Source organism: Ammospiza caudacuta, chromosome 4 (assembly GCF_027887145.1).
Source record: "Ammospiza caudacuta isolate bAmmCau1 chromosome 4, bAmmCau1.pri, whole genome shotgun sequence".
Lineage (NCBI taxonomy): Eukaryota > Metazoa > Chordata > Aves > Passeriformes > Passerellidae > Ammospiza > Ammospiza caudacuta.
The window spans coordinates 15,988,240-16,049,187 of NC_080596.1; the positions used below are offsets into that span (position 1 = coordinate 15,988,240).

The 60,948-nt window shown below is 41.3% G+C and overlaps 2 protein-coding genes across 2 annotated transcripts in view; both read right to left on the reverse strand.

Annotated features, from left to right (window-relative positions):
* The window catches only part of PDLIM5 (PDZ and LIM domain 5), a 142,484-nt gene extending 134,427 nt beyond the window's left edge, over window positions 1-8,057 (reverse strand). The window contains exons 1-2 of the mRNA XM_058804166.1: window positions 7,946-8,057; window positions 2,062-2,185 (exon numbers count right to left, since the gene is read on the reverse strand). The gene's annotated coding sequence lies outside the window, so the exon portion shown is untranslated. The remainder of the gene's footprint in view (window positions 1-2,061; window positions 2,186-7,945) is intronic.
* Window positions 8,058-19,395: 11,338 nt separating this feature from the next.
* LOC131557047 (melanopsin-like) lies at window positions 19,396-58,310 on the reverse strand. The gene is given in 11 exon segments (XM_058804053.1): window positions 19,396-19,782; window positions 23,064-23,213; window positions 25,443-25,617; window positions 31,072-31,179; window positions 32,277-32,432; window positions 34,239-34,410; window positions 34,848-35,084; window positions 36,522-36,655; window positions 38,396-38,538; window positions 53,746-53,865; window positions 58,233-58,310. Coding segments are annotated over 11 exon segments (1,860 nt in total).
* Between the last annotated feature and the right edge of the window lie 2,638 nt (window positions 58,311-60,948).

The following is a 60,948-nucleotide window of genomic DNA, read 5'->3' on the forward strand; positions in this document are numbered from 1 at the left end:
AGGAAAACATCAGATCTAGGACTGCATGGTAAGCTATAAAACAAACTGCAAGAAAATGGGATGGCTAAAAAAAATTAAGTTGGTAAAATTCTCAAAAAACTAGGGATTTAAAAGAAATTAATGTCTGTAAAATGTTAAAGTATGCATGGGATTGTAAGAGGGCTTCTTGCAGAGTTACGCAGAGTAAATTTTGAAACAGAAAGTATTAGATGTCCCATTGACTGTGCTAATGCCAAAAATCTGTTTTCTTATTTTTGATGATAAATAACCTTAGGGGGGGTTTTCCTATCCCAGAGAGAGGGTGGAATAAATTAAGGGTGGATATTGGCAGCCTTGCAAGACTGAAATCTTGGAGCAAACTCCAGAGCAACTGGGACAAGGAAACATCACTGGTGCTTCTGGATGGTGTTTAGTCTCTTTACAAAGGACTGAGTGATATGAGCAGAATAGGAAAGCAGCAAACGAGGCTGTGCAACAGCCTTGCTGTAGAAGAAATCAAATATAAAGGAAATGTATGAATAATTTTGTGTTATCACTTTGGCTTAAAAATGTGTGATATTGAATACAATCTTTAATCCTTGAAATTTTTGAAATAGCAGGAATAAATGACTAGTTTATGGCCTTTTGCCCTTCCCCAAGTCTTTGGAAAGTATCCATTTCTCTAGCTAAGGACAAGATATTGGATGTAGCATTCCAGTAGTGATCATTCTTCACATACAGTTAAATTCCAATGGCCACACACCTGTCTTAACCCTAGCTAAGTTAAAAGAAAGAGCTAAAGCAAGAAGAAGGTTTAATAAAAGTAACATTGCATCAGGTGCACAAACTTCCTGGAACAGCTAAAATTTACAGACAGTCATGGATTTTGGCAGAGCACTGGAATGTTTTGATGAGATCACCAAAGGTGTAAAGTGACTGCAAGACATGTATTCGATTATCTCTTAGATTTATAGAGGATTTGCTTGCTTGGAAAGAATTTTTAGAATGATTGGCATACACAATTTGTGTAAGCTAATGGTGTTGGGATTTTACATACAATTCTATTTATATACAAACTGGGGGGAGTTCTGCTCCTTGATCTAACCTCCCACGTAGGCAGGGGGAGAGTGTCCTTTTGCTGCCTGCACGTTCATTTGGGCAGAACTCTGCAGCAAATGCCAAAACATCTCACATTAGAAGGGCAGCATTTTACTCCTGCTGTAGACTCTCAGAGACCCAGTCAACAACTGCATGGTAATAATCAAACTGCTCTAGTGAGAAGTGGCACAGGTCAGCAAGGAACTGAGCAAGAATTACTCACAGCCTTTATGTAATGGTTGCAGAAAACTTTGTGTACCCTTGTTCTAAGAATAGCCCCCCCAGTGACGAAGGGGATTGAATGGAAAGATAGCTGTAGACCCTTCGTGCTTTAAAAAGCATCTCACAGTCTCTGAGTGTCTATTTATTTGCTTGTGCTCATCTTTCACTTCCACTCAAAACTATGTTTTGGCCATGTATGTGTGCATCCACAAATTCCCCAAGGCTTTGAGTGAGAGCAAGGAATGGTATTCTCTGTAAGATGTACAGGGGACAGGGTGGAGCTATTCTGCTGACATTAGGTTATGAACCCTTCTCCAGAGAGCCACATTCTCTTCCCAACATCTTGCCACTAGCCACAGAGGTGGAAAAAAGCTCATCTGGTGATAAAAAGGATTGAAGAATTCCTCCCTTTTCCCATTCCTCAAAAATGGATCTTGACCATCTTTAAATCGAGCTAACTCTTTACTCTGCAGATAAGTAAAAGCACTCCAAAAGGAACAACTCCAGAATATCTCAGCAGGAGCAGAGGAACAATGGCAAAGGACTGAAAACAAACACTTCCCACTTTAAAAGCAGGGATTGCTTACTAGAAGAATGGTAAGAAAGAAGAAGGACCATGCCATAGGGCTTTTGAGCTTTTTTCTTTTGTTTTTAGATGCTAAAGTGAACAGTTTTGCAAGGATAGAAACAACATATGGAGGGAAAGGGAAACAGAATGAAAATGGGGAAGCAGATAAGGATCAGAGAAATGAAGCTTCTTACCTGTGTGCCAGATGTGGGTGTGGAGAAGACATCATGGGGCTTGCAGGTGAAATTGTTGGATTCGCTCCACACTGTCTGTTGTTCTCCAGCTGAGGCAGCTAAGTGAGAGGCAGCCCTGCCATCCCTGTACATAGAAAGTTGAGAACAATAGAAATAAATCAGTTAAGAATAAGTAACATTTCAGCTGAATTTAAAGGAGAAAAATGCAGCCGAGAAAAGGCTGAGCTAATGCATCCTATAGGTCCACAATAGTTTTTGTGCATCTCTTAGTTTAAGAGAGATGTGCAAGGTCCATTGTTACTTAAGGACTATTTTGGAAGCTGAGGCACAGATACAGACAAAGAACTGAAAAAATTACCAGCTCTGACAGAGGACAAAGCATGAAGAGTGAAGTGTGATTTTTTCCAATGCAACCTCCAGAAGCACTGACCTTCTTCCTAGGTTTACTCAGTGTTTATTTGCAGTCATTTTGTGGATCACAGTGCCCACCTTCCCTCTGGCTTTGTGAGGCACAGCCAGCCCTCAGGAGTGTGTGTGGCTGAGAGTTACCACCTACAGCCATTCTGGCTGGGAAGGTGAGGCAGACTCTGGAGAAAAGTCTAGTTCTTCCTCAGGTTAGGAGGTATTAGAAAAAACTCTCTCACTGTTAGGACGGTCAGGCATTGGAATAGGCTGCCTTGCCCAGGGAGAGGTGGAGTCACCATTCCTGGAGGTGTTTGAGAGCCATCTGGCGCTGGTTTACTGTTTATGGGCTTACAGTGGCAGTGCTGGGTGGATGGTTGGGCTTGGTGATCTAAAGGTCTCTTCCAGCCTTGATGATTCTGTGATTTAATGAAAAAACTGCTGTTTAGAAATCATTTTGGTAAGGAAGTAGCCACAGAAACTGATGGTAACTGCAGGGCATGACTCAGGATCATGTCAGCTACTGTTTTTTTATGTGACAGTTCTCCTGATGGGACTGACTCAAAAACTCTTTCTCCACTTAATGGCAATAGAAAGCTATTTCATAATTTCCAACTCTTTAAGCCACACTTTGCTATTTATGGCAGCATTCTCTCCCACAGATGCTGCCATCTTCTCGGCTTACAGCTAACTCCTTAAGCACCACAATTTCCTGAATTTCTTCTTCTTTTTTTTCTTTTCCAAAGGATAATTGTATTCTTTCTGTCTAATCCAGGATTCACACCAGTCAGCAAAGGGAATCTGGACTTGGCCATATATCTACTTTTTAGACTCTGTGAAAACAGTCTGCTTTAATTTCATTGATGCTAAATTAGATTTTATCTTAAATATAGATCTTAGTTTTATAGCTGCTACCACTTGAGCCACACTTCTTTTATAGCAGGTGTCTGAGGTATTGCCAAAACTGGCAAGGGAGGCAGAAGGGTTTTCTTTCAGCCCAGAATGCACACTCGTTTGTGAAATGTGATGTTGTAGAGGTTTACGGGCCAAAATTATGGTTAGACTGTGTGGGTGCCAGGATTTGCAAGTCTCTGGTGCCATTACAGCTGTCACCTGCAAGAACTGAATGGAAGATTTGGAGCATCTGTGGCAAGTTTATTCCCTAAACACAAACAGATGAAACTCCCTCATTCCTACCAGCTCCAAGAGTAGATCTCAAAAAAGAATATAAAAATTCTAGCTACCTAAAATGTGTTGGAAAAAAACTCTTCTCTTTAGCATTAATAATTCACATATGTCTAGGAAAAGAAGTGGAAAGTAGATAAAATAGTTTCTCTGTTTTTGGAGTTTGCCTCTTTCTGGCTGCCACCTCCATCCTTGTAGCCTTTGGCACTGAAAATGACCAGGAGGGAGAGAAAAGGAGATGGCTACTTTTTTTATTATTATTATTCTAGACAATGATTCTATCTCCTTTTGGTCAAAACAAGACCCTTTTTTTCTCCAAGGCTTGGAAGACTCAGTAGAGGACAACAAAATCATAGCAGAGGCAAAAGCAGATTTTTCTTTTCTTGCCTGAGGAGTTTGAACTTCTTCGAAAGTTGGAGCAGTTTCAGCCTCTTAGATTTTTCTCTGTTCTCCTTGTAATTATTATGTTTGGGGGACTTTTTTGTTTAATTTAAAAATAATTTTTAGTGACTTCCCTGCCCTCTTTGGGGAAAGTTTCCCTGTGCACCTGGTACACTGCTGCTCATATCTCAACAGCAGAAAATGGCCTCTCTGAACAAGAAAGCGATTCCCATTTTATTTTAGGGGCACTATGGGGAGATGTTTGTGCAAAAAGGAAGAGAAAAAGCAGCAGTGAAGAGGAAAAAAAAGTCCTCAGTAAGATCTAACTGATAACGGAAAGACAAAAAAAAATACTATTTCATTTGGTATTTTAATAATGTTTTCATTCTTCATAAAAGTGGGCTTTAAGAAATAGCCCTAAAAACCAAGCCTAATCCTGACATGATTTTTACTGGACAACCTGAAGCCTTGCCTAGACTTGTCTGAGACAGGGATTTCAGAGACTCTCCCTGGCTTTCCGATAAGAATGCATCAGGATCCTGGGGAGATGGATGCTGGGAAGCTGAAGCCCATCTAGCCTTGGCTGTAGGCTCTCGAATGGATGTGTTCCTGCCGGGAGAGGAAGCCTCACTGTTGACACCTAGTGTTTTCCCATATCCCAGGAGAGAAGGCTCCTCTGAGGGACACCCAGGGGGCCTCTCCTCCCACGGGCTCTGCTAATGAAAACCACTGGAGGTGCAAGAAGTGGTTTATACTGATCTTCAGTAGACGAAATGGGCTCTTGGCTGCGGGTGTATAATGATCCTGAGAACAGAAACTTCTCTTTTTACCAGTTTGAAAAAGCAGCGCTAATGAATTTAACAGTGAATGCTTTTAGCAGCAGATAGACAACTGTGTTTCCTGACACAGCTATTCCTATTTAGCATCTGTACAATGGCACAGTGGGAGAAAAAATTGATGTCAGACTTCTCATCTGATATAAAGGGCTCAGCATGAATGTATGCAATATGAAGTCCAAAATCACAGCTAGGAAAAATATGGAGTGGGAGCAAATCCATCATACAGGAATCCTGTTGTTTCCTGCCAAGTGACAAGTGGAAGGTTTTCCTGGCTGTGAGGAGCATGGTGTAAAGAGTCCCACGTCTTTGTTTCCATTTCCCCATTTTGGGCAGGCAGAAAATCAGCCAAAGCATCTGAGAGGATCATGAAAGAATGAAAGAGTGAATGAGTTTTCCCAAATCTCTTAATCCTCAGATACCAACCCAAACAATCAGGACCAGTCACATGTATTGCAAAAGGCCAGTATCCAGACTAATTCCTGCAGAGTTACAGACAGCGGATAAAGTTTTAAAACCTTCTTATTATTTTCTTTAAGCAAAAAATAAAAAAAAAAAAAATAACATGTTTTTAAAGCATAAGAGAAGAGCACTGAACACTGAGACTAACTGTAAAGGGAAGAGGCCAAAGTTGCATTTGCCATGCCCTGTTGCACACAGAATCCTGTAAAATTCAGCCTCAGTCTACAGATACTGAAACCAAATGGAGAAAGGTACAGCATTCACACATGGGAACGCAGAGAGTGAGAATAAATCAGCAGAGACAAGTCAATAGAGGTGCAAGGCTGGCAGAGTAATGCATTGGCACAGCCTCTATTCAACAAATGAATCCTCAGGGCAGCATATTTCTGGGAAAGCTTTCGGTCATTCCTTTCTCACCACTCCCCTGCACCCCAAATGAAGCGATAACTGAGTATTTACAGCCTGGCTGTGTCAGGGGGTTGATAGTCCTGCTGATTTAAAGCCCAGTTCTGCTAGGAAAGTGGCTCTGTGAATGATAACCTCATGGCTTTCTATTTATTGCATCTCCCTGATTTCCAGTTCAAGTGAACTGGAAAAAAGAATACAAATAACTCAGCTAGGTTGGTTCTTTCCGGTTTATCTGTCAACGGCAATTAACAACACATGAGTCAAGCTCTGTCTTTCCATAGATGAGCAAACAAAAGCTGAAAGGTTCAGTGTAGCTTTTCTACTTTTGCCACTTAAATGAAGAAATGCCTCCCTCCAGAGCTCCTTTCCCTGCAATGTACAGCTCCCCTTTGGCAGCCAGAGGCCCTGAAGCCCTTCTCCTAAAGGGAGACACTCCAGGATCTCTTCTCCCAGATAGCAGAGGAAGGAGAATGGGATACTATACTGCTTATTGTAGAGAAAAATGAACTTTAGGCACAATTTTCGTGACTGTTTTCCCCCTACTGTTTTTCCTTCGCTCACTTCCCTGCCCAAAACTGCCATACACTTGAAATGCCCATTGTTCTTTCACTTTAGCCCTACTTAAAGCATCATTCTACTAGCTATATATGTTGCATGGCAACATAAATCATTAATAATTCCATCAAAGTAGGTGAAAGCAAGCCAGTAGAAAAAAAAAAAGGAAAAGAAGTCCATTTTCCCCCCTATTAATCTCATCCATGTGTTCTCCATTTTCTTTTCCATTAGGCAAATAGCCATTGAGTATTCAATGCTGCATATAAATATTGCAAAAACGTAACCAAGCAGCTCAGTTCAGCTGCTCAAATCATGTAAGGCTATCAGCATTTTAAGACTGTCTCTCCATTTGGTCTTGGTCAAACTCTGAGGGGACCAGGAATTCATGGACCAGGACCAGAGCTGGACACAGATAAGCCACAAAATTAATTTTTTTCTTTTATTCGATTTTTTCACAAAACACCTAAATGCAGAAAACTGTTCTAAATAGATTTTTCAACTTTGGGGTTTCTTTTCCATTAAAGTAGAGAAGCCTGGATTTCCTGTTGTACTCTTTCATTCTGCTCACCCCCTTCACTCTGCTACACTCAGAGATCCTTTTCCATCAGTTTGCTTTGTTCTACTGCAGCTTTTCAAAATTTGGCTATGTTTAGGAAAACACTGAAAAACAGCAAAAGGAAAAATGAAAAAAGAAGAACTGCCAAGCCATAGATGCTGTTAATTTTTAACTCCAGTGAGGAAGCATGCAAAACAAGAAAGAATGAATTTAAAGATGTAAATACTTCCTTTAGAAGTATTTCATAACAACTGAGAGACAGACAATCCATTTAAAGCAAAGCTTTAACATGTTTAAGGAATCTCAGCTCTGCTTTCTCACAGGAAGCTGAACTCAAACTTTGACCTCCAGTCCTTCCATCTCTCAGCTTTAGGTAACAGATGGGATTGGGAGGGGAAGGTCAGGTCTTGGAGCACTGTTTACCAGTTAAAAATGGAAAATAAAAGGGGTTCTGGCATTCCCAAAGGCAGCATTGCTTCTCTGTGGGCAATGTGCTTTCATATATATATGCGTGTCTATATATATATATATATTTTTTTTTTTTTAATGAGATACATTTGAAAGAGGCCAGTGCCAAATCAGCAATTTGATTTTCACTTCTCCTTTCTTGTGCTCACTTTGCATTTCTCCTGCAGGTCAGAGCATGGGAAACTACAAATAGAGAGACAAGCACCACTTCAAAAATGCCTGGTTTTAGAAGCCCAATTGCTCTTCAATTAGCACATAGCTCTTCTCTTGATAAACTCCTGTGTGTCTCTGAACACAACCAATGCCAAGTTGCATTCTCTCCCACAAAAGACACTGAAAGCAATTAGTGGGAAAACAAGTAACTACAATTAATAGTTACACTTTCTGCCTGGACTGCCAGGGCCAGTGGGGCTGTAGCAACCAGCAGCTCACAGTAAAATCAGCTACAGCAGGTTGCTCAGCCAGACAGAGCACCAGGGAGAAACCAGTCCCTCCAACAGATCCTTCCCCCTTGCATCCATCAGACATACAGATATAATGTGCAGCATTTAAAGGCCACTTTTGCAGACACATCCTTAGACTGCTGCAGAGATGATGGCTGCAATCACATCTTCTGCACCCTCAAATTCACCTGTTCTTTTGAATGCTTCTTTCCAGTGTATTTGAAGGATTTCTTGCGTCACCCATTTTATTTTGTTCACACTGAAGCACTCCACTGTTTATGTCTTTCAGGATCTTAAAGAGGGAAGAAAAACATTCCCAGAACTATGTCTTTGCAGGAGCCCCCTCGCAGTCCCAATTTATAAGGGGAAGCAAAAGCACTCAGGTGGTGCCTGATGTTAACTTGAGACACCTGCCATGGTAGCACAGCTGAGAAGAAGGGGTGTCTGAAAGACTGAAAGAAACTGTGTGTTATTTTCCAAGTTACCCTGCTGTGCCAGTTTTAGGGAGTTTTCATCCTGCCTTCTGTCAACCTGCACTTGCTTTTTCCCTACTGTGTTCCTGCTTGCTGCTCTGTTCTGAGCAAATCTTCCAACTTTCAGCCACAACACTAAAATGTTCTCTCTCACTTCTTGGTCCACACATTTCCTGCTTTAAAATGCCAACACCTCTGTCTTTGCCCACAAAACAGTGTACTCCTACTATACAATAGCTTCTAGCCATAGCAGAGCTTTCCGTTCCATTGCGTATTCATCTAGAAAATTAAATTTTAGATGGCAATGATCCCTGCTACTTTTCCCTGGACAAGGCTTTGCCAGACACTTTCTCATTATGTCAGTTGGATTCAATTACACTTTCCTTCGGACTAAATATTGCCACAGATACCCAATACTTTCACTCTGCTATATAAAAATAGAGAGACCTTTCATCCCTTTTTTTTTTTTTTTTTTTTGAATTCTAGCACTGTTCATGTGTAATACGACAGAAACCTTTGCTGCCAGCATTTCTGGTTTCTCCCCAAACTCTCAACCAATTGTTTGCATTTAGACAGCTGGAATCTAGCCCTGTGTTAATAATGTGAGGAGAAGTGGTTCCACTCACCCTGGTGCCCGGGAGCTGGATATGGCCTCTGCACACCTGAAATCCAAGAACACCCCTGTGGCATGTGGCACAGGACATTCCAGGAGCTGCAGGCCACAGCCTCCTTTTTAATGGCCTTGTTTCCTCTCAGTGCTTTGGAGCAGCAGGAGAATAAAAGGTTATATTTGTAAAAACCATCACTTCTTCAAATTGCACTAGCATACGTGGCTTTTCCTGATACATTGCCCCTAAAGGGCTTTACAGCTTCCCCTGCCCATTACCTATAAACCAATCTCCTTGCTTCCACTGCCTGCCTCTTTGGCTGCTGGTGGAACTGGGAAAAAAACATTTTTACTGGGAAAAAGCTCCATGGAGCAGGCATGGAGACATAGAGAGGGGCCCGGTGGGACATAGGTATTCAGGCATGACATGAAAATCCCTAAATTAATCACAAGGAATTGAAGAAATACCTGAAAGACCCTTGATGTGGAAAAGAAGTGACTAAACTCTAGTCCCTCCCTGCCTTTGCAGACAGCCCCTGACACATGGGTGGGTGCATTTTGGGCCCCAGCAGCGTGAAAGCACCCAGGATGCATCCAGCTACAGGAGCTGAAGTTAGTGACTGAAAGGTTTTCTGTGTAAAACACTTCTCCTCAATAGGGATGGCAGCAGCAGGGTGGAGGGAATGACCACAGTGTTTGGAAGTCTGTCCAAACACAGATCCTCCTCCCCAGTAAAGGTAAACGACTCTCTTTTAGTCACCTCACAGCTTTCTGGTGGGGCTAGAGCAGATGCTGTGATTCCAATATAGCCACGGCAGCAGAGCCTAGCTGTAATCATTAGCCAGAAAGAGCAGGCTGTGGAAAAGAGCTGCTGTAAAACAGCCCATTACTTCATGGCACGGATTCCAGGAAAACACGTTTTATTTTGGTTACGGATACCCGCAGCGGGAACTGCAAGTACGGCACTTGAGATAAGGAAGAGGCCAGAGAGACCTAAATAGCAAAGCTTGGTATGACTTCTTATGTAATTATCAGCTCCCCATCACCATGAGGTCTGCATGCCTCAGGCAGCTAAAAATAGAGCAGCTTCCCCCTGCCTTTCTCTCCTTCCAGCCTGTGTGAGGGAAGACCTGACTCACTTGTGTTTGGGACAGCCCTCTGAGCTCCCATGGGCTTTCCCTTCAAAGGCAATACAAGAATAATATTGATTTCCTAAGAATATTTTTATGTTTTTTTTTTCCATGTGGGACACTCATAAGATGCTGGGACTTTCAATGTCATTGCCAGTGCTTAAATAATAGTGAGATGAGACATTTCAGTTACTGAACATAAAAGGAAACATTCTGTAGGCTGGAATAGAAACGTGGGCAATACTTCTTCCAAATTGCTTATTAAAAAAGTTATATTCTTTGAGAGAGAAGACTTGGAACCCCTGCCCTTAGAAAAACAATGTTTATATTAATTTCTGGTTACTTCCATAAGGCATGCCAGATTAAGGTGTGAGGATTATATTAATTCAGTGCCTGCTATTTATTCATTATTCCTGGAGAAGGTCCCAGGCATATGTTTTGGTGACAATTACAGCTTTTGCATTTGAATCTGTCATTGAAATTCAACATATTATACAGACAAAAATATTAAGTGGCAAAATTTTGACCCCAGTTGGGATCCAAATTTCAGTTGTTGCATTGTTGAGATCTAGAGGATTGCTTTGTATTTCTGATGTAATGCATACAGTTGAAACCCAGATATTTCAGTGATATTGACCACATCCTGCATTCAGGGAGTGTGAAGTATGTGGGCTTGGGCTGGAGAGAGGAGGCAACACTGCTACTGTCTGCTCACGCTTTATCCCACCCTCTGCCTATGTTAAATGAGGATAATTAACATTTTCTTGCCTCTCAGAAGACCTAAGAGATAGCTTGTTGATAAGTTGTTCCTCACAGTGCTTGCCAGCTGCTTAAATAAAGTCTGTAAATATTTTGTGAACACTCTGTAACTGCAAATACGTCAGTCACATTTCTACTCCAAGTCTTTCAGACTTTTGCACAGTTTCAAAGGAATGCTGTCATAAGAGCAGGGATACTCTGGGGCGGGAGAGGAGGAGGCAAGGGCCCAGAGCAGGATGTCTGGGGCAAGGACAAGGGCAAATGACACAGGATGTCCTCCTGGCATCAGCAGCCAGAGCAGCTTTGCAGTTCACCCAAGGCGTGCAGTGGTTTCCCTGTCTTTCTGTGCCAAGGGGATGGAGGTCCTGGATTCAGGTGGACAGAGTGGGACACTCACCTGGGAGAGAAGATGATGAGTGGAGGTGGTGCAGACTCAGGGGGACTACAAGGAAGGTGCCCATGAAGCAATGATCATCCATTCTCCCCCACCCCACAAGAACTGGAGGGCACTGAATGAAATTGCAAGCAAAGGGAGGCTCTGTTTTGTATAAATCACAACTGAACTGCAGAGTCCGTGGGATGTTTTCATAATTAGGCTTTCACATGAGTGATTTCATAAATCCATGGAAGCAAAGAGGTCTGTGAAATCTTATTAAATACCCTTTCTGGCATAGAATCACCAGAAGTTCTGGGAGAGCAGAGCAGCAAAGTATCGGTGCCTTTTTTTGCTTCTCTTTGTGGTTACTTATAGCTGGTTACTGTTGGAGACAAGATACTGACTCCATGAACCCTTGGTCTGAGTATGTATAACTGGGGGGGGCTTCCATTTATCTGTGCAAAAAAAGTCTTGTTTCTATCCATTCAGGCTGGAGAAACAAGCTTGAAAAAAGATTAAGACTCATGAAAATTCACTGTGGTAGTCCTCTGTTTTTTATCCAGTTTGATGATAATGTTAAGAGTCTGTCTTGTTTGTTCGTGATCACTTTTCCTGAGCCTTACCATGTCTGCTGGAGTCCAGCCCAGATTTTAGGAGCACAAATGGAAGGGACTTCCTTACCACCTGCCTTTTACCTTGATATCTCCATTGATTCCCACCTACAGATTGATTTTCTCCATTTTTTAAGCCTGGGTTACTGAAACTGCTGATTTTTCTGTAGCCTGTGGTATGGGAGTTTTCAGTATTTTAACAGCAGTGATGTTCCAAAAGTGCACAAGTGTCTTCTGAAACAGAGGCATGTGAAGAAGAGAGACTCAAACCATCAGACTTTGCAGGATGGTTAAAACCTACTCTTACACAAGTTTGGAAACAGCACATCAGCCAAAACAGAAAAATGCCATGGGAGTTTCTCCTCTGGAAAGTTTAGTTGTTAATTCTTGCTGGAGAGGAAGAGCTTTGCCCAAAAGCAAATGCCTTGGTGCATCAGCAGCACCAGAGTATGGCAGAACAACCCAATTGTGAAGGATCATCTGCCAGGCACCCTCAGCACTGCTCAGAAGCTGCTCCAGGAAGAATCATCACAGAGAAAAATAAATCAGACCAGCAGAAAACTAAACTTTCTGAGTAAGCATACTATGCCAGTAGGGATGTATGCCAAAGCATCCATGTGAAAAAAAAAAAAAAAAAAGAAAGGAAAGGAAGGGAGAGAAGAGAAGAGAAGAGAAGAGAAGAGAAGAGAAGAGAAGAGAAGAGAAGAGAAGAGAAGAGAAGAGAAGAGAAGAGAAGAGAAGAGAAGAGAAGAGAGAAGAGAGAAGAGAAGCTTCAGTCACTCCCAAAATAGGCAAGATAGTAAAATCCTGAAAAAGCATAGAAGTCTTTTTTTTACTTGCCCATTTCTCTTGGCCTCTCAAACCAGCACATCTGGCAGACTGAAGTCTGTGGGGACAAGGCACATAGGAGAGAGCCCCAGGGGCTTGTCAGGGAGTTCAACACTTGCTGCTGGGCTCTGATGCAGCAAAACAAGGTTTTAAGCTATACTGTGATGGAAAGACAATTTGGTGCCAGGAGAAAAAGGCCACACCACCTCAATTCCACCTCAATTCCCAGTCCAAGAAAAGTGTGTGGCTTTTAGGTAGCATGACAGCGAGGAAGAAAATATAGCACAATGTGGACTCAGCCCGGCCAGGCAGCTGAAGTTCAAGTTATTTCCACATTACAAAATATCTTAGGGGACATGCAATTTTTGCACTAAAGTTTACAAAAAGGATAACAGAGATCCTACTGGTCTCTTGGCAATTTTCCTCCTCAGCAAATCAGAAGCAGTTCCTTGTTCAATGGCTGTGCATTGTCAGGAAAGTTACTGCGTTTCTTCAGCAGGACTCCTGCTTTGTGCGGGACTCCTGACAGTCACACAAGCACTGAGACTCAAAACAATGTCAGCCTGTTTAAAACCATCTCAAGACATTTTTTTTAATAGCAAGATTTATTTTTGTAGGTATTTGCAGTTTTAGGAATTTATTATTATTCTGCTGGCACAATCAGTGTCTGAGACTGGCCTCTGATGTCTGTCACTGACACTTCACTTGAATATTTCTCATCCCAGATGTGTAAAAAGAGTAGTCACATCCCCCTTGGTCTTTTTCTGCTGCATTTAACAAGGTGAATGAAGTTAGGTCCTGTAAGAGAAACTTTTCATCCCACTTTCTCCGCATGCTGGTGCCCAGACGGTCACAGCGACCCAAGAATGAAAAAGTTGCTGCTGACTCTGAGCTCACTTCTGTTGGATTGTCCACAGATGGGCTTAGGCAAAAAGACCTGGCTGTATTAAGTGCTTGGATAGACCTTTTTTGTATCTTCTATGGAGATGGAATTGGCCCTTCTGTTGCTTCTGGTGGATCAACAGTTTCCATTCTAAGCTGCTGTTTTCATTTGCTGTGCATTAACCGAACTCCAGTGTGTTCAGTTTCACATTTTCCACACTTTTAGTCCACTCTGGGCTGTTTTTTTTTCTACATCTCAGGAAATAGATTATTTATTTCCAAGAACATTTATTTCCAAGAACATGCCTGTGGAAAATTAGTTGTTAATGTTAAATACATCCATCTGTTCCTTTGAAGAGATTTGCCACCTGCTTGCAGTGGAAAGGAACCAGAAATTTGGCAAGGAGAAACTCTAGGGAAGCATCTTCTGCTGTCCCCATGAAAATCTACTCACACTGAGCTCCCTGTAAATGTCTGGAAAATACCAATTTCATGTGGCACCCACTAGCACATGTCTGGCTGTTCCAGGAGAACAGACCTGCTCCTTGGCATGGAGGGAAAGGGCTGGGATGCCTCACCCTTGGGACGATGCACCACCAATAACAGCAGCAGCCCATCTCTTCACCTCCTATTGCCTAATTAGCCTTTAACTGATTCAGTCCAGAACAAGGTCCTGAAGATGACAAGGGTCTTCTGGTGTTTTGCTTTAAGGTGAAGAATGCACCTGACCTTTTAAATAAAAATACCAACATGATACATAGCTTGAAATACAGAGGAAAAATGCTTCAGAGTAAAAAAGTCAATATATTGTATAAGACAATCATCCCTACAGAAATTTTCTCCCAGGGGATTTTACCATGAAATATTGGCACCAAGATTGCTGGCACACAGTCATCTCCTTGTGCTGGCAGAGGGGAGAATCAGTAACAGTGGATTTACACCTGGCTTTGACATTTTGCAGTTAGCTTTTCATGTCCTGCTACAACCTGTAGCACTAACAAATACAACCAGAGTGCAATGCAGACACACCATAAAGCAAATGGACAGGCATTTGAACTCTTAGTAAGCCGTAGTGTATGTTAATACATGGGTAGAAGTGACAGGTACAACAAAGGCATCCCAGCACCAAACTTTTCACTAAATACTTGTCCATTCAAGGTGCAGACAACACTGATTATAGACTGAGGCTCTGGATGACGTGCAGAGCAAGAACTGATCATCAGCTTGGGTTGAGATGAACCAGGAGATGCATCTTGGCTGCTTCCACCTTGCCAGGCTTCCCCCTGCAGTCACCTGGTCCATGCACTTGCTGAACCCCAGCACTGTGGGCAGTTCTGATTACTCCTATGTGAAAAAGGAGTCTGTTGCGTAATATTTACCCAAGTTTTCATCTCCCCACTAATTACTTTGCTTTCATATACTTGTGAAAGAACCAGGCAAAAAATACCAAGGGTAACCTGCACAGAGAAGCAGTAAAGAGCAGATGTAACAACAACAATAACAACACTTAAAAAAACCCAAAAACCAAAGCAACAAAAACCAAACAAAAAATCCAAATAACAACAACAAAAAAACCCTCTAAGGGCTGGGGGGAAAGTAAGGAAATTTAAAAAGAAGGTATTTACCATGCAGTATTTTCTTTGCTCTCTGATCCCTGATGTCCTGACCCTTGACTCTTATCCGTTACCCCTCATCCTTGGTCCCTGGCTTTTGACCCCTGGCTATGGAGCCTGGTCCCTAACTATCTGCCCTGCCTGTACCCAGACCTGCTGCTGTGTACTGTAACCCAATCCCCTGGTGTGTAACCTCAGCCCCCAAGCCCTTAGAGGGTTTGGAGATGGCAGCCTGCACATGCCATCCCTACCTTTTTGGGGTGCTCTTGTCCTCCTGTGAGGGCTCTGCTGCTGGCCTGGTGTGATGACTGCTCCTGCTCCTGCTGCCATGAGGGCAAAAATGGCATCCTTAGGGCAATGCAACTGTCTACTGCTGTTTTTTTTTATTTTAAACTAGAGAGAAAAATTACAGTCTGGTTTAAACACAGAAGCGCAGAGGAAATGAGGTCTCAGCAAATAAAGTGGATCAAACTCAGAAAGGTTCAAAATACAACCAAAAATGTGATTTAAACAAAATAAGGTTAGATGTTGGTGCCAAAATTTTCTTGTTCAGGTATGCCTCCTGAAAGGAGGGAAATGGGTGGATGTCTGGGAAATGAGTGAGCTTTCTGGAAGAATGTAGTATTAGGTCATGTTTCATACCAGCCCAAAGCTGCAAGATTCATTGAGATTCAAGTAAGTAAATTTTCTTATTTGAAAACTTTATCTAACCATTGATTTAACTATTAAAAAGTACCGTTGCCCTTGAAAAAATAAAGTGTTTACACTTGTGGTCTGGATTTTCTGTTAATCGTGAAAATTAGAACACATCCTATAATTGTGCTATACAGAGTTTTAGCAGAAAAAAACAATTATTCATTAACTTTCATTCAGATTTAGGTCAAAGATCAAAGTCTGCTATCATGGTTTTGACGTATTGACTTTGGCTAATTTTTTCAATTTTGTTCACTTGATACATGCCATCCCAGCTGAAGTCATTGTATTTCAAAAGTAGCTGTGCAACTTCAGGTTTTACCCAGCCAGTGAACTCTAAATTTAGATGTTATGCACTCAAGCAGGTGAGTGCTTGCACCTGAGCAGTCTAATTGACTAGAAAATAAAGTCATATGTATACATAATCTTAATTAACTGGATCAGAGCACAGGTTTCAAAAGCTTTGACTCAACATTTTTATTCCTCATCCTGGCTCAAAAAATAATGATTAAATAAGAAAAACAAACAATGGATAATTCAGTTGAACTCCTAAGAATGCTTTATTCCATTTCAGTGAATCAATACATTCCTTTGTGAAACGGGAAGCAACATGAATTAGTGTACATTTTTATGTGCCATCTATTCTAATGTGGAAACAGAGAAGCTTGCAAAATTCTCCTGCATTGTATAATTCAATTTGAGACTAATTTACTCTGTGACTGATGTTTCTGCACAAGTCTCACAGTAAGTGCAGTAAATCTATCTGGTATTTCTTACAACTTTGGGTTTTATCTCTCTACCATTATACAATTTAGTATTTTAGCCTGCATCAGTTTAGACAAGCAGTAATCTTGATAGCAGGTCCTGAAGCAATGGTACTAACAGTGTATGACACTAACAGCATTAAAGTGAAACATTGTTTGCACATACCTCAAGCCTGCTAATTTTCTGAGACACACTCACAGTACCAGCACTAATAGTACCAAACACATACAAGAGATCACTGGAGAGCTTTTATGTAGGTTAACAGGTAGAAAGCAAAACTTCAGATATGGAGGAATTTGTTGGCTGTGACTTCAGGTCTTCCATTCTTCATCCTGCCAAAATCGATAGCAATACACTGCCTACATCCTTCCCAGTATGTTTTATAACATGGAACACCAAATGCATTTTCTATTGTTATTTGGAGTAATTACAACAGTACAAGTCAGGTCTAAGGCTTGGAAGCCTTGAAAGAACACTTGCTTCCTAATATCTGGATCAAGAATAAAAGAGATGCAGTAGCTGAGGATATTAAATGCAAGAAGGTCACTGACTGCACAGTTGGTGTAGGAAAAAAAAATCAGAAAGGGCAGGTTCAGCAAAAAAAAGGACAAGAATCCAAGATGGCAGGGCAGTACATTTAGTCTAGGGCTAAGCCTGCCCCATTTCCCATGAACATAATACATAATTAACATTTGATTACTCATTGTGGCCAAAACTATGCAGTGGATGAAAACGTGACGTTGTGGAACTGCATGTGTGAGCACGTCCCTGTCCCAGTCCCCGGCAGCTGTCCTGCACTGTCTGCTCACTGTGCCAGTCTTCAGATGGAGGAATTGCCCTTGGAATTGCTGAGCTCATTGCAGATGACCTTGGCATGATTCCTGTCCCTGTTAGAAAACTCAGCACACAATGGGCACAGGCTTTGGCAGTCTGGCTGCAGGAAGCACAGCCTGGTGCTGCCCCAGCCGAGCCTTGGTCCCCAGCACCACACACCAGGGCTACACACAGGCAGTCTTTGCATGATGGGGCACCATCCTAGATTTCCTCCCTGCTTTCCACAGTAAGGAAGTATGAGGGTCTCTAGCCAGCAGAGCACCTCAGAGAATGGCAGCATTAAGAGTATCAGAACTGCATTAGGCAGCCTGTCACAGCAATCACCTCTGTAACCTGCCAGTGCCATTTTTTGTTTTGTTTTCCTTTTCTAAAAATTGTACAGCCTATATCAAAAGGAAGTGTCAGTCCTCTCAACCATCTGGCACCTTGCAGAGCCTCAGATGTGCAAGTTTGGAGGCATTCTTCACTCTCTTGTGCTGCTCTGGGTTTTAATTTGTTCTTTAGTGGTGGTCCTGTCTAGCTCATTGAAAACAAGATTTGTGTTACCTTTTTTTGTAATGAAAAAAAGTAATTAAAAGCACTTTTATGCTTCCCATCTGGTTTTTGCATCAGGAAAATGGGCAAACAGAAATTACTTCCCAAGATCAGGCAGTGCAATACACAAAACCTGGAAGTTCTCTCACTGTTCTCTGCACAATCTAGGATACAGCCAAGGAAATAAACTGAGACTATGGACATAAACTTTCACTTTCTTGTTGAATGTCTGAATGCTATTAGTCTCCCTGCACCAAATATTTGCACTATTATATCCAGAGAAGCACCTGATTTCTACTAATATATATTGATATTATATGAAGAACAATGTAGTTCAACTTGTTATCTATATTTGAAAATCAGAAACTGAAAAGGAAGACATGGAGAAATGGGCAGATGAGTAAAAAAAGGAAGAGTGCAGTTAGGATTAAAATGTTAGGAGAGTCCTGTGAGCCTGAGCCATAATGTGAAGCACAGATAAAATGAGCACAATGAGTAACCACAGATAATGATCTAAGTACAGACCCTGTAGCAAACATCACAGTACTGTGTGGTTCTCTCCCCATGGTGATGTTTTACCCACTTTGAAGGCCTCTGGTAAGTGACCTGTAAAAGACATCTGCTGGTTTGTTTTAGAGGAGATGAGAACCTCCTCTGAACTGACAAGTGATATACAGCAGCCAAGGCTTTATTTTTGTCAATGACTTGTCAAGCCAGCTGTGAGCATTCACCCTTTCAATCACAGACTCATTAGGATACATACATATTTAGTCAGGACTGTAACTCTGAAGGTACTCTGAATGCTTCTACAGTACTGTATGTTTTAGCATATAGCACCTTGCATTTTGACATTTAGGTGACCATGCTAACGCTGAGGTAAAATCCAGATTTCTACCACTAAACTTCAGAGGATTGGAAGCTGGGAATCAGTCACTTCCCAGTGAAAAACCACCAGTTTCTTTCCTTATGTTTAGCATGCTCCCTATTTAAAAAATAAAACACAGCAAAAACAATGCTGAGAATTATTTGATTAAACTCTAGTTGAGGTCATGTAGCCATCTGCCTTACTGCTGGGGCTGGTAGATGCTGCAGTCTCTCAGTGCTTCCCATCGCTGTCCAGAGCAGAGCTGCCAAAACAGGAATGCTGCTCCATGTGCAGATAGCAGAAGAATTCAGCAGCTGACCCTGCTCTCAGTCAGTCATTTTCCCTTCTGCTGGCACCCCCATCAGTGGCACCCCCACCGTGTCACCATCAGTGGCACCAGATCAGGTGGCCTCCTTGACCAATGCCACTCAGTCCTGCTGCCAGATCTTCCACTGCTCATTTCCTGCAGTACAATCTGAAAGAAAGCCTGTTTCCATGCCTGAGCTGGTTTGGACAAAGATAAATGTGAAGGCTGCCTAGTGACTACTATATAAAAATACAAAACCAAAAAATCTGATGATCTAACCTACAAGGCTTCAGTTATTTGGTATAATTAAGTGGAGAAGATGCCAAGAAAATAATTACCGGAAAGTTTTCTTTTGACAAACTTAGGATAGAAATTTCTCAACAGCTTCAAGGAACTCCATGGATGAGCTAAGCCCTTCCAAGTCCAGCAGATTGCTCTTTTTGTCATGAAAGTGGAATAATTCAGTCTCTTCCTCTTCCAGTTCTTCCTGAAACAGATTGGTTTCTGAGGTAGGAATGATGATGATGCGAGGGACTGCATTGCTAGTCAGAGAATCCACAACTCCATTCACTTGACTTCCTTGAGCTGCCATATGGGAAGTACTGGAGTCTCCACTGGTGACACTGCTGCTATTCAATCTGACAGGCAGAGAAGTTGCTCTCAGGGAGCTGGTCATGAGTGCTGCAGAGGGACTGGGTAGGGCAGGCTGCCCAAGCACCTTCTCCAAAGAACTGGAGGACAGTGAAACCTGGAGTAGACATAAGATTTAGCATTGTCAGACACCATGGGGCTGTGGAAAACAGTGTTTGGAATATTCACTGCCACTAGTCAATATTTGAGCCACAAGCCAAATTTTCTAAATACTTGAATCATTAACTTGAAGGAAAATCATGATGTGCTAACACGTACTGCTTGGAAAGCAGAACATGAAACAGAACAAAATAAGATGCACTCAAATATCAGCAGAGGCTGAAAAGAAGAAAACAAAAACTCATGGTTGTATCTGACTTATTTAATCATTAATTAAATGGTATTACTTCATTTTTAACAGATCTTACTGTATCAGGGTACTAGATAATTGCACTTCTCTCTCTTTTCATGGAAGAGATCTCAGATAAGACTCAAGTACATTTCATTCTTTATTCTCCTAAAGTTTTGTCAACCTTGTGACAATCTCCGTCTCTCCCCAAGGCTCCTGATACTACCTCAGGGAAGTTGGTGGCCTTGCATTCGCACATTGGAAAGTGCTTCCTCCAAGAAATAAGCAATAAAGACTTTCTTTGCAAACAATTTCTTATCTATTTTGAGAGAATTATGATTTCTAACTTGGCTCTGATGGCAAGGGCTCTGTGTTCTTTCCATAAGTCTTGTGCACAGTATGCAATTCAGAGTCAATTAAGTAAGCTTTGAAAGTGTCAGTTAATATTCAAATACGCAGGCAAGAGAAGGCATAAGTAATTAATTTGGGCTTCTTTAAAAAAAATTACAATCAAGGTGATAAAACCACTGTGTCAGATGGAGAGATAAACTGGAAGTCCCTGCTTTCTAGGGAAAATCAATATTTAAAGTAAAGTGCAGGTTTTACTTCATTTCCATGTGAATTCCCATAGTTCTGTGTCATTCTACTCCACAAGCAGGAATCATTCACAAATCCCCATTGATAATGATTTCTCCAGCTGCTGTATCTACCAAGTGGAGGGAAGCACACTGGGCTTAAAAAATGGTTTAAATCAGTGTGAGAGAAGAAAAGTTCTTCCATATGAAAGATAATAATAGAATGAAAAAATCCAAACTCCAAAACTGCTCCTTCCTGTTTCAAGTGCTGTTTACACTGCAACAGAAAGACAGGTTTTTTTTGGATGTGGCTTGGGTAGGCACAACACCCACTTACAAGATTTTTTAATAGCTTTGACATCGGGTAACCCCCTTGAAACAAAACCTGATTGCAGAGGAGACATTTGATCTCTCTTTTTGAAATCAAATATCCAAACTCCCATTTTAATACTTCCAGAAAAGCCTCTTCACTGCCATGTTAAATTTCCAGATGTTAGCCTTCATCAAGTTTGTTAGTATCATAACTGAAGTCAGTCATGGGGCTGGATCATATCTTTGTGGCAGCACAGAAAACAGTCACATGCATTTTTATGCTTTGGAATGCACCAAACCTGGGACACTGACTGGCTTGTCCACAACTGAGTGTTTTTGGAAGTACTCTAATTGGAATTCAAAGACAATCCAGTAATACTATTAAAACCTTAAAATAAATATTTTAAAAATGCATTGGTGCTTCTTTAGTGTTTGTTGGAGTTTTGTTTTTTAAGGATAAATGGGTGGTCTTATTGTGAAACACTGTAACTGAGCTTGACAAAAAAATATTTACTCTGATAGCATGAATAGCGATGCATTGCATTGAGCTACAATGAACACACAAAGGATCTACACAACACACAGGAGTCTCTGCTGAAAACAGTAAGAGAAGCAAATGAGGCTTTGAACATTCAATGCAAATATTCAGTGTAAATAAACTCCTAGCTCAGTGAATGCCACTGAAAGTCTAAAAGGTTATTTATCAAAGTAATTCAAGAAATGTCTTTCAAAGGCAAAGTATAGCACACGAGCCTTCTTGTAGGCTACACAATTGCTAAACTCCAGATACAGATTTATTTCTTTTATTGCTGAACTGTTCATGCAGACCACCTGAGATTTACTTCCCTTCTCCTTCCTTGCGAGACAGAAAGCCAGTGATTCTCCAGAACCTAGAGACAATATCCTTTGCCACTTGCCTACAACCTTGGACACATTTGGCTGCTGACAGAAGGCAGCAAAACTAAGTAAGAGATTTGAGCCCACGTTGTCTGACACCACATTTGAAGCTGCTGTTTTTTCCTCCAATACTGTTCACAACAGTTACAGGAAAAGAACAAGGTTTCTCAGGACTTGATCTTAATGACACACATGAAAGAAGACAGGACAGAGGCATGCAGGAATTGGGTGATGGGGTGGCTGGAAATTTTCAGAGCAGTTCCTGCTTTAAACTATGCTGTCTCTAGACAATTACCATCAAATCTGCAAGGGAGCACAGGAGACAGAAGCAGATGCTGTAGCTGCCCAAGGTGTGGGTGTTTGTCTACATGCACTAGAGTAACCCCATGAAAGGATGCCCCTCAAAAAATGGGGTACTACTCAGTCCAGGCTCATACAGGGGATTGTAAGCCACATCAGTCTTTCCCTGAGAAGACAGCACTGGTGTATGCCTGACACTGTGACATCCATACAAAAACTCATTTGGAAACTGGTGTTACAATCTGGCAGAAGCTGACTTATGGGTCAGCTCTACTGCTCCCATCAGGGAATAGGGTGCTCCTCAACAACAGGGCACCAAACCTCAGTGGTTTGGCCAACGAGGGTGATGCATCCACAGAAGATGCACTGAGTACTCACCATCTGCTCTTTCAGTGAGGGAAGGGTGGCAGCTGCCAGACTCTCCCACTCTTAGGGAGAAATGGGAGTTTCTTTCTCATCTTCCCCCTCAACAAAAATAAAACATTTAATGTACACTGAAAAGAAAGAAGAGGGTGGCTTCTATCATGTCAAAATCTGTTTTGCAGACTTGTCTTTACTCTAAAAGGAGACTACCACAGTATGGACACAAGGACCATGATGGAAGGAACCAAAGCTGGGGTAGATAAACAGGCAAATAACTAATCTTCTTCCATCTGATGCTATTGACTCTGCCTTAATGCAGCTTCAGAGCTATAAGCACAGCTGGCTTTCCAAAAACAGGCAAATATCAATGAAAAAAGTTAATTAGGCATTACTGGCACTCTCACTTGTCACACTGAGACATGAAAAAAAAAAACAAACCACAAACAAAACCCCAGCAAGTAGAAGGAGGATGTTGGAATCACTATAAATAAGGCCCATAGATGAAATAGATGGGCAAAGGCTGAATTATCATTCCAGAGATCATGTCCTGCAGCAAGACTAGCACTATAATGGAGAGTCCTCAGCTGAGACTTTTTTCCATACCTTTGGGGCAGTGGCTGCATCACAGCTGCAGGTCTTTGGGAGCAGGTCTCTTTTCTCTTGTCTCACACCGGTGGAGAAAGAATGACTTCGGCGAGGCTTCAGTTTCTCTTGAGCTGGCTCCACAGGGTTGAGCTCTACATTGCTCCAGGTCTAATCACAAATTGATAAAGGATTTCAGACAGTTGCATCCTTTCTGAAATTCTTCTAAGTTCTCAAACTCTAGCAAAACCCATGCACATTCACAGAAAAGTAAAGCCATTCTAACGTAGGTCTCATATTCACAACTCCCCTGGGGAGAGGCTTTATTTTCAGTCTTGTCACTTACCCTGGACTATTTTGCTTGCTGACCAAAAATAAAACTAACTTGGAAATTATGAAAGTTTATTTAAACATCAGAATGTTTTCCACCCTTTTTTATCTCATTGCTTATGCTACACTTATACCTGCAGAGTATCTGAATTCTAAAGATGGGAGCCAATACAATCTGTTTAATATGTCTTGTGGCATTCTGTGTGACCACTAGCTGATACAAAACCCTGGACACGGACAGATCCAAAACCATGTCTGCATACATCCCAGCAGAATATCCAGAACACCAAGGGCTTCTCAATCTGCATGAGCTTGCTGATTTTACAAACCCTCATTGGTACATGGGAGACTGTGGGTGGGCTTTGCTCTAGTTTTCTTAGAGTATGTCAGAAATGAAGCACAAATGGGACATTGCAAATGTGCTGTTCCCTTTACAGGCTTGGGGTGAGGCTGTCTGTTATCTCTTACTTTGCGGTGACTTTTTGATTGAGTATCAATGATGAAATCATTCCACTCCAACACCAGCTTTTAGATATGGATAGACAGGCAGACAGACAGGGTTCCACACAAATGGGAAGATAGTGCATAATTCCTCTCTATCACCTTGCTCATACATCTGTGTGTGGTCACCTGTTTATTTCCCCTTACCTGTTGAATAAAACTCCTTGGATGAAACATTCCTAGACACAAATCACAAATATGTTCATTCCCTTCACTAACATGTACACAACACACAGAAGAAAATGTTGGTGGCAACAGCTGCATCTTTTACAGTGTTCCTGGTGTCATTTCTTGACCATCAATGTTTTATTGAAGCATTCCAAAATTTCAGTCAGTCCTGCTGTCATGCCAAAGTCATCAAGCTTAGCTTTTATTTCAGCAGCTGCTGTTCCAGCTAAACCTTCTACAGCTGTTGAACTGAGCTGTCAGTTGCCCCAAAGGACAATTGCCTTTGGCTGCATCGACTCAGCACAGCACAGTGCTGTGCACTGCTAACAGCAGGGGTTTTAAAAGAGACTCCTAAGCCAAAGCTGTGCCAAAAGCTGAAGCCTCTTACCCTCATTGTCCTGTCTATTTAAGCAGCTCCCACATCAAAATACATGCAATGACCTGCTAACATGAACAAACCAAAGCCGAGTAGTGAACAACAGTGAGGAACAGAAAGCTTCTTGGATCAGGATGATGCAGCTGAAATTACTTCATTTGGCATCAAACAAAGGAGCAATGGGAGAAAAATTAGGTTTTTATACATAAAGGTATTTATAAAGGTATAAAAGCTATACCTAGAATTTCTAATTTTGTGAGAGGTTACTGGTGGCAGTTCTGAGAGGTTTCTGATGCCCAAACTGAGGGGGAGCAGCACAGGTCCCCAGGAGGGCCAGCCCCAGCCCAGACTTTGCTGTGGCTGCCATCCCCCTGAGGAGCTACTTTCCCAGCACCTCTGCAGGCAAGGCCAGCTTCTTGTGACTGAGAGGCTGTGAAGAGTGCCAAGGGATTCTTTGGTTTCTATCTCACTTGGTGACCATCCTTACTGATGCCTGGGGTATGTTCCTATATGGCACCCCACCATGCTCTAGGGGCAGGAGCCTTTCACTCCTCATGGTTAAAATCCAGGTAAAGAAGTCAAAAATTTCCCATCCTACAGAAAATGGACTTATTCTAAAATAATAAGAGAGCTTTTGGATAAGTTATAAAACTTTGGATGGAAGATTTCTTTCTTGTCCTTCAGGCCATCGAGATACCTAACATGGCCAGTGGTTGGTGACACAGGAAGTGCCTGACAATGGCTCTTTTTAGTTCACATTAAAGACTTAATCTGAACATCCTTGGTCTCAGCAGTCATCAGAACCACACAGATATGCTGGCCTGAATGCTTTTTATGATCGTAAATCATCATCCATGAACTTCCAGCTTTGCAGAAATTACCTTACATGACCAAAATATTTAGCTACACTCTCCCCCTTCCCTGTTTCTGTTCTCTAATTTTGAATATGTATTTATAGTGTTGCTTATTTAGAGTCTGAGAAATGTTATACTCTTTTTCTTTCATGGAAACAAGAAAAGACTTACAGCTTCTCCAGTAGAAACAGAGGAAACACAAGTGCTCTTGGTCCTGCCAGCAAGAGAGTGATGGCTGCAGAGAGAGGTCCTGAAGGATGACTCATTTATGGATCCCCTCAGGAGGTCATTCTTTGATATTCGTATCAGGAACCTCAAGCAGGGAACAGCTCTGTGGATGGTTTTCCTGAGGAAAAATGTGAGAAGAAAAAAAAAGCCAAATCTGTCACACTGAAGACATGGCTTTGAAATTCATGGGGTGAAAATTCTGTCTCTTTCCATCACATCAACACAGCTTCTGTTTTGATAAAGGGGGTCTTAAAGATTACATGCAAACAGCATGGTAGCTGGTGCAAACAACTCAACAGGCAGAAAAGAAAATAACAGGTCCTTCTGGGCCTTGTGTCAAAACTCACACAGAAAAGCTGCAGAGGTAAGTGATCAGAATTTAAAATATCTTGAAGAGCATGATTGTATATGGTTTATTTAAAATGCTAACCCAGAAAATTTCAGGCTAGTTGGTACAAAGGTCTTTACTGTGCAAGAACACAGAATGAGTGGAAATGAGGGAAGAGGAAGAGGGCCAGAAGAATCAGATGTTGTTAATTACTTATATCACAACAGCTACTGTAAACTCCTATTGAAAATTAACACTGTACAAGCATTGAGAAGAAGGATGGTCTAGACCCCAAATCTGCCTTATTCATTAAATAATAATCTCAGTCATGATTGTGTGAGTCTATTTCTCCTGACCCCAACCGTGCCCCTACATGGAGCAGAAGTGTCCAAGAGCCTCCCCTAGGCAATGCCAGCTGGCCTTCCTCTTCACAGGGCAATGCTAGCCAGAATGCCTCATTTGGTGTAACACCTCCCCAGCACTTCTCAATCCATTATTTAAGCCCAACAGATGAAGCTAATGGGGACAAAAAAAAAATAAATGAACAGGTCAAAAAGTGAGGCAGCAACAAGGCATATGGCAAGGAACTGATGCAGGGGATCACTGGGGGATGTCAGTACATTGACTTTACACTGAGATGCAGGTCAAGCAGATGTATGTTGCAAAGTCTTTTGCTTCTATAGTTACCAGGGCTGTTGAACAATCAGGACATTTAAAATCATCATTTATATTCTCACAAAAGATCACTCATGTTAAAATTTAAGAGACATGATTCTGGCATAATGAAATGAGGTCACTTGCTTGTGATCCAAAAAAGAAACCCACCACCACCAAACCTCAATATTTGGCATCATCACCACGCTCTGAATAGTTCTGCCTCTCTTTCCTCTGTAGTTTCAAAGGCAAGTGAACAGCAGCTCTGTGTCTGCTCTGGAGATAAGGACTGGAAAAAGCTGCCTGCACCATCATTCCTGATCCTGCCCAGATGCCTGCTGGTGACCAGGCAGGGGCCACTGAACTGCTTGGGGCAGAAAGCTGCTCACATGGTGCTGGCTAAAAAAAGATGGTTAATGCTGTGCACAAAATAAAGGGCCCTGAGAAATGGTTTACAGGACACGAGAAAATGTCAAGCCCCCATGAATTTCCTTTCAGGCTGAAGACGTCAGTCTGGTGCTGAAAAGCAGCTGCCAGCTTTTTTCCCCAGCTAAGCTGAACTACTTCCCTCTGACAAATTCAAATTCATGGTATGTAAAACACACCATCCCATTTATTAAATGGGGTTCGGCACAGAGGTCTCCTAATGATGGAGATGCAGGAAATACATGTCTGATGGTGAATTTTCAAGGAAAATATATGAACATTTCTGAGGGTCTTGAGGGACCAGAATTTCTATTTCACTAATATTTGGGAGGAGTATTGAGGGACATTTTGCTGGTTGGGATGAAAGTACAGATTTTGAAGGGAGTTTTAATATTGTAAGTGTGAAAAAAAAGGCATAAACTGAGGTACTTATTTAATGATATTCCTATAATCTGAAATAAAAGAGTCACCTAAAGTGACTCTTAAATAGTAAGAGTAATATAGTAATTGCAAGCAACTTTAAAAAAAATACTGCAACTCAAAGTTATTTGTGATTACTCATTATTTATGATGTAGGAGTTTTGAACCAATATTTTTTGTGCAATTCTGCTTTGCCTGGGAGCCAGCTGGAAACAAGGAGCTGCAGAATTTCCTGCTTGCTATGAAAGAATGATTCCAAAACCTAAAACTTCCAAAATGTAAGCGAGTTTCTGCAATAACTCTAACACAGCAATGTGTTAGAGTTCTTGTGGAACATAGAGACAACACAAGTTGTTACAGATGTGACAGCTTTCTTCCCCACAGAGAGCATTTCACAAATTAAAACTTTGAGTACATTCCTCACTGTTTGCTCCTGTGAGTCCTGTTAAGGAGAGGTGTTATTCTCCTTTCTGTGGGTAGGGAATGAGTGGGCAGGGGGGTGGGTAGATGAGGAGGAATATAACAAACTCTCAAACCAGTTCTTAGAAGCCAAGTGCTACCACAAAGGTCACTGTAACATTTTCAGTTACATTCACTAAAATGTACTTTTTTTTTTTTTCTCCATTGTTTAAGGTAAGGAAACCCCACAAAAAGGCTTGGTTTTGTTGGGATTTTAAGATGTGCAGTGTTAGGAATTCTCTGTGCAATAAAGCATCTTGTTTTGCTCAGGGATTGAGCTGGATCTGAACACTCTTGATCCTGATTTCTGGATGCCTCTTTCTAGAAAGATTTGGAAAATAACTTAGATGTAATTTGGTTCAGTAGTTCCAATATAAAATGACAAATTATTCCCTGCTCAAACCCTTAACCCTTTGGCCTGAACAGACTGGCCCATTTATCTGTGCTTGAATAAATTACTTTCAAGGCATAACGTGAATAATTAGAAGATTTGGAAATTATCCAGAAACAATAACCTTAACATATATCTATTCATTATTCACTGTTGAAGCAAAATTGGTCCTGCCAACATATTTTTACCAACTGACTTATTAGTGTACTGTAAGGTTTTTTCAGTTTTGAAACTGCATACTTGATTCACCACAAGGGACCCAACGTTACTTCTTTTCCTGACTGGATCGCTCCCAAATGCATGAAATGTCTTCACAAATCCATAAAAATTTCTCTTGTTGATGTGTCTAGAAATACAGATTAGAAAGCAGGGAAAAAAATATAACAAGATAAAAACAAGATACTTATAAAGAAAATGTCTGAAAGCTTGTTGTGGACTCCAGTCTTTTCCTTAACAGTCTTAAGAAGCCACTGCTGATAGGAAAAAGTCTGACTGAAGCAGTTCACTGCCACAGAGCCATGGGATGGTGTGGGATGGAAGGGATCTTGAAGGAACCTCAAAGACCATGCAGTTCCAAACCTGATGCCATGGGGAGGGACACCTTCCACTAGACCAGAGCACTATCAAAGCACTATCCAACCTGACCTTGAATACTTCCAGGGAACCATCCACAGCTTCTCTGGGCAACCTGTTACTGCCAAAAATAATAATCTGAACACAGTAACTTTTTGTTTCTGAACAAAATATTGTTCAGAAACAAATAATGGGTCCTAAACACAGCAGGCAGCCATCAAAACTTCTCATTGAACTTCTGCAACCAAACTGGGCATTCTCCAACTCTAAACTAAAATGCTCTGCAGACTTCAAAAAACTCAGATCGTTTTTGGACGATGCAAAAAGGTGTTAGTTAAGATAACATACATTTTCAAACAAAATATGTCTCCAAAATGGAGAAATAGGGATTTAACAGATGAACCACTTGGTGGATGAGGAGCTGTCTGGGTGGTCCTGCCCAAAGAGTTGTGGTCCATAGCTCAGTGTCCAGTGGAGCTCAGTGAGAGTGGTGACCTCAGGGGTGGGTGTTGGGGCCAGCCCTGTTTAACATCGCTGTCGGTGACAGGGACAGTGGGATTGGGAGCACCCTCAGCAGGTTTGGTGACGACACCAAGCTGTGGGATGTGGGTGCCACCCTGGAGGGAGGGATGGCATCCAGAGGGACCTGGACAGGCTGGAGAAGGGAGCCCACAGAAACCTCAGGAAGTTCAACAAGGCCAAGTGCAAGGTGCTGTGTGTGGGTCAGGGCAATCCCAAGCACAAACACGGGCTGGGCAGAGCATGGATCAGGAGCAGCCCTGCCCAGAAGGACTTGGGGGTGCTGGTGGGTGAGAGGCTGGGGAACTCACAGCCCAGAGAGCCAAACGTGTCCTGGATCATGTCCTCATCCAGAGCAGTGTGGGCAGCAGGGGAGGGAGGAGATTCTGCCCCTCTGCTCTGCTCAGACCCCACCTGCAGGGCTGCACCAGCTCTGGGCTCCCAGCACAGGTAGGACATGGACCTGTAGCAGCAAGTCCAGTGGAGGCTGTGAAGATAACCAAATGCTGGGGCACCTCTCCTCTGCAGATAGGCTGAGGGAGTTGGGCTGATCAGCCAGGAGAAGAGAAGGCTATGGATATACCTTACAGCACTTTCCAGTACCTGAATGAGGGCTACAGGAAAGTTGAAGAAGTATTTCTCACAAGGGCATGTAGGGATAGGACAGGGGAAAAGGCTTTAAACTGAAAGAGGGAAGGTTTAGATTGGATATTAGGAAGAAAGTTACTGTGATGCTAGTGAGGATCAGGAATAGGCTGCCTAAAGAAGCTGTGGATATCCCATCCCTGGAAATGTTCAAGGCCAGGTTGGATGGGGTTTTGCACAACCTGGTCTTCTGGAAGGTGTTCCTCCCTGTGGCAGGTGGTGAGAACGTGATGATACTTAAGGTGCCTTCCAACCCAAACCATTCTATGATTCTATGAGTCATAGGGTGAAAGGTTTTCACTCTTTTTCAGTGCGTTTCGACCAGCCTTCTGAGAAACCTTCATTTTTCTTACAACCACACTGTCATGCATCAGACATCCTAAACAATGAGCTCAATTTCCAGATCCCAAGTGCTGAGTTGTCAGGCAATGGAATTCACCAGCTTTTCCACTTCTTGGGTGAAACAAGCCTCATAACAACGACTCACCCTGCCATCTAGTGGTATTTATACATTTATCATATTTCCCACCATGGCATCCCTGTGTTTTCTCAGAACTTACGACACAGCATCACTTTGTGGTAGCTACACTTTGAAAGACTTGCAAAAAATTCTACAGGTATGCAGGATAGCAGTTCTGTAACAAGTATATCCCCTTGGTATAATAAAGTATTTTTTGCTGCCAGTGTCCCAAAATTTTTTGTGAAAAAATGCTTCAGAAAACCAAACCTTGCACATATGCATATAGAGCTGCTAAAATTGGTAAGGATGTGATTTTTGGAGCCTCGCTGGTTGGAATTTTTTCTCTAGACAGTTCTCTGTATTGGCTGTCTCTTGTATGATGAAAGATGACCTGAGCATCATCTTCTCCTCCTGTCAGTTATGGTGTTGTGCAGCCCCACAAGGCAGAGCAGGACTCTTGAGGGAGAGGAAAGGTGAAGGGAGGGACTGTTCTCTTCTGGCCACTCCCCAGGCCATATCTGGAGCTGCCATGTACCAGCTGGGTCTGACCACTGGGAGCCCATCATGGCCTGGTCAGCACAGGAACATGGAACATACAGTGCACAGGGTGAGGCTGAAGGAATGAGGGTAGTTTGTTATGTGTAAAAGATCCACATTTGCACGTACAGTTATACACATACCTATATATTTACTGTACCTGTATCTTGGGTGAATTATTGCATAAATGATGGGGTTGTAGATTGCAGAAGCTTTGGCAATAACTGCTGGCACAGATTTGGAATATGGTGTTAGGCTGTTGCCTCGACTAAAACAAAGCAAAAACATTACACACAGCTATGCCATGGATTGCATAGATACTACATTACTAAAACATATTACTCTTTAAAATTGTTTTTGTGCTAATATCATTTTATAGGAAATACACCTGTAAAGTTGACTCATTCCAGTGATTTCTTTGCTCAGAGGAAAGGCTTGAATTTGACAGCATGTACTTGGTTTCATTCTTTTAAAGAAGACCAAAGACACGTAGCAAGTAATTTCATTCTTTTAAAGAAGACCAAAGACACGTAGCAAGTAATTTTAGGATGACTAGGAACAAAATAATCACCTTCCCTGTTTCTGCAGTAGACAAAAATGAAGAAACCCAAAACCCCAACAAAAGAACTCCCAGTGTGGCCATCTGGGAAAAGTGAATGGTGATAGAAACAGAATCAAACCTAAAAAATCTTTCAGCAGCAGCATGCGTGCTGCACAATAATGTGTGCCAGTGACTCAGTTCTGAACACTGCAGAAGCAAGAGAGGACTGAAAGTGGTTTGAAACCAATACTACCCTTCAGACTTTAAGCTCCCACAGTCAGTCAGGTGTGACCAATGTCAGTGCAGCATAAGCACAGTTAATATCATGGTATCACAGAATGGTTTGGGTTGGAAGACACCTTAAAGATCATCCAGCCCAACCTCTCTGCCATGGGCAAGGACATCTTTCACTAGATGAGCTTGCTCAAGGCCCCATCCAACCTGGCCTTGAAGAGTAGAACGTGCATTGACAAAACACCCGGTCCCTTTGGAGCAGAAAATGGGTGGAGGAGACAACAGCGTATGGAAGGAAGGAGGGTACTACGAGATAAAGGAGCTAACTCTTCCAATTTACACAAAGAAAGCTTCATGTGGGAGAGAAAACATTGTGTACCAAATATTAAGACTAAAAAGTCATAATAGTTGCAAAATGCATAGACAAATACTCCCTTTTCCGCTTTATTCACAAGGATATATGACTAATAAATATCACCTCTAACGTAGTATTATTTAAGACCCATTCAAAAAGAAGATTTGCCTCATGTGGATGATAGTACTAATCTTATTTGCTTAACCCCTGCTGCTTGGACTGTTCTTCCACTTACCCTGCCCAGGCAATTAAGGTGACACAAGCATATGGAGACCAGGACAAGACAAACACAATGATGACCACAAAAGCAATTTTTGCCAGCTTCCACTCATTCTTCATGGACTGAGAGAGGTAGGATTTCCGGCTGCAGGACCCCAGCTTTTCAACATCTCTGTAAGAAGGGAAAAAGACAGATATTTCAGCAGGACAATAAAAAACGCAATAGCTCTAATATGTTCTCAGCAATATGCAAAATGAATAAAATTTCTTATTTCACCTCTCTAACAGTTCTTTTCTCCCCTGATATTTAAAAACCCTAGAAGGTAATTAATGTAGTTGCAAGTGTTATGTTTGCTGTGAGACTGAGCCAGAATCCCTGGGACAACAGGACAGGACTGCTGTGTCCTTCTCCCTAACACAAGGAGGGTTTCAGGTTGCAAAGATACAGAAATTGGTATCTCTTGCCCTGTGCTGCTTTTAGAGGCGCAGCAAGAAAAGGCACAGCTGGATGGCAAAATCAACTCTTATGTCTTTTCCTTTTCAAGGTAGGAACAGAAATTCCAATTCATGAGGTAACACATACTGGAATATCCTGACAGCTTTGAGAAATGTGTCCCAAACACTTGCAAGGACATTTTTACGTACCTCCAGATTTATTTATTCAAGAGTATTTTCAGTGGGAGGTACAACAGGCAGTCCTAATATTTTTATCATGAAAAATCAAATTCTCTTCTCACACCAAACACCCCACATTTTATTTTAAATGTTTTATATAGGTAGGCATTTTATATTCTTTAGCTTAGAAATAACACATTTTAAATATTAGTGTTGTTAAATGGAGATATATTTCAGGCTGAAGACATTAATAGCCAGAAGGGTAACAAAGTCCCTGCTGGCACACTGTAAATATAGAACAGAATCAAAGAAACACAGAATGGCCTGGGTTGGAAGGGAGCATAAAGACCATCTAGTCCCAATGCCTGCCATGACCAGGGACACCTTCAGCTAGACCAGGGTGCTCAAAGCTCCATCCAGCCTGGCCTTGCAAAAGGCTTAGAAAAACCTTATGTCCACTGTGCTCCATGGGTGTGCAAAGCACCATTATTTTAAGGATGCATTCCTTTGCTTGCTATCAAGTATACATACATAAAGCACAATAAAAACCAAGACAAAGGCCAAAAAATAGAAGTCAGAAAGAACTTCATTTTAGGCATATATAAATGTAATTATAAAAGTGGAATTTAGGCTTATGAAGCCAAATTATTTCAGCAAGTTCCTGCACACAGGAGCAGAGAAAAGCCAAGAACTGATGACACAGTTGAGCAGCAGGAAGGACTCACAGCACCAGCTGGTGTTGGATTGGACCAAAGATAAGCCATGTGCTCATTAGCACAAAAATAACTGAAAGAATGATGTTAGTTTACAGATCTAACACCCTGCTGATTTTTCATTTCAAATACAGGCCAAAAATTTTTTGGGAAAAATATATTAGCAAGCATAGCCAAATATTGTGCATCTAGTTGTGATGCTTGATTGAAGCACAATGGTTTTTGGGATGCTTGCCTTAAATAAAACTGTCAAAAAATATGAGGACTGTTTTGTTTACAGAGTTGCTCAAAGACAGATGATTCTCCCATTGCTACATGTTTTTATTATCCCTTGAGGCTGAAAACTGCTGGAATACACAAGGACATTGTTTCTTGTAGTGCAAATCTGAAATGCAAATAACTCAATCCAAGTGTCTGACGCACTATTAATTACTACAGTGGAATAAAATTAGAACCACCAGAGAATTCTTTTTCGCTGAAATTCATACATCCATTCCAGTTTTAAATTGGCAAAAAATAGTTCTCCTGTTACAGCTGTCAATCCCAATTCAGACTAAATTTTAATTCAGATTTTTATGCAGCTAAAGAAACTGAGAAAATCTCTTGTTACACAAAAAGGGATATGTACTTCTTTCAGCTAAATTGCTTACCTGCCAGTGCGCCTTATGGCCAGGAACATGGATAAATAGCAGTGGAATATTATTACCAGGGGGATAAAAAACACACAGCAGCATAAAATCATGGTGTAACTTCTGTTTGCAGGGGAGTAGGTTACATAGTCCCATGTGCAGGATATCATCAGGCCCTCAGGCACATAGGAACCTGTGGAATACATGGAACACATTATTCACACACGTACCCAAAGTTAGAGCAGGTGCTGATCCAGCCACTAAGTGATTGAAATAAACCCTGTCTGCGGGTTTATCTGTGGCCTTCAAGTGCCAGCCAAAGCACACATCATATAGGAGGTCTGGAAGTGAGTGCCCACATGGAGAGGAGGTCTTGACTACTGAACTCTAAGGAAGGTACACATCTAATACTCCAAAGCAATAAGTTGTTCTGCTTTAACACACCCTGGGTGTAGGGGGGCAGAGGTTTGTGCAGTGCAGTAGGTGCAGATGTGTGCTACAACAACAAACCATCGGGTGGTGGCAGGGCATCCTCATGATGACTGATAAGAGAACTCATTTTTTTACACCCCAAGCAAGACTAAAAGGAGCACACAGGGAATGCCTGGAGAGAGAGAGCAGACAACATACTCCAGCCGAGGAGTGGAGCCACGCTCCATCCCAGCGAGTAGAACCACACCAGGGCGATGATCTGCACGGTGCGTCTCTTGGAAGTCCACTGGATGGACTGCAGGGGCTTTGTGATCACCAGGTAGCGGTCCACAGAGATGGCCAGCAGAGTCATCATCGAGGTTATCCCAAAGAGAGCCCCGCAGAAAGCATACAGGTTACAGCCTGGAGAAGGAAATGGCAATGTCAGGGGCTTTCTTGAAAAGAGCCATGCTTTCTCTCAGAACTCATCGTAATAAATCTCCCTGTTTTTTCCCTGCTCAGGTCTTCTCTCTCAATAGAAGCATTTTTCTCAGCTTCACATTTTCATAGTTAGTGTTTATTAGAAAAGCTTAAATATACATAAAATACAAATATATGTATTTAAATGAGTCCTACTTCACTGCAGGTTGCAACTGGGAATGTTTTGTCAATGGAAAACTGCCTCAAAGAAAATCCAATCTAATTAAAGTTATATTTTCCTGGACTGTTGCCCAATATATCGATCTTAACATGCGGCAGCAGACATCTGTCTGTTAATGATGGATGGGTGGTTCAAGAAATTACTTTGGTTTATGTGGCATAAAAATGCAGAAATGGTTTGAATTTGATGACTGAGAAACCAACTGTAAAACATAGTTCCAATTCCCATATTTAATGGCAGTACATTTAAAAGAACTGACATTTTTTACATGAAACAGGCCTCTTAACCCCCGCTGTATTCAGGCACTGCACTACCAGATGGAAAAAGTTACACTGAATTTAATGGAGCAACCTGTGGAAAGATCATCCATTTTTTGAAATCTTGCATTGGCCCGGGTGGTTATAAACAAGACCCTACCAGGAGTGACAGGCAGCAAAAACACCAGATCCAACCTTATAGCAGAATTCTACAGTCTATACAAGTAACTTGCAACCAAGGACCAAATCCTACTCAACCCAGATCAAATGCTTCATTTGTGACAGCATGGTAATTTGCACTGATTTTATCTAAGGGGCAAGACTAAAAATATCTTCAAAGTAAGGCAGCGTCCCTTCTGTGCTGCTGAACAGTACATGGTGTCTGGGCTTGCTCCACCACTGTACAGCCACCAGTGGGTGCAAGTTTTCACCCATAAATGATGAGGAGCAGTGACCAGCATTGAACCTTCTGAGGTTCTTGCTATACCCACATTTAAACATTAATTTCAGCACAGATCACCTTTTCTTTCTTGCAGTTGGAATGAAAAAGGCTTGAATTTGCTGAGTCCTCAAATCAATACTGTTATTTAATTCTCTTAATTAAATATGAGATTCCTAGAGGCATGCAAATGCATATCAACATACATTTCTAAATAAAAGTATTAACTCACAGAAAAAACCACTTACAACTTACTAAAACTTTGCTACCTATTTTCAGTCCTAATACCTCCCTTACAAGCTAAAGGGTGACATGATTACATATGAATCGTGACTCCTTCCTTTCCAAAATATGTAAGATAAAAGAATCACAGCTGTAATACAAAACATGTGACATCACACTGACTGACAATGTCTAGGGCTGTGACTCAAGAGATTTGTGCTGCTCCAGCCATGGCACAAACCAAGGCTGTTGTGGCTGAAACAGAGTGCAGGCAGCACAAAGCTGGTGAGGTGTGAATTAGTGGTGAAAAGTACCTATGTCTCCAAGTATCCATTCTCTGTGCAAGCTGTTGACAAAGCACATGGGTGCCTGAGTAGCCGACATCAGGAAGTCGCTCACAGCTAAATTCATTATAAAGTAGTTTTGGGGAGTCCTCAGCTTCTTGTTGCTTAAAAACATGAGAAATACATGGTTTTAAAAAGACAAAGTGGAAAGTTATAAAGTTAACTTTGCTTACTAGCAAAAACAAATGCTGTCCAGGTTGAAATCAATGGTTACTTGCAGTGAATCAATTGCTAATCATCAGTCAATTACTGCAGCTACAGCTGTAGTCATTTCAAAATGATTGAAAAGACCAGGAGCCATAAAATAGATTGTTTCCTCTTCAAGCTAAGGAGAGTTTCAGCTGTCTTGATAAACATGGATTTGTTCAGAAGAGCAGTTCCCTAGGAGTGCTGTGATATTGATTGTGGCTTGTACTGTACATAAGGAACATCTGAAGAAAGTTACAGAGCCAAAGGATCTGCTTCTGGTGACATTTTAAAAATTGCTGACCTTAGGTGGTGTGTTGACACAGTTGGCCTGAAATGGTTGATTCACCACTAACTAAATGACCTTTTGCAAAGTGCTACAGCATGAGCAGAGCACACACAGAGATTTGGAGAAAGTGCTTTTGCTTATATACATCTCATAAGAGAGAATGAAACCTATCAGTTGCAGATGAACAAGCAACATTAAACACCACAACAAGGAGTATGGAAGCAGAGATCTCCAAGCAAAGCTTATCCAAGGAAAACAACTGAGACCTTTCTGATGTGCTTTACGATATCGATATTTGCAGCTAACAAGAATTTCTTTCCTTGTGCTGATAAATACTGAAAAAGAAAGTGAGAAAGCCATCTCAGTGCTGCTGCAATTCTAGTAAATTCTTGGGTCTCATAACTGTCTGCAAAAACAAGGTAAGAGAGAGTGCAGAGTTCATACATTCCCAGGTGCTAATCTGCCCATGCAGATATTCCTCCTTTGACAATTTAATGCTTTTATTACACCAGATGAACCGCACACATTTCAAGAAAAATACAGAGCTTGTGCTGCATTTTAAAAAGTCATGAAGGTACCTACAGTTGTGGGAATTAATTTTCTCTAAATCACATTAGAAGCTGGTTATTCAAAATAACTAATTTATTTGTCTTAAACATTTAAGAATAGGAAACCAATGCTTGGTTCATAACCCCACTGGTGTCTCTAGCATTGTAAGGCTCTGCTGCATCACCACGCATAATGACAGCAAGCAGTGAATGCAGAGGATTTTGAAATCCATCGTTGCATTGTGGGACAGAGGGCAAATGTTTCCCTTTTCCATGAGATTTTTGCATACTCTAGCTGCAGTAGCTTTGGCTACATATTTCTCTGCCAAGAGAGCACACAAACTGACAGAAATCCTATGATCTACCTGAAGTAGGAAATACACTGGTGGCATGAGCTCATTTCATGTAGCAGATTCCCTTCTTGGTCCTTTCAGGACCACTGGGCTCCTGGGAAGTGTGTCACTGTTTGACAAGTATTTGTGCAAATGCTACAGGGTAAGTGAAGAAGTCTACAGCTGCAAGACTGTCATTTCTATCATTAGAAGTATTAAACTATTCTTTAAACTTTCAATTGGAAATTGTTTAGAGAACAATTTTTTTCTCATTTTATTTGACTCTTTAAACCATCAGGAATTTACACTGAGGTTGTCAATGATGCACAGAGATGTGTTTTCATCCATGTAGGGTTGCCTTCTCCTCTCTTTCCCCTCTTATTTGTTGTCATTAGATTTCACCCTAGTGGAAAGCAATGCAGAAATCTGCACATGGGCACAGGTGAAACTCAACACCATTCAGATCAACCACAAAAGGAATTTTTGTACCTGTAAAATGCGTAGAGGACTAGGAGGTTTCCAATGATGCCAATGGAGCCAATAATGAGCACACACGTTCCTACGGTGTAAAGAACATGGCCAGGAATCTCTGCCTTGGTCACAGTGTGTGACTGGGTACTCATGGTCAAACCCTGAATGGAAAACAGAGGAAAAGGAAAGGTTAACCCATTTGGGACCGTTAGTCCATGGAACACATGCTCAGGCTGTTGGCATTCACTTCCATAGCTCATGCAAATGAAATGCACGCTTCTGAGTTCTTTTCACATCCCTTGTAACCAAGTTTCCCTCAGATAACTTTCATAATTTTGACAGTAGACACTTATCTTAAGAAAAGAGCAACAGAGAAAGCAGACTGGAAAAGACAACTAAGGAAGTGATGATGATGATGTGAAAAGAGCAAAGAAGCATGAGCATAAAACTCATTCTGGGAAACTGCTGCACTGTGGGGCACAGAGCTGGCTGACAACACAGACTGGCAGCAAGAAATAACTTGTCACAGTTTGGTTTTTTCAGAAACAATGACAACAAATCCCACACTTACAAACATTAAATCCCCTGGTCTCCCCAGGTTCACTGTACACTAATTCAGTGCTACAAAACCTGGGAATTCTCCATGCAGAAGAGAGGAGATGAGAGGTATAATAGCAGCACTAGCATTGCCCATCCAAGAAAACATACATTAAATAGTCTTGACATCTCTTTCACTGCCCTGTATCTTCAGGATATGAATAGGCTCCCTCTGTATTTTTTTTTTTAAATCAAATTCAGATTTATCACTGGCTACATTCAGCAGCAAGGCAGCCTACAGCTAATTCACTCAGCTCACATTAGCATTAGCAATGAGAAGAGTCCAAATTGCCTCATGGAGATTCTTATTTACCCAGTTACAAGCAGCTAAGCCTCACACTTGCCATCAGAGCTGGAGAGCTGAGTTAAAGGTGTGTGATACCTTTCCACAGCTGGGCACCAGTTTCACTTCACCCCCTTTCCCTGCTGCACAGCCCAGCAATGTGTAGAGTGTGTGATAAGGCTGATTTTGGCCAGTGAGAGAGGAGTTGGGTGACAGAATAGGTTAATATGATAACTATGTGATGATAACCACTTGCAGTATTTAAGCAGCCATTTTTAAAATGATGAGTACACCCTTTCTTTCCCGTTGCTACCTCCTAATCTCCCATACTGCTGCTTCTCCTTTCTGCCTTATATTCCTCACTCATGTGTGAAGTGCACATAGCACAGCTCCCTCCCTGTACAACAGTCCTAGCTGAGGGCATTATCCTCCCAACTCTGCCACTCTCCTGGGGCTTGCCCTGGGGAGGCTGCATTTGGCAATAGGGAGGGCATGGTGAAGTGCACTGCACACCCTGAGCGCCCACACAGCAGCAGGTCTGGGGCAGAAATGCTGGCAGCAAAGCTTCCTGGACTGAAGTGATGTAGTAAAAAGTACAAAAGCTATGGCTTCAAAGCAGGAACATCCTTTCAAGCCTTCTCAGTCATCTGACAGACTCTTCTCTTGACAGGATGGCAACTGCCTATATGGCACTTCACCATACAGAGATCACATCACTGTAAAAGTAGGAAGGAATGGAAGAAAGCATCTGCTGATGCTGGTTGCACTGGGGGCCATGACTGTTATTTCCAGTGCTTAGGCAGCAATAAAAAATGCCACCATGTGTAGGATTTACCCTTGAGAAAGGTCGCGTAAGAGCAGGCAGGGCACAGTGAGGTGGCCCAGCAAAGAAAGCAGGCTGTTTGGTGGCACCAGGCAGAGCCAGCACCGTGCTCTCAGAGCAGGGCTGCCTGGGCATGCAAGTTAAGCATGGTAATGTCTCTCCTTCTCTCTCAAACCTATTAATCTTAGCAGGGTGTGTGCACTGAATTGCAACCCTGCCACATTTCTGGCAATGCATATGAAAGAAACTAAACTGTGGAGAAAGGAAAAGGCTTCATTTTTTTCTTCCCTTCCAGCTTATTTATTAGGCATGCCAAGGATTTGATTCTACCTGGAGGTTTATTATATAGAGGGCTATTATATAAATGTAATTCAGAGCAAGTAGTACTTGCCCGTCGTATGATTTATGTTTTACTTCAACATATGGGAATTCACTGTTGCAGAAATTCATTTGGGAAATGGACTATGAATTTCACACCCAAAGGTGTCTCACCTTATCTCTGTGCTGAAGAGAAGCTGACTTGAACATTTTGGCCTCGTTTAGTCATTTGCGGGTGGTGAGCTGTGTCAAAAGCTGAAAAATATCTCAACACGACACATTTTTTAACTCAGCTTACAGTTTGCTGGCAATACTGGATGAAATATAAACTATTGATGCTTACAGAGTGGAATCTGGAAAGCAAAAAATAGCAGGGATTACACAGTGCCTTCCATCTCAGTGAGAAGTTAAAGTGGGAGATGTTTACATTACACAAACTTTGGATCTTGTCCCCCAGGGGAGCCCATGAAATACCATGGCCACTTCTGCCCCAATGTTAATAGCAGTCAGATAACTATCATATCTGAATGGAAAGACAGCTATTCATTCCCTCTGCTGGTGTTACCCTGAGAGAGCAGGATGTGGCAGGCATCCAAGCTGAATGAAATGGGACAAGCTGACAAAGACCAAGAGCAATTTATAACACTGTCCTTTGAATCTGAGAGGGAAAATGTGCACATCTATGCGTGTGTGTGTATAGATATATTTCAACAGAAAACCTCAACTTGGATGAAAAATAATTTCATTAAAGTGGTGGAAAATTTCTAAATAATACAGGCTAAAGCAAAACAAATAGATGTAGGCTAATCAAGGAGAATATATACCTCTATTTACTCACATCATCTATTTCACCAATTTGGCATATTTTCACAATAGAAAAAATTTAAATTTAAAGATTCAAATACTCTTAAAGTTGAGAATTTAAAATCTACTATGGTGAACAAATGCTGCTTTTCTAATACAAACCCATCTTCCATACAGCATAAGACCAGCTGGAGGCAAGTAGCACTATGATCAAGGTTTTAGATATTAATTAAATTTAGGCTTTTTCTCTTTTCCTAGTGTCAACTCTGAGAAACTGGTCTTTTAGCAGTTTTAGTTAACAAGAGAAATACTTGCCAATGTAAATATTTTACCATATAAAGATGAGAGTTAGAAATATAAAAAAGAAATTATAAGCTTTGTGATGAGCTTTGAGCAGAAGCTGGTTTTTGCATATCTTCTCAAAAGCTGTTACTACTCTATGCATTTCTTTTTATACTTTTAGTTTTTCACAACCAGTAAGAATACAATGAAATCATAGGAGAATATTCCAGACTACCATGAGTATTTTAACCCAAGAAAATTTGAATAACTATTAAAAATCTTTCCAGATAACTTGGTAAGCAGGATGGCAGTTACATACAGCAGGATGCACTCACTATAGACACTGATCTTACTGTGTTATGTCCATATTAGCCTCTCTTAGCACCAAAATTGTGTATCAAATGGTCAGTGACAGCTGCCATGAATCAGCAAAAGAATAGTTTGTATTGTGAGGAAGGTCCTGCCTTTTAGGCTTGGTAAAGCACAGATTTTGTATCCATCTCGTGTCACCAAGATATACTGTGCAATACTTTGACTTTATACTTCGGCCTGATCACTTCTATTTTATTAACTCCAAATTTAGACCTCTTGAGAATGCAACAGAAAAAAACTTAAAAAATTAAAAGATACTTTGGGAGAAGTTCCCCTTCAGCTGTTTCACACTGCTATGGTGATGTACAGCTGACCTGGGTTCAACACACCTATCTCAACTGTACTTATGGGTGCTCAGTATCATCACAGCCATGCAACGTAGAGTGGCTCCTTCTCTTTAAGGATGTGATTTAACATAATGATAATGAAGGAAGGCATTCCATTTTACTCAATATATGGAATATTTATTGGGTGAACCAAGTTTTCAAGTGCTTATTTGAAATGAGTCCGCCAGTTCATTTTCCCCCCAGACTTGCTTTGCCTCCCTCCATATTTTGGTCCTGGGACAGAATCCTGAGCACTCTGCTGAAGACACATCCATGTCCTGAGTGAGCATTTTAAAGGCACCATCCAGAATGACCTGATTGTTCAGGTCAAAAATCCAAATGTAAACAAGCAGCCCATGAAGATGCCAGCAATTGCATCAGGGCCAGCTCCTGGCATACTTGCCAACCCTGTCCTCACTCTGACTCCTTCTGAATTAATGCTACAACCATTTGCATTTTGACTCTATGAGCTGTTGGAGGACCTGACAACTCACATAAATTATGATGTGGCCTTACCCTTACATATGAAGTGCTATAAAATCAAAACACTGTCACCTACATGGCTGCTTGGAGGGCTTTCCTGGGAGTGTAGCTAATAGATCTTCAGGCAAATGGACAGTAAACAATTAACAGTTGTCCCTCAACTATCTGGCAAAGGAAGCAGGCACCAGATAGAAAAATCAACTTTCTCCCATATTTCTCCCAAAATAAAGATGGAAAACATGAAACAGATGAGCAAAGTCATTCTAAGAAAGCTTTTGTAATTTGATGTTTAATGATGAAATGACGGCTAAATAATTACAGCCATCTGTTTCTGCTTTTCAGATGTGAAGATGAATAAATAAGACAAAATTAATTATATGCAGAAGAAAAAAAATTGTTGTTAAAAAAGGAGGGCAAGGGCAGGTCTCCATCAAAGGGTAGGGGTAGAAAATGGACTGAAATGGTTGTATGATTGGCATTAGGTGGATGTAGGATTATCCAAAGCTTTATTCACCCTCTGGTTTTGCTCATGGGTGCAAGCTCATCTTGTGGAAATGATTTACACTGAAATGAGCTTAAGGAAGGCCTTGCTTACATGGGGGATTAATGTGCACTAACAAGGAAATAAATTAACATAGCAGCCTCCCTGCATTGAACTGCTGTAGGGATTCACAGCATAGAAGTTTGAATTGCTGTTCAAAATCTTGTCTATACCATTACACCTGAAAATTTTAAAGAAAAATACTAAACAACGCTAGCTATGTTAGCTGAGATGGGAGAAATCCAAGCATGCTAGCTAGCAGATAGTACTTGCCAAGTTCCTTATAATTTCACTGATAGTCCATATAATCCAGGTAATTTCAGTATGAAGCACCATCTGGTTTGAAATTACAACAAAATTTGGTGCTTAATGAAATATCTTGTACTAGGAACTCTTGAACAACAAACAGAAGGTCAAAGCTGTGCAGAGACTATAGCAGAACTAGTGATCTTCAGACATTTTACAAAAGATGGCATATTTAAAATGAAGATTTTTGGAAAATATTGTTAATAACTTTGGGCTTTTAAAAAAGCCCCAAACAAAATCAAAACAACAACTTTGCTTGTTCTAGATGACAGTACTGTGTTCCAAGACCATCCAGTAAGGTCAGATTAATTTGGCCCTTAGAAAGTCCAGTCAAATCGTGATCACCCACATGTGGAGAAGTTGCTTTCCTTATCAGCCTCTGGGTGACAGTCCTCTTCCACACTTGTTCCAGTCAGTTCACATGCCAAAGCCAGGAGCACTCAAACACACATTTACAGCGTGCATTTAATCAAAATGAAAACTGGTTTAGCAAATGGACTTCAATGTGTGTGACTTCCATGCAGTCCATCCAAAAGTCACAAAGAAGAACAGGAACTGCCTGTGTATAACAGGGCAAGGAGCAAAGTCAGGCATCTGCCCCAGACCAGGCAAGTGTTCACATAGACTGTCATTGTAAATTTCTGGGAAAACCTTGAGAAATTTTTTCCTACAATAAAGTATGTATCTAGTTGATTCCATTCCAGCAATTTGCTTCTGAGCTTCTGGCCAGTTGAAACAAAGCACTGGATTTCAGGACTCATTTGTATCCTTGAAATCTCATGTTTAGCATAGCCTCTGCTTTGATGAGATGCTTTCTTTCAGGCCCCTAATATCTGTACTTAAACTTCTTGTAAGCAATCTAATGAGGCATGGCTGGGGATGGCAGCAATAAACATTGACCTCCCGCAAAAAACTCCAAAGAGAAAACCATCAAAACCTCATCAAGTTCTCAATACAAGAATAAATCAGATAGATACTTAAAGCAGGCACACTCAGATTTTTACGTATCCAGCCTAATGAGTCAGTAAAAGCAACAGATATTAATAATTCAGATGTTTTCTAAATTAATGATATATTAAAATGATAACATAGCAACCAGTAGCAAACAATGAGACTAAAAATAATTTAAGTTTTAATATATGTCTGCTAGTTGCAAAGCTCTCAAAGGGCATATTTTCATCTCTCTAGAGAGTGACTAAACTTTAAAATGTAAAGCCCTTTCTGGAAATCACAGAGACATTGCTTTCTAGGTACATCTTCAGCTACATTGCTGAAATTGGTGATAAAAGCTACATTTGTTTATCAGAGCACAAAAGAAAAAAAAAAATCCAACCCCAAATATCAGCCCAGCTGAAAAACAAACTTGTCTTCCAGCTCGTGTGCTCTCTGCATGGCTTGGGCAGGGATTGGCAAAAAAGAGGGATTACCCAATGTTCTGCAAGTTTTTTTTATGGAGCATGCCTGCACAGCCAGCCTTACTTTGTGGGAAAGACCTGGCAAATAATTAGCACTTGGTTTCCTCTCCTGAATCCATGCCACTAGAATCAAACCTTGAGGCAATGGACTTTAATTTCAAGACCTGAAAATTTTAAGCCAAGGTACCAAAGGCATGTTTCCTGAGAACATTTCTGTCCCAGTATTAGTGCACTTGTATAATCCACACAGATAACATTAACGAGGCCTTCACAACATTTTCTTCTACAGAAACTTTATGTTCTATTTAAATGCATCCAGTTCTAGTCTTAAACATAAAAGAAACAAATTCTATCATGGCTTACAAAATTTTGAAAAACAAGCAAATAGAAACCCACTACCAGAAGCTGCTCACACTCAATTGAGTTGGGGGCTCAGTCCATCTTTCCCCTGTCATCTCTCACAGGCTTGCATGCCAGCACAGACAGTTCCTTAATGTGACCCTTGAGACACTCACCACATTGTGCCCTTGGCCATAAATGACATCAAAACTATCTGATGCTCTGTCCAAATGCACCTCAAATCCCAGCCCAAGCCGTACATGCTCGGGCAGGCAGCACACTGAACAAATCTAATCAATGCTGACATTGCATCAAAATTAGCTGGACGATCACAGTTCAGTGCATATTTGTTTGGCCACCAGGGAACAGATGACTGCTAGCACAGTGCAACAACAAAGCAGCAGGCAGAAATCTCAGGACATATATATATTTTATAGCCTTGGAGCATGTTAGTTAAAAACATGGGTGGTCAGAACATGATATGTTGGTTAAGTCCTTCAATATAAGAAATTTAGCAGTCATCAGCAGGCAGAAGGTACAGCAAATATTTGTTTTAATCTTACTATGTAGCATATTTTCATACATTATTTTTCTCCTTCTGAGCATCCTGCTGCTAACTGCAGTTCTTTAATAATCACATAAAATTCACCTAAAAAAGAAATCTCATTGTTCTATGCTTGCCACCTGGGGGTGAGAGTGTTTTGACCTCACTTAGCTCTGTAACCCTTGGGTATAACTTGGGCTCTTCACCTGAGCTCATCTCCCTCCTCTGCCTCTTTTGAGCTCTTGTATCTCATCCTGCTCTGGTTCATCCCATCCTATCTCAGCATCAACAGATGATTGCTGTTCCCATTTCATCAGCCACAGAGGCCTTGTACCAGGATGCTGCTGCAGCCTGCCCACCACATGTCAAAAGCCATTTGATCAGCTGCCACAGCTGACAAGGCAATGTCACAGCACCCATGGTGAGCCTGGCACAATCCCTCTCCCACTCTATCAGCCCCAGAAGCACGAGCTCAACTCCCATGTGAGGCTCACGTTACTGGATTTAACAGAAGTACATGGTGAAATATCTGCCTGTCCACAGCTGTTGGCAACACACAAATTCTGATCTCTGCCAGTGGTTTCTGAGCTCTGCTCTGAGGTTTCAACATGAACTCTGGCTTTTGGACAGATGGATTTTTATATTTTAATTTAAAAAAATAAAATTTCTTCTTTACTATTGACAGCTGAAAGCACATCCTTCACCAGCTACCTCTGGCCTTATGCACCTTGTCTAGATATTAGCAGGCTTTTCATTCCACTGTTCAGCTTCTTGGGGAGACCCCCTCAACTGCTACTAGAAGATTTGTGCATGGAAACTGGTCTGAGAAAAGTGCCCTGCAGTTTAAAAAGATCCCAGGAAATATTGTGCTTATTTTTAAGGATCATGGAAAAAAAATCCCATCAGCTGATATTGACTTTTCAAAGGCTGATTACAAAATGAAAGCACATCCCAATAAATCAGCTAAGGCAAGATGTTAACAACTTTTACTAGTCCTGTATGGTGTTTCTAATGCTACTTTTTTAAAATACAAACCGCTAATTATTTTCACCAATGTGGTCATTTGGGTCCTGTTGGATTCTCTGCTCTAGAATTCTTCTGTCACCTATGAAGAACTGTGGTGAATGATGAAGGAAATACAATACTATAATAATAGTAGAATTACACTTCTTTAGCTACATTACAATGAAGCTTTTTTACAATTTTTACTGGCTATGCATAAAGAACTGTAGATTTCCCTCTCTACTTTTTACTATTTATTAAAAAACCACTTCTTCTGCAGGAAATATTCTTAGCTGAAGGTCTGAAACCAGAGACATTCTTCACCAACCAGGGTAATTTTTATACTTCAAAAAGAAATTTTGGTCACGGGTAGCATGGATGAGAGTGGAGGGCAACCCAACTTCTTGATGCCATTTGGTCATTCTATCATGTACATCTGGGAACATGAAAACTGCTAAAAGTAGTCAGATCAGAGCCCCATGTCTCCTGTGTCTCACACCTGGCAGTCTAGCAACAGATTTAAGAGGAAGAACATGGGGAATAGAACAAGTGAACACTGTTAATCTGCTAACTTCAAGCACATGTATGATTTTAGTACAAACACTATAGCATTCAGTTTCTGTTTAGATCAAAGAACTGTCTGATCACTCTAAGCTGAGGATTATTCCATATTACATCTGCTTGTGTCTGTTTAATATCCCTCTGTGCATGGAAGGTGGAGTGTGCAGAAGGCAGAGCCAGACACTTCCCAGAGGTGCACAGGGAAAGAACATAAAGAATGTCAAAACGCTGAAGTGAGCTGTGCTTGTGAAGTCCTTCCACCTGCTCCAACCACCCTTCCAACATAAAATATTCCATAAAGCCAGCAATAAGACCTTCAAAATTCACAGTTAATAGATAAGGGTTAAAGCCATAAGTGAAATGAAATATGACTTCAATTACTTGAGGACATGTATTCTCTCAGTAAATTGAAAATCTTCCTACCTACCTTCTGTTACTTTCACAGGAAACTGGGGACATAAAGAGCCAAGTGAACCTAAATGCTGTTTTATACCAGAGACTTTAGATGCTTTCAACTGATAATCTCTGCAGAGACAATATTTCTTGCATGGAGAGGCTGCAGTTAAGCGCTCCACTTTATTTGCAACTCTTTTTGCTACTGTGCCTTTAAATCCCACATTAAGAGAATGATTTCCAGAGGTCTTAGGCACTTCACACCTATTGATTGCACTGCTGGCAAAACACCTACTGCTTTCCCGAGGTGCTGAAAACACTTCCTGGTGTTTATCTGCACTGTTAGGTGCCTAAGCATCCCAAAAATCCACCTTTAAGGTGTTTCATGATTAATTTTAGAGAATCTCACTGGATCACTGATACAATCTTAAGTCCAATGGCCTAAGGCATTTTAGTCTGACAAATTCCCACTAGACACTCAGCATAAAGCATCTAGCCACCACAGGTAATGGAGATAATCAAGATGACTGGGAAGAGAGAATTGTTACTGGGTGAAATATGTTCAAGGAGACCAACCTCATCATCAAAAGGCAAATCTTTATTCCCACATGAAACCTTCTGGCAGCAGCACAACCACCCTTAACTCTCTAAAACAAGAGTAAAACTCTCATCCAGGAAGGAGGTCATTGCTCTTCAAGTCCTATGGAGGCTGAAGAACTTACACATTTCTTGTGGATTTAGCATTGCTAAAGGAAGAGAGACCAATGTCTCCAAATGAACAAGTGAAATTGGCTGCTCCACTTACAATTAGAAATCTACTGCAGCACTGAGGACATTTCAAAGATTGAAGCAACACTTGCAAACTAATACAAAACAAAAATATGAGCATAATTAGAGATAAATTACAGCAAACAAAAGACTTTTAGATTTCTAAAGCACTAAACTAACAAAGCATAAATTGACACATTTGATGGAAATAGGTGTGTATAGTATAAGTAATGTCTGTATCAGAAAATTATCTCATGGCTGTGCTTGTCCTGGGAGAAGAAACAATATCTTACTCAGAAGCAAGCAACTGGTTAGGAGAAGCATCAAGACAATTTTGATTCAACAGTGAAGGAAGCTTCATCCTTTCTCTCTCCACTGCACTGTCTAACCCACTGAAAATAGGGATGATGCAGTTATTGTAATGTAGTCCCTTGTTTTAATTCTACAATCCACTTTTCATGACTCTACAAAAACTAACAAAAATTTTAGCACATCTATGTTAGGAAACATCATCTTCCTCTCACCCTCATGATAATCTCTGGATATGGGGTAGATTTTGAAGCATCTCCTACATTGCTTCTGCAATATCAGCTGGGAATCAGGATGAAGTATCAGAACAGAAAGTCTCAGCACAAGGCAGCTCCCTTTTCTGAGTTAAGAAGATAAGTGCCATTTACAGAAAAGAACACTTATGTTAAAAAAACATATAAAAAACTTTATGTTATAAAGGATGTAAAAAAGCCAGCAAAGTAGTATGCATCAGAGAATCTCAAAAAACAAACAGAAGTCTAACAAAGCACCGTGTCTGCCTCAAGACATGTCCACGCTAGATTTGAGTTCACACTGGACCTTCCTTTGTCCATCCAACTCTGGAAAAGCATCACATTAAAGAGCATCTCTCAATGGAAAAACAGCTAAAGGAACAATTTGCCACAACTGCTGCAGGGGTAAGAGATATTCAAGTTTTCTCCAAGAGTAAAAGCCCACTGAACACAAATAGTTACTATTAGTTGCAAAATTGCATTGAACTTCAGCAAGCTTGTTGCTGTTAGTTTTGTGGTATCAAACACTGAGCTAATGACAGAGTGCAAAGCAATTTGACAACTATTGATTCTAAATACAAAGTAATTCTGTTACAAATGGGTTATTTAAATTTTTTAAGCATTACCCAGAACATCATCAGACTGCTACATCCTGTGCTGTGGAGGAGGGATGGCAAACACTGCAGATCTTGCAACCCTCCAGCATTTGAGCCATACTGCCTTCCCTCACCAGCTGCTCGAGGAGTAACTGACTGGCACTTACCTACAGCAGTGCCACTGGAGCTTTCCAAAGTGCCAGCACTGACTCATTAAGAGTCTCCCTGGTGCTCCTGAAGTCACCTTCATTTGCTATCACTCAACTGGTGTGCAATGGTCTCTGCAGCACCATGAAGGGTGGGACCTCTAATGACAGCGACTGCATGGGGACAACAACACTGCACATTTCTAAGTCATGTTGACCCTTTCCCTATCATAGTAAAGTCAATTACATCATTTGAGTACTTGCACGAGTTTCAGTACAGAAATTGTAGCAAAAGATACCAGGTATATAAGAAACTATGCACATTATTCTTTCTCAACAAAAGGCAAGTAATTTATTGAGCACTGCATTATTGGTTGCACAAAGTTAAATGAAAGTACTTTGTCCTTTTTTTAATTCAAACCCAAACAAATTTCCTTCTCACTTGAGATCAAGTTCTTTTTTAGGCATTGCTAACTTTGCAAAGCACAAAGTAAGCTCTTTCCTGTTGCTTTAGGAGGCTTAGATTAACTGGAGCAGTTTAAATGTTGCCCTTTATGTCATGCAGCCAGCAAGGACTTGGTTTCACCTACTCAGTCATTTCACTGGCAGCACAGCTGTGCTGATGGCAGTCAGTCCAGAGGGATCAGCAAAAATTATAACAGTCCATCTCCCTATTTCTTGGGCATTCTGCTTAGGGTATGTTTAAACTTTGCAAATGCTGTCAACTGAAGCTGCTGATACCATCACCCCGTGTGCCTGGGCTGCTGTCAGCAGGATCAGCTGCTGACTCCCAGCTCAGCCCTCACTATAACAGGCTGGCCCAGGCACACAGGGTGATCCAGCTGCACAGCAGCCCCAGGCTGCATCCTTGAATCGTGCCCTGCATTCTGCATGCGCCCCATCACATGTTCAGGCACTGACTGCCACCTGCACCAGGCACTTCTGACTGCTGACTTATTTACCTGCCAAGCACGCTTTCAAGCCCCAGTGCCTACCAAAGCTGCATATGAAGTCTGACCAATATATTTTTATTTAAACCTTTCCTAGGGTGGCTGTCCTCATCACAGAATTTATAAAGAGTGTCTAGCAGCCTGCAACCAATTTATGCAAGTCAGCCTGGTGCTTTCTCTCAGCTGCATTATGAGTAGCTACTTAAATTCCTTTGCACCTATACACTAAGACTTCCTGCTTTTAAGGACTGAGAGAGTTTGACTTGTACTGCAGCTGCAATGTCTTGCAACTCCATGTTTCTATTAAGTTTGAATAACTTTGAAATTCTCTTGTAACATTGATACCAAAGGCTGAATCATCTCATGCAGCAACACTGCTTTGTCATGCCCTGGGGGTTTAGGATTGTGACCAGCCTCGATTAACCACCTACAACAATATGCAGACACACATCTCTACCCTGGGTCCTGTTTGTGCACTGAATTCTGCTTCCCAACTGCTTAGCCAGGACCTGCTGGACTAAGCAGATCATCTTCAGCAACCACCTCTCTTCTCCAGGCTGGCACCTGAGGGCATTGGAAACACAGGACATCCTAAGGGAGGATAATTTGCCTTTCAAGGCAGCCAAATAAAGTCAACCAAATTTCAACTTCAGATCCCTTGATCAACTTACTTGTTGCACATACGCATGATTTTGCACAGCTAAGTTTGTGACAAGAGAAAGCAATACAGGATGTGAATTAATTGAAAATTTGGTGAGTATATAATGACAGGGAATAAAACTTGGATTTCCTCGGAAACTTTAGAGAAAATTTAAGAGCAAAATGGGTCACTGCAGTAAAGAAGGGATTAAAAAGACCAACTGAAAATTAAGACCTTTAGCAGTGCCAGAACACAATATTGGTAAATAATTTGCAGTTATGAGTTATATACTCAAATTCCTTTTCATTTGTCACTTATTTATTACTTTAAACGACTCTGTAAAAAGCTTGCTCCAACTTTTTGTCTCACTTATTCCAGGACCTGTTGCAATCAAACAAAATCCACAGCTTCCCTCCCAGCTGCAGTTTCTCCACAGCATTCCTTTTCTGTTCCACTCTTCAGACTAGAAACAAATATTCCTCATAGACTTCTTTGAATGCCAGGGCTAGGTTGGCTAATAAAACGAAGTCCACACAAGTTAGCAAAGATTTAGCAGTAAATCTTCTGTACTAAAATCTCTACAAAATATTGTAATGGTATAAGGTCAGGGTATACTGGGGTAGGGCTGTATGAGGACAGCCCTATCCCAGTATACACAAATTCTTTATATTTAGCTTGCTGACTTATCTCAGTCTTCTGCCTCAAATCATCATAACTAATTTTTAATGCACAACAAAATCCTCTTTTCATTATGAATGTCTTCAAATAATCCTAGCTTAATGTATAAACTATTGACAAGCCTTTCTACAGCACTTCATTTAGGTCACTTTACATTCTATTAATATGTTCCACAAAAGGATAACAGCTCTGAAATCTGCTTTAGGACTTCATTCATATTTCCTTTTTCATAAAAATGTTCCTGCTATTATGGATCAGAGCCAATAAGGTTTAATCAGTCAGCTCTTGATGATGCAACAAATACCATCGTAAGCAACCTCCTGCTACACCAACCCCTTGCACAACCATTTCTCCCATCAGCCAAGACTACAAATCAGTCCTAAAAATCTAAACAAAACAGCACAAAGAAAATAGATAAACACACACACACAGAAAATAAATATAAAAATTCACATTAAAACAACTTCAGTGAGATTTTCCTTTTAAAGAAAAAGCAATCCATTTAAATTATTCCTTAGAAATCGAAGCAGAAGAGAAATGCCCCGTCCCCTCCTCCCTGCCCAGCTCCCACTGCCTGAAGCCTTCCTCCTGGCACGTACTTTTTGGGTTCAGCCGAAAACATTTCCCTCCCCTGCGCACATCTGCTCTGTGCAGGGCTGCCGAGCTGCGCCTCATCCTGAGGAGCGCTGGAAATCCCAGGCTTTAAAAAGCCGCTCGCAAGCCCCTCCTGGGCTGCCAGCTCCGGCAGCGATCGAAGCGCAGCATCGCCCCCAGCAAGCCACCCGACCCGTCAGTCACCCTCACTGGCCACACCACCGCTGCTCCAATGCAGCGTGCAAACAGATGACTTGAAACAAACAAATAAACAAACCCTATCCACACCCAAATACCTCACAATTCAAAAAATAATACATATATATATATATATACTCATACACACACTCATATATATGTGTGTTCATATATATACATATACGTGTATATATGTGTGTGCATATATTTCTAAATATATACATATATTTCTAAAACAGATGGGCAGCCAGAGGAGCTCGTTTCCAGGGCAGCCCAGCTCATCCTGGCAGCACTGGAGCCCCTCTGGTGCCACCACCAAGGCTGGGCACCCTTTGAGAGTCAGTCCCTGAGGCTGTGCCTGCTGCCCTGCAGTCCCGGGCAGGCAGCCTGGGATTTCTCTGGCGCCAACTCATGCCCCTGGCCTCTTATGGTTATGCTGGAAGGAGCCTGGCTTTGCCTTCCCTGGAACCCTTCTTTAGGTGCCTGGAAACAGCAGCTGGGCACCCCTCACCACCCCTCTTCTCCCACTCTCTACTGGCTGGCCAAACCTGGCTCCAGCTTTCCCTTTGCAAAGCTTTCTCTGTGCTCCATCCCCACAGCCCATGAGCCCCCTTGGCCAGCTTAGGGTGGCTCTGCCCTGCTGCACAAGTGAGCAGCAACATGCCTAAGCCATAGCTGGGTTTCTTGCAAGGATGTCAAGAAACAAGGTATCAAACAGAGCCACTTCCCAGCAACTCAGCCTGCAGTTACCAAAACTTCATTTGCAGAATTATGCCTTAACATTCAAGCATTTCCTGTCATAGAAGTGCTTGAATAGCCACAGAAAGTTTACTGAGCAGCAGTGAATGGGTCACAGGAATTTCTTACCTCACATGAACTTGTTGGTGTCATGGTGGTAAAGTTGAGCATTTCAGAGGCACTGGAACATGATGGAAAGAGCAGGGATCTGACATCAGGTATGTTCTTTGAGAAGCCCTCTCTTGCACTCTGGCCAGAAAGAGATCAGAAAAGTAGTTATATTTCTATCCCTGTATCATTTTTATTTTCAATGTATTAATATTTTCCACATACTTGGTTTCAGTGTTCCCCTTTTAAAAGGGGAATGGAAAGGATGTGTGAGAATGAGTTTTACCTGAAAAAAAAAAAAAAAAAAAAATCCAAAGTAGCAGAGAAAGGAGGTAGAAACTATAATTTAAGCAAAGTTCAAGAAACTTATATGGCCCCTCCTCCACCATTCAGAGCATGACAATAGTCACAGCTCCTCAGGAGAATCTTAAAACTATTTCTGCCCACAGATTAACCCTTTTAACTGATGATTTTAAAGATAGTAGAAACTGAACTACAGATATAAAATTCACAAGAATGGTGAACATATACCACATGGATAATCTGCAAATGCTGGAGAATACTGCTGAAATCCCTAGACTGGAGACCTAGATTTCAAAACAAAATTTACTTTGGCATTTAATAGCCCAAAGACAAGATGAATATGTTAGACTATAATGGACAGTCAGCCAGAACAGAAAAAAACCTCAAATCTATTTGGTGAAAACACAGTATAGTGTTATGCATTGCATTATAAAAGTCAAATTATGGCGTCATTGTCATGCATTATTTAGACACCAGTACTGTTTGTTGGTCATTATTACTTCATCCTTGGGGTTCATTCCCTCCTGAACTACCTTGCTTCCATTCCATCATTTGACCTGAGAGGTTCTCCTTCCCTGCTCTGAAGATGCCCAGTTGTTAGCTGTATCTTTCAGTCAGTTGTATGTTGGCTTTACCTTTTAGGTGCACCTCTTGACCTGATCCCTGTCATCTGCTGGCTGTAGATCTGTTTGGGAGCGAACTTCACTTCTTTCCATAACTTTATATGCTCCAAGTTCAAATCCACCAAGTGACACGTACATTTAATATTGTTACAGTTACATTTTTTGGTTACCTTACAACTTTTTCCATAAATATTGCCTTTCAGAGGAAAATCTATACACAATATTGGAGCTACTATATACATCAATGATAGTTTTAGAACCTGATGATTCATAATTTGTTGGCTAATATTGTTTCTTATCTCCAATGTGGTTTAAATTTTCTGTAAGGTAACAGAGATCACACAAGAAATTATGTAACTCTAGTATCTATCTAACCCTACTATCTATATTATCTATTCCCATATATCTATTATCATGCCCTCTAAAATGCACAGGAGGGTTCCTTTTTTCCCTTTCCTTACAGAAGTAGATAAAATACTAGAAATGCCACTCTCTGAAACCTGAGACCTGAAAAACTGCTCAGATGTTCTTTCTAAGGAAATGCTTTCTTTGCTCATTTTGTTCACTCCCATGTCTGCAAGCTGGAGCCGAAACTTCTCTGAGGACAAGCCAACTACATGCAATACCTCACATAGCTGGATCAAACTGAACCCTATCTTCTGTGAGATATTCTGATTAAAGCTAAGAATTGGATGCCAAGGGACAAGTTAAATGCCAACTAAAGCAAACTTCTTGACACTTCAGATTTGTTTAGACTGACAGGTTCTTGACTGACAATTTAAGTTGGCTCCATGAATGACAGTGTTTAGGTACAACTAAACCTCCAGCCAGGGGATTACTGAATTCCTGTCCCACACATCTCTCTTTCCTGCTTTCACATCAAGATTAGTTTTTCATTAGGTCTTCGTATTTCAGCTGTTTGTAATTAATGCTAGGACATGGGAAAATACAGTAAACCAATCAAGTGAGTACAACCAGACAAAGTGTTTGGACTCACTGGGCTTTATGAACTTCACTTGCATGCTTAAACTCATTGCATGTTTAAATAAAAGCAATGAAAAATCAGTATCTTAAAACTAGTCACAGAAAACAGATTGCTCAAGTAACTGGAGAAACAGGTAAGGGAAATAACTGCCAAACAAAAGGTCAGATAAAATGCCTGAGACACACTCAAGATCCAGGCGCTAAGTGGTAGCAGTTCTGTGTGCAGATTTAAAGGAACCAACCAAACATTGAACAAAATGCAGGAAAGAAGTATCTGTAGTTGTTTGGAGGTTTTTTTAGGAAAACAGAGCAGAGTGCTTTTGGATGAGTAATAGCACTTTACATTTCTATGACACCTTTCAGCCCTCAGGCTCCCAATGCAGTCGGCAAATTTAACAAATTGAAGGACCTTGTCCTCTGTACACTGGAATCATTTTATCTGTCACCAAAGGCATCCCTGGTGGAGCAAAAAGCAGTATTTGTTTAACAGGTTAGATCTATTGTGACAAACACCACACCTCAGCAAAGCCACAGGGAGAGGATAATTGTCAACAGCTGGAATTAGTGCTGAATCCTGGATTAATCAGTTGTTAGAAGAAGTCTGCTAGTATTTCTCCAGTTACCACTGGTGATGATGACTTTACCACAGATCTTGCAAAGCTGCCATGCCCAGGGCAGGCTGTCTCATGACCCAGCTCCTCTGGGCACCTGCCTCAGCATGAGGTGCCTTCACAGGCCACAGTCCCTCTCCTTGCAACACTTGGGTGTTATATTCACCAGACAGAGTGAGAGCAGAGAGAGACTGTAAACATCCAGGCACGAAAACAGACCCAGTGGTCAATCAAGAGATGCTGCACACTGAGAAATGTGGAATCATAGAACAGTTCAAGTTTGAAGAGACCTTTAGAGGTGCAATTAGCAGGGACATCTTCAACTAGATCAGAGGCCCTTGAATGTTTCCAGGTGATTCATCACCTCTCTGGGAAACCTGTTCTAGTGCTTTACCAACTCTCATCATAAAAAACCTTTTTCTTATATGTAATCTAAACCAATCACCTTTTAATTGATTTAAACAGTCAATTTTGATCTAAGCCAAGGTCATCTTTCCTTCACTGCAGCTGTATTTCTGGAAACACAAAGTGTCAAAGGTGTTTCACACACAGACTGTCCATATATGCTGCTTCCTAAGGCACATGGGAATGTCAACAGCCTGACCAGCTCCTTGGAAATCTCTGAACATTGAGATTAGCAAAGCAGGCTAAATTCAGTTACAGACTACTATGTATAATGGCAAAAGGAGAAGAATTGCACTGAAAAGCTTCTCCAGGCTCCAGATTCAGTGGGATGGGAGTGAGCTTCACATTGCCCCTTGTCTCACAGTCACATCAGGGATCTCAGTCCTCCTTCTGTCCACCAATGGCTACTGATGATACACTTATGGCTACTGATGCTCTGATTACTGAAGAACAAAACACAAGGTCAGTACAGCATGATTATTAAAAAACTATACACAAAACAACAAAAACTGAAAGAAAAAAGTTCAATGAAAACTAAACACATGGCCAGTGAACCTGCACATTCTAGCTTTAAAAAGAAAAGAAATAACATAGAAACCCCTTTCCAGATGTGCTGTAGGACCAAAAGACTGTCAAAGTCTGATGGGTAATCCACAGTCACATGTTCATTTTGGGATGGAAGAGAGGCATGTTTGGAAATGTGTTTGGAGCTATTAAGTAACCAACAGTGAAATAAAAAGTGGGAAAATAATCATATGCCAAGGAGCAAAATGGATTTATGCAACAGTTCATATTTTTCACTGTTTTAAAAATAGCCAGAAAGTTGATCCAGGAATTATTCTTGGGACTGTTATAAGCTGCTGTGCAAACACTCAATGCCATCCTGCTGAGCTTCTGACAAGTCTAAAAAGTCTCACATATTTCACATGGCAGCTGAAATATTTTAATTGCAAAGAAAAACAAAGTGTTAGCATGGATCAGGCCAGCTGAGTGTGAATGAATCAACTGTAGAAACTTTAGGGCTTGGAAAAACTCAAGCTCCTTGGTGAAGTGCTTCTCAGGTAGGGCTATCAGTTTTTCAAATACTGAACTTCTACAGTATAATCTAAGCTTTAGGATATGAATGCAGTCAGTTACCATCAAGGCATGGGTTAGACTTAATCACAGAATTAGAATGCAAATCTCTCAGTTGCAGTTTTTGGGGGACAAAGAAGACCCAACAATGCTTATCTAGGACACATCTTTTGCACAGGTCACTCCCTAGCAAAAATGTAAACCTGTACAAGCTTGACTGTTCACTTCTCCTCCCCCACTAACAGAGCACATGCCAATGGCAGTGATTAATTGGGCATTTCTCTTTTCTTTCTCCTTCACCTCTGCCAAGCCTAGAGAAGTTTTGCTTGCTTTCATCCTAAGAGTGAGAAGCTGAAGGTACCTGAGGTGGTGGTCCCTGTATGAACAGGGGCTTCAGCATAATTCCTATCCCCTTCCCTCACTGAGGCTGATATCTCTCCTATTGCCTTTTTCCACCAGCAGCAATGAGTTACCAGGACTCAGACACAACTTTTCATCCCAGGCTTACCCTTTTCCAGGGTCCTTCCCATGGAAAGAACAACCCAGTCAAGATCCATATCCAATCTCATTCCTCAGTTGAAGACATCCATTTTCTCAGGTACAGGAAAGGATTTTTAGCCATGGCTTATCATTTTCATGGCCTTTGAAGCTCCTGCTAGGAGAGGGTCCTCAGCACCAAGGCACAGCCAAGGAATGTTTTCTCTGCTGGAGACACAAAATGGCAGGGGAAGAAATGCAACTGTCCAATGACCTGAGGGAATAATTCAACTTCATAATGCTCTGGGGAGACATGCACCTTGGGCACAGAGGTCTGAGCTCTTATTTACCACTCCTAGCACTGCTATGTGCCCTCTGGAAAGGCTGTTTGAACTGGAATGGAAATGGACACGTCCTAGAACTGGGATCTCAGATTAACATTTTGCTACACCACCCATACTGTAAACTTACTCAAAATACAGTCTCTTTTACTTTCAACACTCAGTTTAAAAACATTTTTCATTATACCAGTGTTTTCCACAGGAAAGACATTCTGACTTTTTACTAACTCCCAAGTTTTTTCTCTGGCCTCATTCAATCACAGAATTTTCTCCAACAGCTCATGGAAAAACCCTAAAAGTCTCAACTTTTGCTGTCAAAGTCATGGCAGTGACAGTCACACAGATTTTGTTGTTGTTTTGTTATCTTCTATACTGAAGTTTTCCCATTTCTGGTCAAAGGTGACTTATTCCTATAAATAGAAACATTTTCACACTTTAAATGCTTAAAACAAAATCCTTTTGTGTAAAAAGCCAGCCTGGAGGATTTCATCCTGGCAGCCGAATGAATCAGTCCTATCAATGCTTAGACAAATAATGAGGTTAAAAAAAAAAAAAAACCAAATTTGGTATTGGCTCTCTATTTCAGACATTCTTTTTAAAAGAGACACCAAAACAAAGAAGCCCTTATAGGTCTTCAGTTCCTATATGACAAAGGATGGAAGAATATACCTGGATGTAAAGCAGCTATGACCCACATGTCCTTGAAGAGCAAGAGGGACAATTGTTCCAATGCAGAAGGAATACACATTAGGCACTGGCTGTGCTACTGCCCTGAACACTTAGCAGAAAGTGCTGTGCCCTGTTAAGTGCTAGCTCCAGAGGCTCCAGCCCAGCCCCTGACACGGCTCTGATGGTCCCTGCTGACACAGTGACAGGGGCTCTGTGTGTGCTCCAGATGATGCTCTGCCCTGTTCCAGCCATGGCACTTTGCAGAGCACAGGGAGGGAAGCACGTGTGGTGTGACCTTCCTGAGCTCAGCCCTGCCCTCACCCTTTCAGTGATCAGACACCAGTTCTAGCTCTGCAGGAACCTTCAGTGTGACCCATTCCCACCAGCCACCTCCTAAACCAGGAGAATTAAAATCCAGGTTCCACTGAAATGAGATAGCAATGTGTTTCAGATCTCAGAAACTCCTCAGGATCTTTTTTGCATATCTGATGCAAAAAACCCCAAAATTTCTTCCGCCATTTCAGGCCAAATAATCCTGTGGTTTGACTTGCTCCTCAGATGACATTGCCCTAAAGCACTGGCTGAACCAGAAAAAAAAATTAAATTTAAACTACAAACTTGTTTAAAAATTTGACTTGAGTCTTGACTTGAATATCCTCAAGACTCAGACAAATAGCAAAACCATTGCTGATTCTTACCTCAGAAAACAGAAGCAATTCCAGTAACTGAATTAGATGTGTAGTAATACATTCATCCTGAGGTGAGAAGAAACTTGAATTTTATCTCTGCTAGAAAAAGAAGCCATCACTAATACCTTCTGGATGATAATCTCACATGCGAATCTGAGACTGGTTTTCAAATGCAGGTGCTAAGGAAAATAAATACAAATTGTCTAATCTTTCTTTCAAATGGGGTCCTCTCTGACGTTTTATCTTCAAAAATTTCAATTCTGTTCCAGAAAAAAAGAAGGAAATGCTATTTGAAAGCAGTACCTCAGAAAAAGATTTCATACTTACATTCACTGGGTTTTTCTCCAGAAGAAAGAACAGAAAAACCTGTTAATAAAAACCGTGTTCTTCCCTTTACCAAACATTCTCTGGTCTAAAATTCCCTCTCTTTCAGACTGAGATAATTTCTCGGCTTTCCTGGTTTAATGCCACATGAGTTCCTGTAATCCCTCTCCCATCTGGTACAGAAGTCATCAGGAGGCACTTACATTCCTCATCAAAACAAATATTATTAAAAAAAACCTCACCACTTCACTAAAATGAAACATTTCAGACAAAACCCCTTGGCCGGGCATACAAATGAGGAGATTAGATGAGCACCACAGAAGAAGCTGGAGAGGCACTCAGGAGTCTGGGCTTCTTCAACCACCTGGTGTCCCTCTTCCCTTTGCAACAGGTACTCCCACAAGTAGCCTCTTTCCCACACTTCTCACAGAAACCATAACACAAATGTACACATTTCCTGAAAAGGAAACAAAGTTTTGCTTGGTCTAGAAACCACTAACAAAGAAAGCTTTGAAATTAGGTGTTTTGTTTTTTTTTCCCCCCCAAACATATAGTAAGTGATAGCCAGAATGTAGAAACAATAATCTGCTCTAGGGACTTTCAGGAATGGATACTTTTCCCCAAAGCTTCTGCTCAAAACTGCAGGGCAGAGAATCAGACAGAATAAGATATTAAAACAGCAGGGTAAAAGGACATTTTTGTCAGGTGAACTACATAGGGCACC